General features: G+C 41.2%; 8 protein-coding genes across 21 annotated transcripts in view; 7 read left to right on the top strand and 1 right to left on the bottom strand.

Annotated features, from left to right (window-relative positions):
- Positions 1–1,757, top strand: part of ttyh1 (tweety family member 1) — a 28,012-nt gene extending 26,255 nt beyond the window's left edge. For all 3 annotated transcript variants that reach the window (XM_024267284.2, XM_036216052.1, XM_024267285.2), the window contains one exon: positions 725–1,757. In XM_024267284.2, coding sequence (XP_024123052.1) covers positions 725–802 — 78 coding nt within the window. In that variant the 3' untranslated portion in view covers positions 803–1,757. The remainder of the gene's footprint in view (positions 1–724) is intronic.
- A 2,551-nt stretch (positions 1,758–4,308) lies between these two features.
- On the bottom strand, positions 4,309–8,295 carry josd2 (Josephin domain containing 2). The gene is made up of 5 exons (XM_024268249.2): positions 7,999–8,295; positions 7,762–7,890; positions 5,861–5,986; positions 5,159–5,353; positions 4,309–4,695 (listed from the first exon to the last, which is right to left on the bottom strand). The coding sequence occupies exons 2-5, from the start codon at positions 7,881–7,883 to the stop codon at positions 4,584–4,586; spliced, it is 555 nt and encodes a 184-aa protein (XP_024124017.1). The 5' UTR covers positions 7,884–7,890; positions 7,999–8,295; the 3' UTR covers positions 4,309–4,583.
- A 2,057-nt stretch (positions 8,296–10,352) lies between these two features.
- ube2s (ubiquitin-conjugating enzyme E2S) lies at positions 10,353–14,020 on the top strand. The gene is made up of 4 exons (XM_024267548.2): positions 10,353–10,421; positions 11,327–11,474; positions 12,398–12,588; positions 12,670–14,020. Exons 1-4 carry the CDS (start codon positions 10,419–10,421, stop codon positions 13,024–13,026), a joined length of 699 nt encoding a protein of 232 aa, XP_024123316.1. The 5' UTR covers positions 10,353–10,418; the 3' UTR covers positions 13,027–14,020.
- A 479-nt stretch (positions 14,021–14,499) lies between these two features.
- On the top strand, positions 14,500–25,633 carry LOC112143508 (protein shisa-7). The gene is made up of 6 exons (XM_024267547.2): positions 14,500–15,423; positions 17,139–19,265; positions 20,336–20,490; positions 20,793–20,858; positions 21,148–21,333; positions 21,503–25,633. Exons 2-6 carry the CDS (start codon positions 18,505–18,507, stop codon positions 22,435–22,437), a joined length of 2,103 nt encoding a protein of 700 aa, XP_024123315.1. The 5' UTR covers positions 14,500–15,423; positions 17,139–18,504; the 3' UTR covers positions 22,438–25,633.
- Positions 25,634–27,596: 1,963 nt separating this feature from the next.
- On the top strand, positions 27,597–37,269 carry si:dkeyp-69b9.6 (zinc finger protein 865). 9 transcript variants are annotated; one of them, XM_024267540.2, is made up of 4 exons: positions 27,597–28,619; positions 29,029–29,157; positions 30,965–31,196; positions 31,297–37,269. In XM_024267540.2, exon 4 carries the CDS (start codon positions 31,368–31,370, stop codon positions 36,045–36,047), a length of 4,680 nt encoding a protein of 1,559 aa, XP_024123308.1. In that variant the 5' UTR covers positions 27,597–28,619; positions 29,029–29,157; positions 30,965–31,196; positions 31,297–31,367; the 3' UTR covers positions 36,048–37,269. The 9 variants fall into 9 exon arrangements, with proteins under 9 accessions (XP_024123308.1, XP_024123307.1, XP_024123306.1 ...); XM_024267544.2 differs by having other exon boundaries at positions 27,603–28,619; positions 30,965–31,581; positions 33,682–37,269; XM_024267543.2 differs by having other exon boundaries at positions 27,605–28,619; positions 30,965–33,393; positions 33,682–37,269.
- Positions 37,270–38,434: 1,165 nt separating this feature from the next.
- dbpb (D site albumin promoter binding protein b) lies at positions 38,435–45,649 on the top strand. 2 transcript variants are annotated; one of them, XM_024267546.2, is made up of 5 exons: positions 38,435–39,562; positions 39,673–39,954; positions 40,449–40,910; positions 42,985–43,244; positions 43,556–45,649. In XM_024267546.2, the coding sequence occupies exons 2-5, from the start codon at positions 39,765–39,767 to the stop codon at positions 43,769–43,771; spliced, it is 1,128 nt and encodes a 375-aa protein (XP_024123314.1). In that variant the 5' UTR covers positions 38,435–39,562; positions 39,673–39,764; the 3' UTR covers positions 43,772–45,649. The 2 variants fall into 2 exon arrangements, with proteins under 2 accessions (XP_024123314.1, XP_024123313.1); XM_024267545.2 differs by having other exon boundaries at positions 38,437–39,562; positions 39,676–39,954.
- Positions 45,650–46,207: 558 nt separating this feature from the next.
- On the top strand, positions 46,208–54,386 carry ntd5 (ntl-dependent gene 5). Its single transcript, XM_024268339.2, has 8 exons — positions 46,208–46,365; positions 47,648–47,782; positions 47,944–48,135; positions 51,348–51,471; positions 51,862–51,938; positions 53,468–53,650; positions 53,735–53,932; positions 54,011–54,386. The coding sequence occupies exons 1-8, from the start codon at positions 46,254–46,256 to the stop codon at positions 54,091–54,093; spliced, it is 1,104 nt and encodes a 367-aa protein (XP_024124107.1). The 5' UTR covers positions 46,208–46,253; the 3' UTR covers positions 54,094–54,386.
- A 143-nt stretch (positions 54,387–54,529) lies between these two features.
- Positions 54,530–62,518, top strand: LOC112144019 (zinc finger E-box-binding homeobox 1). Of its 3 annotated transcripts, none has more exons than XM_024268319.2 (3): positions 54,530–54,606; positions 55,439–57,772; positions 61,500–62,518. In XM_024268319.2, the coding sequence occupies exons 2-3, from the start codon at positions 55,463–55,465 to the stop codon at positions 61,854–61,856; spliced, it is 2,667 nt and encodes an 888-aa protein (XP_024124087.1). In that variant the 5' UTR covers positions 54,530–54,606; positions 55,439–55,462; the 3' UTR covers positions 61,857–62,518. The 3 variants fall into 3 exon arrangements, with proteins under 3 accessions (XP_024124087.1, XP_024124088.1, XP_024124086.1); XM_024268320.2 differs by lacking the exon at positions 54,530–54,606 and adding an exon at positions 54,617–55,046; XM_024268318.2 differs by lacking the exon at positions 54,530–54,606 and adding an exon at positions 54,617–55,076.
- The last annotated feature ends 5,155 nt before the right edge of the window (positions 62,519–67,673 follow it).

The following is a 67,673-nucleotide window of genomic DNA, read 5'->3' as shown; positions in this document are numbered from 1 at the left end:
TATAGTAAAAAATAAATGCATTTGAGATGTATGTGTTTTTTATTTCCAAAAAAAAGAAATGTAGCTCACAATTATTGAAATGTGTGACTCTTTTTATCTGAATCTGGCACTTTTGGACACCTGGATGTGTAATACTGACTGGATTAGGGGTGGGCAAACTATGACCCGGGAGCCAAACAGAGCCTGTTAAACTATTCAATCTGGGTGCTAAAGTGGAATAAATTATATTGATAATTTTAATTAATGTTTTTTTTTGTTTAGATGCAGAAAGTTACTCTGCCTTCATGAGATTTGAAGATTTGTTTCTTTAGTGATGTTCATGTGTGTTTTCTGAGTCCAACAGTCATTTTTCTGATTATTCCAGCATCACATGAATGCAGCGTTTCTATTTATGTGTTTTTTTTCCCTGAGGGACTTGAACCCATTGATGCACGTGGCTCTGAAAAGAGTTCAAAATCCAAAGTTTTGAAATAAAAACCTCAAAATACTTTATTTTTTTATGACACTCTGCATCTGCTGACACCTTGTCTGGCCCTTCAGGCTGATTTCAGAACCCCTTGTGGCCCATGAGTCAAAAGGTTTGCCCACCCCTAGACTAAAGAACAAATGGCATCAAACATTTATCTTTACATCTGTGAATAACAAATGTCCTTTCTTGTCCTCTCTCCATCTGACCTCCGACCTTCCGGCCTGTCCTCTGACGAATCCCTTTGGGGAAGCGCAGTACTCTCCCAGCATGCTGACTGGTTACGGGGGAAGTCAATCGCATCCCTCCCATTCGAGGAACCTGTATTCACGTTGATTTTATTTTGTTAGAAATGTATAGAAAACAAATGTTTAGTTTTCATATGAATGGACACTTTAATAAAAAAAGAAACTAATCTAAATAAAAGCAAATGCTAGATGTGATTTCTAAGTGCATCCGATCAGCACTTCTATTAAAAAGCACTTCAAAGCGAGCTGTTCTGGAAGAGCCGCCGCAATACTTCAAAAACCAATCGGAACCAAATTCATAATCATTTCCCCTCGTTTGTCCAAACTTCTGTGTAAACTGTGAACAGTGGTGAGGCAAGTCAGAACGGCATTGATGCTAATATATTGTAGTTTTATATTCTTTGATGTATCTGTACCACAAATTTATTTTCACGTTTTTATATGAATATTGTGTACAAAAAAAAAAGAATAAATGGCACGTAGCAGCACAACTTTTTTTGTGAATGGTAATGCAGTTATTTCACTTGGTAAATATTTTTTTTAATTATTATTATTACTTTTTATAGGTGGCAATGCTGTATTTTCCTTGTATTACCTGATGATACTCTGTATATCTCACTGTCTATATCTCAGCATCCATAAACCTTCAAAAAAAAAATGTAAAAAAGACAATATTGCGGAGGGCTGCCAAGACTTTGTGATAAAAAAAAAAGAGCAACAACTGCCAGTCTTGAGATCTACAAATCCCATGCAACAACAGCAGGTACATAGCAATATGATCCTTGCTACTGGTGCTGCAGTAGCTCTACCGTAACAAGCAATAAGAACTATGTACAGCATTGGGTTTCTGACATCTTTCCATAATGTTTTGTGTATATATGGTGCAGTTTGAGATTTCATTAAGCCCCGCCCCCATCCCTCCTTGCCAACTGATCTTGTTAACCCCTGAATTGAGTTTGTACGGTTATCAATGCTCCTTTTCAATGGCATCCTTTTACACTCAAGAGTCTAATATAAATAAAAATAACTTCAATAATCCAAAACATGTCTCCATTATTTTTTGAAGCACAAATCAGTAAAACACAGCGAGTAAATCAAACAAGAGGTCCAGGTTTATTATATAAATAAGCATGTTGAGCCTCTCAGCTTGAGGTTCATGGGTAAGTTAGTCACTAGTGTGTATAGGAGGTGGTGTTCTAAAGAGTTTCTTAAATATGCATAGTTCAACAGGCAAGACAAATACATACAAAAAGGCGGGAAACAGTCACAGAACCGCGGCTTTTGCGGCGTGGACAGAGGACAGTACATTCCTGCACGGTTTTGTTTTTGCTTGAAACTAATTTTGGTTTCCATGCAGCTAGTAATTGCCATTAATTACATAAAATGTCTGAACAATTCTTGTTTACACCAATTAGAGAACTAGAAAAGTTGCATTATCTGTGATAATACCAATGAGAATGCTTTTTGCTTTAAAGTATTCCCTGAATTGTGACTGGAAATTTCATTAATGAACTATGCAAGAGTGCTGAGGTTGACCTAAATTTCTGAAAAGTTACAGTAAAATTTATTAAAAATTGAAGAAGTATTTAGCGTGTTGCTTAAATATGAGCTAAACTCCAAATTAGCTAAAAAACTTTAGTAGATGCCAAATTAGCCAAAAAAAAGAAGCTAGCTTGTTGCTTAAATGCTAGCTAAAGGACCAAAATAGCCTCAAATTCCTCAGTAAACTAAATTAGTCAAAAATGTTAGCCTTTTGTTAAAATACAATAAACTCTAAATTATCCTAAAAAAAGCCTTAGTTCATAACAAATTAGCAAAAACATTAGCATGCTGCAAAATATTGGCTAAACTCAAAGTTAGCAGAAAAAACCTCAGTAGATGCCAAATGAGCTAGCATAATGCTGATATAACAGCTCAATGCCAATTTTTTTAATTACTATAAAAGATAAAAACATATCCCATAAATATAATTAAAGGCTTGTTGCTAATCTACTTAAAAATACTACATTTGAGGGTTTCTCATTCATTTCCTATGAGGCATGTTTTACTCAATATTTCAAAAACTATAAAGTTTATGAAAACCAAAAATACAAGAACTAATGTCCTGAATGTTTTTGATTACTGAAATCACTCAAAGTGTGATTGAGAAAGGATCAGGAGAATCACTATTGTAAGCACTAATGCTTACAAAGCATTCACACAATTACAAACTGTGCTGATTAATTTAACATTTTATGTTTTACAACTGTTTTTATTCACTTAAATGAATAATTGTGATCCTTCATTCCTTCACGGTTCGGTATTTTGAATGTTTCCATTTTGAAATGAACCCATTAAACCGAACCGACCCGTACCTCTTGAGAGCCCCCATCTGTTGTAGGTCCATAGAAAAATGGAACAGGATAGTTGGGCTGGAACCGCTGTAGAAATTACATTTCATGCAATTTATTTGATTTTTAAGCCCCCATTGAAATGAATGAGACGTTTTTCAAATTCTTTCAGAAACTTTGTACAATTCTGGACTTATGCAATCGTTGTATCAAGACGTTTAGTACATTCAGGACATTCATGCTTGTACTTTTGATATTAATAAATTTTATGGTTTGTAATAATTCAAGAAATTATTCGAATTTGTTGTGGACTTTCTCCATATTATGCAAGTTAGACATCAAAACGTTCAGCACATTCATGTTTGTACATTCAGCACCAGCATTATTGCAGGAAATGCAACTTTTCTAGTTGTTGCATTTCTAGTTGTTGATCTACAATGACATGACACACTAGCAGTCTACACCACGCATGCGCCATGAAAAGGCTTAACTGAGTGGAAACGCTCGCCAGTATTACTGCTCAGTGGAAACGAGGCTTTAAGGTCTAAACAACATTACAGGTTGAATATTTAGGGTTATATGAGGGAATATTTGGCTTTACTAACACTAACTGTTCTCAATTCACAGCACATCATGATCCAGACCGTTACTTGGAAGAGAAGGAAATACTGAGCATGTGCAGCCACGTTAAAGGTACAAGTGAGAGGGAAAATTTAGATTATGAATCCTTAAAATAAAACAGTATTTAACATTTCAAAGTAAAAATGCATTGGGACAGAACAGCATTAAATCTCCAGAGGCCTTTAATTTGATCCAATTGGATTTGTTTAAAACAAAAACGTCTCCGTTAATGACACCATCTTTTAAAATTCTAGCTCGGATCTCACTGTGAAGCTGCAACGATGCAGGTCGGGCCTCTGGGAGAAGTAACCATGACAACGAATTGCTTTTGGGATGCTGCAGGCTCAGGCTAAAATAAAATGCTTCAACCAAGGATCCGCACACAGCAAAGGTTATGTGTGAGCAACATCACAAATGAATCTCATCCGTAGTGCATAGATGGTTTAAAAGGAACCAGGCAAGAAATGGCAAAATCTAGTTCATCCTCCTCCCCTCACTGCAGGTCTGAGAGAACGACTTCTTTAGAAGCAAAATCTCTTCAGCTTATTTCATGAATGTCTCTACGAATGAAAGATACTATAAAATAAGAGGGAGGGTTTTTTTTTGTTCATACAAAGTCTGTAAAGAACTGTAAACGATTTAGTCATTTATCACAACCTGAGTGTTATTAAATTCAATTCTGTCAGCTACCAGGAGAGAGATGGACGACACACCGATGTGTGTCACACCAGAAAAGCTGTTCCAATCCAAAAGTTCATCATTTCAGAAGTCAACTTCTGCTTCTCTTTGGAATTTAAAAAAAAAAAGTGTCTGTAGATGTTTCGTGGTTTTTAGTGCATTCCCTGAAGACGCCTTCAAAAAGGTGTTCAAATAAAATAAAAAAGGTCCTTTTAATTGGATCTTGGGAGGCAAAACGCATCACTCCTTGGGGGAGTTGGAGTTTAGCCAAGAACCGTCGTCCTCCACCTCCCGCCGGACAACCAGGAGCATCTCTGCCACCTCCTGAGAAAGCTGCTCGCTGAGAAATGCACTGCAAAGACAGAGGAGGGAGGAAGAGAGAAGGTTACAATATCATGAATGTTAGTGAAGCAAGCGACAGGTAAGAACCGGGGTTTGAGCTACAGTGTTTTCAGGGTTAATGTGCTGCATCCTGATTGGCTATTGGCCTTGTCAATCAATCTCCTCCGTGCTGCATCTCTGTACAGATGTGTGCAGCTTGCTAGAGTTACACAAGTCTCCAATTTTGTTTTCATTCTCTTATTTTTAACTTATTTTTTTAATGATGTTTAGAACTTTGAGAGATTAAAAAGAGAGAAAAGTGCGTAAATGTTCATATCGGTCTGAGAAAAGTAGATAAAGTATGTAGTGACATCTATAATCCTACTTTGTGGATTCCACCTATGGAGCGTATCTCCCTCAGAGGACACGCTGTACTTCAGCGCGACATTCCCGAAGCCAAATCCTGAATCATCTCAGAGCTTTAGGGTTCTCACCGTAGCTCTGCTTCTCCTCCGATGCAGAACGGACTTTTCAGCTTGGAGTCCAGGTTGTAGTACTGTCCATTAACCTGCCGAACCGCAAGCCAGTGCCGCCTTCGGAGAGGGAGGGATACGATTCCCAAAGATACTCGAGATGGGACGTTGAGAATGAAGCCCTGCACCTTCGACGGGCAGAGGCTCTGAACTGCCCTGTGGGTGAAACAATGAAGAAAATGGCGTTAAAGAAAGCAACACATTTTTAAAATCTAAATATTTCAAATGATTAAAAAACTACTCTAATAAAGTTACGTTTTTGGTGTTTTTAATATGTTTTGTGTCATTTTATTATTAAGAAAATTCAACTTTATATAGCATTTTACAGTATTTATTTAAATCATTGTGAATCAAGAGCAGATGAAAAAATGCCGTCTGAAAATTAAATTATTTGTGACGTAGAAAACACGCTGGGAAGGGAAAAGGGGCGGGGTTTCTCCATGCTAATGGCCCCACCCACAACTCAGAGGCAAATTTCTAATGAAGTACTGACACTCTGCAGAAATTTTGCTCTAGAAAACATTTTTTGGGGCTAAAAACAGAATAATCCTAACTAAAAGACAACTGGGAATGCTTTTCCAACACACCAAAATATGACAGAAGCGCGTATTTAACCAAAAACTACATGTTTGTGCATCCACGGGGACCTGAGCGTGAACTCACCTGCGTTTGTCCCACCACACTGCAGCCAGCTCCCTGCTCTGTAGCGCCGCCATAATGACATTAACATCATAGTTTCCTGTTCCTAACACTGATCGATGGGGGTTTACCACACACTGTGGAGCCAGCCTGCAAAGAAAACATTTTTAGAAAGGGATGCCCCCTTTTTTTATCCTCCTCTGGTAACTACTGCCCCTCACCCAGGGTTAATTTGATTGTCAAAAGCCACCAAGACCGTGACTCAATTTAGCTCAAGCTCAATTATGTTAATGGTCCTGATGTAAACCATTAGCCTCTCCAGATCTGCACTCTGTGGCTTCATCTCTGCAAAACAGATGTGGTTATCCTTTTGTGTGAAATACAATCAATATTATGCTGCAGAAAAATATTAATATCTCTGAATATTAGCTCCATCTTTCCACCAACACCTTTTACTTTACATCTGTTCTTGTTTCTCTTTGATCAAATGAAACATATAAAACTCTTAATCGACAAAGAAGATATTTTTTTTAAGGCAGCACAGTTATAAATGCTACAAAACAATGATCAAGCATGAGTTTTATGGTCAAATGTTCCCTTTTTGGCAAAGAAAGGACTCATCTATATTAAAAAAAGCTTTTGATTTTTTCTGTTATCTTCTAACTCGAGGCTAAAATGTCAAGATGTCATCTTTTGTTTCTGTCATGCATGGCAGGAGTTGAAACAAACAATATGCATTTAAATGTCAACGGAAATGTTTGCAGATAAAGAGACAAACATATGGACACTCACTGGTCACTTTATTAGACACACCTGTCCAACTGCTCGTTAACGTAAATTTCTAATCAGCCAATCACATGTCAGCAGCTCACTGCATTAGACTGTTAGATGTGGTCAAGGCGATCTGCAGCAGTTTAAACAGAGCATAAGAATGAGAAAGAAAGGGGATTTAAGTGACTTTGAACGTGGCATGGTTGTTGGTGTGGTTCAGAAACGGCTGATCTACTGGGATTTTCACCCATAACCATCTCTAAGGTTTACAGAGAATGGTCCAAAAAAGAGAAGATCTCCAGTGAGCTGCAGTTCTATAGACAGAAATGCCTTGTTGATGTCAGAGGAGAATGGCCAGACTGGTTCCAGCTGATGAAGGCAACAGTATCTAAGAATGCACAATATGTCCAACATTGAGGCAGATGGTCTACAGCAGCAGATGTCTACACTGGGTGTCACTCTTGAACCGAAAACTAAAGCTACAAATCACACAGGTTCACCAAAATTGGACAATAGAAGATTAGAAAAATGTCTGGGCGGAGTATTCAGATGGTAGGGTCGGGATTTGGTAAGCATGGATCCATCCTGCCAGTTCAGGTTGGTGGTGGCAGTATAATGGTGTGGGGGATATTTTCCTGTACCAAATGAGCATGTTTACAACACCACAGCCTACCTGAGTATTGTTGCTGACCATGTTCATCCCTTTATGGTCACAGTGTAGCACATTCTGATGGCTACTTCCAGCAGGATGTGGTGGAACGGGAGATCGGCATCATGGATGTTCAGCCAATAAATCTGCATATATCATGTCAATATGGACCAAACTCTGAGGAATGTTCCAGAATCTTGTTGAATCTGTCACCAAGGACTAGGAAAGTGTGTCTAATAAAGTGACCAGCGAGTGTCGATATTCACCGGCGATGATCTGGAGAAATTGATGCCATAAGAATGTTTTTGTCTGTTTTGTAATGATAGCGATTAAAGCCATTAAAAACATAAACAAGAAAACTTTAAGTACCAAACATTAGAGGTGTTTAATGAACTTTTACTTTGCTATAGTACAGTGGATGTATTTTAAGTACTTTTTGACACAGTGAGATCGTTTTTTTTTTTCCAATCCAGAGAATAGGTAGAGGATGTCAGCGCGTTGTTACCGTTTACAGATGTCGTCAGCCGTCTCCTTGGTAAACACTCGCTCCTGGAGCACGTTGTTGAGCGCGTGGATGGCGCACAGCTCCAGCCGCTGCTTCTCGTGAAACACCTCGGCCTCGCTCATACTACCGCTTTCAAACACACACATGAACGTCAACAAGACCAGCCTGCACTTTACTCACTCATGCTAGCTAGCTAGCATCACAGATAAACAACATGAGACGTTAGCATCAGCTTACCTTTCAAAAGAAGCTAACTGTGACACTATGGTGGATGTTCACCAACTGGCAGCTGAAAGCGGTTTAGAAAGTAGCTACAACGCGAACTATTGTCACGCCATAACAATGAAACGGAGCGAGATAACCTGCTGATAAAGCGAATTTGTGTTTTAATGATGCTGGAGTCCCTCAGCTACATCCAGAAACCGGAAGCAGAGTCTTTGTCGTGTTGTTGTTCTACAAATGCCACGCCCCCCGAGCTTAAAGAGTCCAAAGGGACAACGCCGAAACACACAATTTATCTTATTTGCCAAATAAACATAGTCTTAAATAAACTCCATGAATGTTTTGGGGCTAAAAAGCCCACGCGATGATCTATAATATTTTTAAGATGATCCAAAAAAACGATAATGTTAGCGTGTATCGCCATCTAGCGGCAGTTTTGTTAGATGCAATGGTATAAAACGAGGTGAAGACACACGTTTTGCTAAAATACTCCAGATAAACAAAATAATATATGAGTTAATAAAACGTTAAAATTTGAATAAAACATATTTTATTATATTACAGTCAAAATGCAAACTATTCTGGCTTCCAAAAGTGCTCATTTTGTGACAAATTGCCCACTATGTTTGTTTAAAATGCGAAAAATTACATAAAGTGGAGTCAATAACAAACTTCTGAGATTTTTTTATGTTATATAAGCTGTAATAACTTAATGCCAGTAACAAGGAGTTTATACAGTATAAATTTCAAACCCTAAAATATTTCAAGCAGATTATGGTGACAAAGTTTAATTTCTAAACAGAGAAGACACTGATGATGCATTGATATCAATGGTTATATTAGATCTTCCTGGGATGTGCCATGTCTCCTATATCTGTATGTAACATTGTATTCAGTGTTAGCATATCTGCTCTGGGCAGGGAAATGTCATCAAGGGGACTGAAATAAGTTAAAAGCCATAAAAAAGCAGATGAATATCATCTGAAAATGCGCTGATGTACTTGTATGCTATGGACAAGCATCAAGCCAAACCTGGACCTTTAGAAGTGTAGAAGCTCATGAAGCACTAATCAATAATAAAATAAATTATTTGAAGTTGCCAGGAACGTCCAACATTTATTATTCAACCATGTGTTGTGTCTGATGTTGATAATCTGAAGCTTTTACAAATCTTTCAAGGTATAATTTTATATGTTGAATTTAGAACTCAAATTCTTCCTTGTCATAACAGTTGAATGTTAGTGTATCATGCTGTTCATTTTTTTAAGTTTATGTCCCTCATCTGTCATCTGCCTGATAATAATAGTTTTGTATTTTTGTTCCTTATTTAATACACAGGAAACTTTGAGATATAAAAATGCCTGAATGAAATCTTTTCAATAAATCTCAAAGTTGATCAAACTATATTAAAAAAGAATGATAATAAAATAGAAAAGAAAAAAAGCTAAAATGTTTTTTACTCTCTGATAGTCAGGTCATGTTTTTTATGTTCTTGGGTATTTAGAAGATGCTTTTACTCAAAATGACTGACAAAAATGGTCAATACAAAGAACCCAAAGTTAATCACAACCTTAAAACTTTCTTTAAAACTGAAATGTATATAAATTTCACAACTTATTTAGAATTTAAATATGCTACTACAATTACTAATGGTATTGAAGCATCCAGTATCTATTCTTTGGGTCAATACAACTGCCTATATATCTGAATTCTGTAGAAGACACAGCCAAGTCCTTAATACTTGTTAGATAGACAATTATTTAATATAGTTAGAGGGATAGAAAGGTGCTAGACTGGAGAAATATAACTTACTTACCTAAGCAACTAAACACATAAAAAAATCAAAGGTGACACCTTTTTAGTTTAGAGAATGCATTTATCAAATTATTATTTTAATTGTATTTAATTCAATAATTTTTTGTAATTTTCCCAGCTAATTGTTGAGTTAATTTTGCAAATATTTTTTTTATTTCAGAGCAAATATTGTTCTCAAACAATTCTGCCAGCACCTATTTAATCAACTCTGTGTGTTTGATTGTCTATTATTTTCTCTAGTGTGTTTTTATTTCCTGTCAGAATCGATCGCTAGCTTGAGTTTTTCAAACGGGCCTATGCCTGACCAGCATCCATTCTCTTTGGACTCTGATTGGCTTGTGTACCTTAAGAATGCGACGCAATGGAAAATCTGGATCGTGATTGGATAAAAACTTCCTACGCGTCAAATTGCTTAGACGCCTATTGGCTAACAGCAGCAGGTTAAATCGAGGATCGTATTTTTGTTCCTGTGTCAACGTTAAGGCGAAAAGAACAGTAATCAGTGTTTTTGGGGGACAAGTTTCTACATAAAATACTTTTTTTCCAAATAGAAACAGAAACGCGTCGTTGTATCTCATTCCAGTAAAGCACCATTCACCAAAAAGATCTCCTTTTCGAAGATGGTAAGACAGATGACCGAGCTTATTGCTAACAGCTAAGGGGAGTTTTTGCTAGCTTGCTCCGGTGATAAATCGTCAAATATAATCTGTTGTCTGTTTTCTTTTCCTTTTTAAAATGTATTTTTGGTATTTACAGTACCAGAGCATGTATTTAAAAATCGTGTGAAGTACTTTGAGTGCAATTATCGCGTTTTATAGCCTCTGAACTGCGCTGAGTTCGAGGCTAAGCCTCTTATGCTAACCGTTAACGTAAAGTTATCTCTATTTTTGTATCATATTTAAATATAGTTATTCTTTTTATATTTATTAAAAATGATATAATCTTTTCATGGAGTAAAGTGCCTTTAAATTACCAACAATGTTCATTTTGTTACTTAGCTTTGTGACAAAACTTGGAGCTAATCACAATGGGGTTTTTTTTTCATGAATTTCCTCCAGATGTGTGTCAAACTGTAACCATAGCATGAAAGTAGCACATAATCACCCAATCGTAGAAAATCAGTACAAATAAACGATAGCTTTTATTTATTGTAATATTTTCGGTTAATTAAACGTACTAAGTACGGCTTTATATCTGTTTTAGATAAAAGCTTCATCTTGCCTTTAAGTTTACTCGTTTTTGACTAGCAATTAATAATTTTCAACAAAGACTTGAATGTATATCTTGTCGAAACCCTCTTCTTGTAAAATATAGATTATAATGATGAATCAGATTCCATTAAATTGATGAGCATTCTTTCATTGTTTGATTTTAGGTTTTGCCACACATCAGATTGTCTATTTTTTATAGAAATATTTACATTATATTGTCACAAGTAAAGCTGCTTGATCTCATTTTATAATCTACTTGATGTCTTTTGCACATTTTAATGACTAATTCTGTGCCATATTGTTCTGCTTTCCCTTAGAACTCAAATGTTGAGAATTTGCCCCCTCATGTTCTGCGCTTGGTCTACAAAGAGGTTTCAGCTTTAGCGGCAGATCCACCTGAAGGTATAAAGATTTATCCCAGCGAGGAAGACATAACGGAACTTCACACGTCCATAGAAGGACCAGGTACGTATTCCAGTGAGACACCACATAGAACGTAAACTAGATTCACCATTTTTAGGCAGTATTTCCTCAAATAAAAAAGTGAAACTATATTTTATGTTAGTAAATTGTTTGTGTTTTATACCTGACACTTTAAATTCTACATTTTCACTCATTTTCAATCACTGTCTTGGACTTAGAATAGATATTGCTTGTTTTTGAGGGAACAAATGGTTTAATTTGATATTAATGCATCTATTTTTAGGAGAGCCTTTTCAGTATTGAATTTGAAATTCTTAAAAACTGCCAATAAAGCAAAATGTCAAAGTTTAGATTTTAAAAATGAAACATAGCAAATATATATTGCAGTCTTTAAAGCAGAGAGCTAAAACTCTTCGCTTTCTGAAGAACTTCTGATGTTTTTAATCTGTTGTTAAATGATTCATACTTATCCTTTATTAAAAAAAATAAAAAAATATGCAAAGCCATATAGAACAAAATTATAATTCAAAATCAGTTGTTTTTTTTGTTTGTTTTTTTAAATGGCAAATAACTTAGTGAATGATTGCCACCTTGAGGCCGAGGTTACACATTACTACTGACCACAAATAAAGGCCATAAAATCCAAAAGTTTTTTGAACCAATTGGGATTTTTTTTTTTACTGAAAACTGCATTTCAGCTCTGATCATTTACAAGAGCTGACCGCCATTTTTAAGAGTTTAGCTATTTAAAGTGTTTACTGAAGACATAGAGGAAAATGACATTTTCTTTGTGATTTGGTTGTATTTTATGAGAGAGGAAGTGTTTTTTAATATGCTGACGTGTTTTAAACATAATCCAGCCTCAGAATTTAGATATCTAACAGTTAGAGATCTAATTCAGCCTGAAAAAAATGTCCTCCGTCATGACATACTGTTCATGCTATGAATTCTTTATACTCTGACAGAGGGAACTCCATTTGCTGGTGGCATTTTCCGAATGCGTCTGGTCCTCGGGAAGGACTTCCCTGCTGTTCCACCCAAGGGGTATTTCTTGACCAAGATTTTTCATCCCAACGTGGGCCACAAAGGAGAGATCTGTGTGAATGTGCTGAAGAGGGACTGGAAGGCAGAGCTCGGCCTCCGACACATTTTACTCGTAAGAAACCATCATCCGCTATGTTTTGAGAGTGACGTATGAAGGTTTGTCTTTCAACGTTTTTTGTCTTTGTGACGGCAGACCATCAAGTGTCTTCTCATCCATCCGAACCCGGAATCGGCTCTGAACGAGGAGGCCGGGCGCTTGTTGTTAGAGGACTATGCAGAGTACGAGTCCCGGGCCCGCCTCCTCACAGAAATCCACGCTATGGGCGGCACCTCCGGGGCTCCTCAGGACCCGAACGACGGCCCTCAGCCGAAAAAGCACGCCGGCGAACCTACAAAGAGAGCGGGCCCCAATGTACCAGCAGGTCTGGGTAACGGCGTTAACGGAGCCAGCACCACCACCAGCAGCAGCAGCAATAGCAACAGTAGCAGCAGCATCAATAATGTAGTGAAAAAGAAAGCAGATAAGAAGCGTGCATTGAGACGACTTTAATACCTCAGTGAAACTTTGTGTGTCTGAGTGAGTGAATGGATTAAAGGAAGTGTAAATATAAATATTGAAGTGTGCTGACAAAACCATTTTGTTCACTTTTTAAATTTTTTTTCCGATTTGAATCAAGAATATCCCTCCTACCTTTTGTTTTGTCATCTGTTTAATCATCCTGTCATTACAGATTTAGTTCTTTTGAAGTTGTTCCTCTTGAAAAATAACTTTTTTTTTTGTTTTTCGAAAAACCTATTTCATTAATTGTATTTTAAATTTGGCCAACTTTGATTGAATGACTTTCAGTCTATAAAAAAACAAACAAAAAAAAGCCTTCAACAAGACAAAAGTACTGTTGTTTTGGTTGATAGGAGCTCTTTTTAAGACGTTTCTCTGCATGTGTGGCTGTGACGGTACTGTGTACTGGACGGCCTAAGATCTTCTTGGGTCCAAACTACTGTGCTCATTCAATTCATATCAGGTTTTCAAGTCAAGATCCAAGGAAATCATGGAAATTTATACTTAAAAGTGATTATTAAAAATAATGGTTCACCATTTGGGGAGAATTATTGCCACTATTTTGCAAACGTAAACCTTTTTGTAAATGTATTTTTTATGTTGTGACCTAAATTTAGTAAAGCTGAAGTTAGAAGTGGAGTCCCTTTTTTGTTATGTCACGGTCCAGCATTTTCAGAACATGTAAACTCGTCTGTATTCAGCTGTTCTGCCTCTGTGTGAATGGAGCAGTGGCTGTATGAACAGAGATACAGCAACGTCTCCAAAAGCCCCACCAATTCCCTCAAATTAGGGCTCCAAATAGCCATGTGGGAACCAAGGAGACTTTATTATCCCACACATGGGCTCTACTTTTTTTTTCCAATAAATGAGCTTAAAACGTTGTCTTAATTTAAAATGGAAAGTTGCCTCTGGAATTTTTGTCAAACTTTTGGCTGACTTGTTTCCATTTTTAAATATTTAAGTTAATAAAAACGTTGAGAAACCACATGGGAAACTTCAGATGCTCATATCATTTTCTCTCTCGTTATGATGATTGTGATGTAAAAGAGCACTTGATGTTGCTTTATGGCAAAAAAAGGTGTATTTCGAGGAGGCAAATGCATCAAAGTGGCGAGCGAAAATGAGCCCAGCAGAGCGCGGTTGGGCCACCTAATGAAGGGCTCCGCTGGCCTCTGCCGCAGACATGATGCAGCCCACCCACCCGCACAGAAATAGCATGCAGGTAATTATCAAGCCCTGCTTGGACACCTGGGGCTCCATGTAAACCTGCACACCTTCCATGTTGCTTATACCTCCTTTGCCACCTAATTCATAAATCCATCTAAAATCTTCACTTTTTAACCTTTTCCTCTTCTATAATTCATGTTGATCTCAGTTATTAGTGTTCAAATACTCTTAAAAAACCTTAAAACTATAAAGGAACGTTATCTTTGTGATCTCCTTTTTCTTACATTTTTATGTTTCTGTGCCTGGAAGCTTTTTGCGCCAGTCCTCTCCCTTTCCCCGTTTTCATCGGTTTCATAATTGCCACCAACATAATGACAGTTGCTGTGGCAACCATGTCTCTCTTTTTTTCTTTTTTTCCCCTCTGGTGCGCGCACTAAAAGAAAATTTAACGCACATGCACTCTTTGGATCCTGTCGGTCTTCCATTGATTTTATTCTGTTGTTTATGGGCATCTTTGTTTGTTTATTTACTGATTAGTAAATCCATAACTGAGTGTTCTCTCGGAATCCTGTAAATGTTCTGGAACGCGTTTTTACGCACAGCTTTTACGCACAGTGTTTGGGGGGTACTGGAGGGAAGTTGAATGCCACCAGTTGAATGGGCCATGACCATCCGCGCGGAGCAGCCTGGAATCGAGCCTCATCAGCACCAGTGTGACGGACCAATCACAGCGCTCCGTCAGCAGCGGACCTCCGAGAGGCCAGCTGAAGTTCAGCGGTGAAATCTCTCGCTCACAGGAATGATTGAGAACCAGCTTCTTTCAAAGTTCACCTGTCGGGAGAATATAAGAAGACTTTGCGGGATTGCCCCTCATCGTCACTCAAAGCGGTTATTTCCCATGCAGAGCGCAGACCAGAGGATCTGAGAACATCTCGGTGTTCACTCCCTCCTCTCTCTTCTCCTGCATGCGTTTTTTTCCCCCTCTCGAAGTGCCGCGATGATGGATTATCGATGTCCTGATGGAGACACAGCGTGAGTGGCTGAGACCCGCAGCGCTTCAGAAAAACAACCGAACCCCACCAAAACAGGTGATCGAGAGCGCAAACAGACGCTCCATCCCTCCACATCATCTCCTGCTACAACAGCTGCCATCTGAGAAGCGCTGACATACACACTACAGTGCGCAGGCTCTCCAGCATCAAACCCCACAGCAACGCGCAGGTAAGACACGACATGATGCACCTTTTTATCAAATTCCTCCTAACTCGAGATTAATGATTGACTTTCAATTTGATTGATACTTTATGTGCTTGTAGATGTGTGTGAGTGAGTTTATTTGCTGAGGCACCACAGCTGGTTTCATCAGAAAACATTTGGATGAAAGCTGCGCCACAGAAGCGTCTGCGCACAGGCGCTGTTATGAAAAAATCTGCATTTTTTATTTAAAAACGACAACAATTCTGCTCTTGACGCTAAAAATATGAGAGATTTAAACATTTATAGACATTTTTATAGGATGTACACTGAGAACACACACGCGCGCGCACATCCACACACACACACACCGGTACGGATACACCCACGCACTTTCAGCCTACTGATATGCAAACCTTGTCCATAACCCGCATGCTTGTCCAATGCAACTTGCAACTTATTAACCTAATGAAGGACGAGGGTGTCTGTGAGGAGAAGATGCGCAAATCATCAGGACGCAAAGCCACTGCGCATTCATTCATTCATCATCCATCCATCCATTCACTCCCTCCGCGCCTTTTTCCCACTAATTCCACCCGTTTCACATCCATGCGTTCTGCACCCATTCAAACGTGGAGGAAAGAGATGAAGGGGGGAAAGTGGCCATTTTGTCTCGTTTCCAACAAACACCTGTTGAAACCGCAGCTCACCCGGGCGTGCGCGGGGCTTGACAGCAGTGGGAAAGACAGCTGCGTGCTCGCCCGCATGCTCTGCTTTGGTTCTGTCACTCGCGGACGCAGCAATCGGCTCAAATCGAGTTCTCCTCCACTGCATTCTGGCTGAACGTGCTGCTCTCCTTCACGCTTTCTTTCCCTCTGCATTGCCTGAACCCTGAACAAACCTCATCACAGCAAAAAAGATCTAGAAAACACTATTATGTTATGCATTTTTTAGCCTGGATTTATTCAGCTCCACCTCAACTTTGCAGGTTTGCAGCATTCACAGATGACTCTACAAAGCATCTTCTCCATGAGCATTAAGATGTGCAGATATGAGTGAAATCTGCCAATGGGTGTAGATGAGATTTTTCTTCTTCTTCCCTTCTCTTTCACTCACACACAGACAGAGCTGCAGTGCTATTCTGAGAGAGTTAGCTGCCTCAACCCACGCATGGAATCTGAGAGAGAAAGGCAGAACGATGGAGAAAAGGGAGAATAAGAGAGAAGGGGCAACAAAAAAGGTGTATAAAGCTGGTGATTGTAATTCCCCTTAAGCTTCACTTATTAGTTTTTTTTTTTACAGATTCAAATGTTGTTCTGTCGGCGGCTGATGTGCAGTCTGAATCAACACCCCTGTCTTCTCGGGTGCTGCATGGACTGCAGATCTGTTTGGTGTTGCCGTTTGTGTGATGTGGCTCGTTGTAGTGATAAGTGCTGGGAGAAATGTACTTGATTCTGTGCCACCCACACGCTGCCCTCCCACTCACGGTCGTCTCTGCATCTATACCTCTGGCTCTTCCCGCTTGCCACAATCTCTTTGCACATTTAAAATCCCCATCCTGCGCCGATCCCTCTGCATCTCCATCGCCAGCTTTTTCAGAAGAGTGTTTCTCCTGCAGCCAAACAAGCTCAGAAAAAGGGGAAAAAAATGTATCTGCACATTTTGCAATTAAAACTTTCCTGCTTTGACATACGCAAGAAAATCTACACTTTCATCTAATCTATTTGTCATTTTTGTTGCAGCATACACACAAAAAAATCAAATTTGCTTGTCGACAAGTTCTGGAAATCAAGCCCAAATTCCCAAAGACAACACAGGAAGAAAGAAAGCCTCAGACGGAGCACTTTGTGGACCAAATGCTTTGTGTTTCCCCTTCTTCTTCTGCTGAACTCTCCTCAGAAGGTTAGAGGAGCATGTAACTGAAACAAGCAGAGCCCTCTGTGATTCCAGCATTCTGTTCCCCCCATCTGTGCCTACATTCTCTGCTACAGATAGGGACGTTTTGATAATTACATATAATTATAATTTCTGTGGGAGACAGATCTGCCTCTGTCTATTATTGCCAACACCTCCAGCACAATAACTCCACACATTTACATATTTCTTTACAAAAGTGATATTCTTTTGAACCCCAGAGACAATTTAGGAATAATCATACTTCAAGAGACATGTCACACGTTGAAGCAAAGTGCCACTCAACTCAGATCTAATTAGGGATACAGCAGAGCGACATGGGCCTCGCTTGTGTCTAAAAGCCGACGGAGAACCGTGGCTTTCGGCGGCGTGTCTTTTTAGGCTCTTTTTCAGATGCACGCTCACTCCCGATTTTCTGCAGTCACACTTATTCAGCACATAAGCGGATCTTCATCGTCACCCGCCGAGCAGTCACAGTAACGGCCTGTGCCGGGGAAGTACTGATACCAGCCCGTCGTGGAACAGATTCAGATGATGCATCAGTGGATTTGTGCCCGGAGATGTCGTCCCGCAAATTTAGGTTACATTAATGGATAGAAGCGATCAGTGGTGCCATCATCTGAGTGATTGTTTATCAAAATTATCCATAGGGGATAGAATGATTGTTCTTGATTTAGATAAGTGCCCATCGTGACTGTTTTCAGAGGCTGACTGAAACAGTCGCATTAAGAAAGACAAGAAAGGTGGCCATTGACCACTTTTTTATAAGTGCCACAATTACAGGAATGTACAGGAATGCCATATTTTACTAAACAGACTTAATTATTTTTGCCTCCAAGAAGCTTTTAAAAGCTTTTGTTCTGTAGGATTAACTAAATGCATCACATAAGTTGTTTATTAATATTTGTAGGAGTTGACTCATAAAAAGAGAAAGATTTGTTCTTGTTCTTTTTTAGTCCCTCTGACCAATTACTATAGTTTTGTGAGCACAGACAAAGACAGACGACAGACTCCAGACATTTCCAGACCGTGTTACTGAATGAAACCACTGATACATCATCATTAACCAGTGGGCCGTGCGTTTTTTTGCATGCACACTTCATGGCATTTTAGTGGGTTAAACTGCAAAAGCGGATACAGCATTGTAACTGCCTTGACTCAACCACAGAAAATAGATGTCTTAGTCATGTGAAAATGACGCCCACCACCAATCTCCGAGTCCTTGCTGTTTCGCTGCTCTCCCTCCTCGCTGCCCTACTTAGCGCTGCTGTGGAGACCTCCCTGTCCCCGCTTCCTCAGCAGACGGACCGCTCCAGAAGACCGGTCACCGAGGAGCCCAAGAATGACTCCAGCCCGTCCCTTCTGCTCCTCGCCATTCAGGCCAACCTCCTGCCAGCTGCTCTCCAAAGCAGGCCCAAACGCCCTGTAGAGCTCCCAGAAACCTCAGGGGGAGTCCTGGAAACGCCCCCCAGGCCTTTGCCCCAGGTAATGTTCCCCAAGAATGTAACGTCATCAGAGGCCCTCGCACCACCTTTAGGCGCAGCCCAGGTGGCGCCTTTTCAAATGATGGACGGCTGGACGGATGTATGTCGAGGCTACTACGACGTGATGGGACACTTCGATTCGGCCTTCAACTGCTCCAAGGACTCCTTCATCTACTGCTGTGGAACGTGCCACTACCGCTTCTGCTGCCCAGAGTCCAGCAGGAAACTGGAGCAGGATAACTGCAAGAATTACGACTCCCCAGACTGGGCCAAGCCGCAGACGGAGGTCATGACGCTCCCAGACGACGGGGGCTCCGACCCAGACTTCGACCCGCTGAAGCAGCAGAGCCACAACACGGGTTTCGTCATCGGGGGCGTGGTTGTGTTCATGGTGGCGGTTGCCGTGGGGATCAAGGTGGTGTTCAACAAAGTGCAACACGAGGCCAATCAGAGGGATCTGAACATGACGAGGTCAGACACATGAATCATCTCGTACTGAAGGGTTATCTGGTTGTTAGCAATATTTTCAGGAATTAAGAATTTAGTTGATGTTTGGTGGTATTTTGCTTTTTTTTCTTATATATGGAACAATTTTTTAAACTAAAATACAGACTTTTAACTTTATTATTTGTCTAAAAAAAATGGCAGATGATAGTTCCTCTTATAGATATTAGGGCTGTGGGTATCACCAATGATTTCCAGAATCGATCTGATTCACCGGAGTCTGGATCAAGTTGATTCCAATGTTATTTATTTATTTATTTATTTATTATTCTTTTGATCCACTCAATTCCATTCATTTTAATTTGGATATTCCATGGTTTACACATTTTGACACATTCGCTTAAAAATACATTAATAATCTATATATGTTTTGAAGATATTCATATTAATCTGATACAGTTCACATAGTGTAAAATATATTAGTGAAATTATAATGATATTTTACTATACAGTGTTATACATGGATTGTCAAACATCAACAATTGTTCTGCCTCTCCTGGAGGGCGTTTCAGTTTGGTCACTAGGTGGCGATCACGCTATCACATTACACCTCATTCCAGAAGAAGAAGAAAGTATGAGAAAAAAAAAACTGTTTTAAGACCACAAATGGTCACTTTAAAAATATATTTTCTAAAAGAATTTGTAAAATTCCTGCCTGTGAGTTTATAAAGATGTTCATTTAGTCAGTGGAGCGAGGGTTAGCATTAGCCGTCCTAAGGGAAAACCCATTAAACGTTAGCATCAGGCTAGCAGCGGACTTTAGCTTTATGAGTTAAATCCATCTCTACTTTTATGAATCAATATTTATCTATTAAGATTAGATTGTTAAATCGATTTTATCAACCCAGCCCTGATAGATATACATTTTCATGTGAAAGAAAAATGTTTAAAAAAAAATCAGTAAATCTGGAAAGATTCCACTAATATAGATATTCTTTGTCGTATTAGACATATAGTTGTCAATCAAAAATATTATATTCAGATTTTATAACTGGCTTCATTCCATCTTTCTTTATTCGCATGATTATGTGATTTAGAGCCTTTGTTGATATGCTGCGGCACCAGCCGAGTCCGGTCCAGCAGGATGAGAGAAACAACAGCGTGGCTCTGACAGTTGGGGACGGCCAGGGGACGATGGGAAGAGCGCCGAAAAACCTCTACGCTCCAGGAGTGCCCAGCAAAGACAACAGACGTGAGCAGCTTAAGCAGTGTCAGTCAAAAAGAATAATTAGAGACTCAATCAGAGCTTTTTTTTTTTTTTTTTTTTGTCACATTGTGTGCCAGCACGCTGCGCTCGTCAAATCTACATATACATCCATTTTTGAACTGCTTCTCTCCCCTAAGAAAATGAACCGTTTACATTTTAGTAATAACTTTTCCAAATGGGAAATAAAATTCAAATGAACTTGGGGAAAATATTCTGTCTTTTTTAACTTTGAACTGCTTGACTCCGGTCTTTTGAGCTGATTAACTTATTTTCTTTTTTACTTGCAGTGGGAAATCTGCAGCACAATTTCATCCACTCATCAGGCAACAGCCCCAAACACACGGCAACCATCGGTAAGGCAGCTGGTGAAATCAGGGCTTCCATGTAAATTACACGTAATCACTGCGATTCTTCATTTGCTCCATTCACTTACATTTTGAGCCCATGAGAAGACTTATTCATGCGAACAATGAAAATGATTATCATAGCTCCGGTTGCTTGTGTTGGTGTTGAAAGCCAGTTTGAAATATATATCTCTATGAATGATAGCGGATTCACACTCCCCACTGCATGAGATGCCGAACATCCAGAGGAGCAAATCTCATTTAACACACGGTTGTTTTCTCACTGTGGTCTCTGCAGAACGCACGCCTCGAATGAACAATGCTCAGCTGGCAGCTGGAGGCACCCTGCTTTCCAGTAAGCACAACAACACCAAATCCCAACCTGCTTTCCACCACTCCCTGCACAACCTGGCCCAGCTGCCACCTTCCTACGAGAGCGCCACCAAGCCTGAGCTCAACAGATACTCCTCGCTCAAACGCCTCGGTGAGTGCGGCTGCTACCGAAATGAGACACCTTCTCGGTCCCCTTTCTGTCGTTTTATGAGCATGGGAACACTCTTGACGCTAGGCCACAAAATTCATAAAATAATACTCCTGTGAATGGTTTTTACTGTGACGATAAACAATTCAAAGAATTGTTGTTTGGCTTCCAGAGAAAGGTCTCGATGAGTACTCATCTGGCTACTGCACCACCAAGCGCCGGCCTCACACCGCCCAGCCGGCCCTCCAGTCCTCTCAGCACCATCTCCACTGGGGTGGAGACTACACCCTCAGTGGCAGAGGAACCCTCCCCAGGCATGCCGCCCGACCCTGGATCCCACCACCACCTTCTGGCATGCCAGCCTCCCCTACTCCTAATCCGTATCCTCTGGATCCCCCGGAGCCCCAATACAATCCCAACTACGAAACTCTCTCCAAGCCTCCCAGGAAAGTCAAGTCCACTGACCAGCTGCTCAACATGGGCGACGTCTCAGGCAACACTGGGACTCTGTCCCGGCTGTCCAAGAACCAGCAGCATCAGTACTACAAAGCCATGGCTGCCTCCAACAAGAACTCCAACACGCAAACCCTCACCAGGAAGCCCCAGGACAGACAGGAGAGGCAGGAGAGGCAGGAGAGGCTCCTCATGTCGCCAGACCATTTGGAAGAGAGGATGGGAGTTGGCGGGATGGGAGTTGTAGACCCATACGCCGCTCACACAGGAGGGATAGTCCCCACGTTGCCTCGCCAGCAGAAGGCCCAGTCCCAGCAGAACGTCTGCGCCACGCCATCCCTCGACCGGCACCACATGATCAAGATGAACTCTCACCCCACATCGGGGCGAGAGCAAGAGCGGAGCACGCCCATGACGGGCCACATGAGCGGAGGCGTCGCCTGGTCGGGGGAAATGCCCGGGGCAGGGGTAGTCATGGGAACAGGAACACTGGGAGGCCACAGCGCCAGGAGGATGGCTTTTGCAGCAAAGCGGCAGAACACCATCGAGCAGCTACATTTCATCCCGGGAGGGGGCGGTGCGGGGTCTGCAGGAAGCGCAGGAGGAGGCAGTCAGGGAATCAGGACGGGGAGTAAAAATGAGGTGACCGTGTGAGGTTCGTGCCTAGTCGTAGACTCTACCGCTTAGCAGATACGTGGGAATAGCTAGATAGTCCTTTTGCATTTAACTAATAGATAACAGCTATCAAAGCATAAAACTAGACTTAAGAAGTATCGTAACAGCTTAACGTGTTCAGGCTAATCAAATTAGTGTACTCTTGTAATTAAATTAGCTTGAAAATGACCGTTTAACGAAATCTTAGTATGGAACATCTGTGTCATGTTTGTGATAGCCTACGTCAGCCATATTTTGTAACAAAATTTGCCATATTGCCATATGCAGCAGTGCCATTACTTCTAGAGAGACTAACAGGACAACTGAAACAAAACCAACAGAGGATTTGCTCACGATTTAGTTTTTATATGTTTTTGTTTCCAAAAAAAGTACTCAGGAGCCATATTAGATAGAAAAGGGGAATATATTAGAAAGACTGGATGAAGCAGAGGAGCGTGTGAGAATTTCCATCCCAGAGTTTGACAGAGCAATCAGGACTCCTTGAACAGTCATTCTGCTAAGTCCTGGCTGACAAGGTATCTTTTTTAAAGACTGGATCTACTGGCTGGGAACAGATCAGATGAGTCTCAAAGACCCATGTGCCTGGTGGACGATTTTCTTTCTTTTTTTTTGTTTTTGCTGGATTTTCTTCTGAAATTAACCTCATCTGGACACAAGAAGACTTAACTGTTCCTGTTGCTTCCGATGTACTGGAGCAGACAAGGTGGTGGGTGGGACACTGCTGGAAAGCCTAATTTCAAGTGCGGACGTACCCACATGAACTATCTGCTGCCTGGGCTGCCTAGTTTTCCATGTGACCTTAGATTATAATCCCCAGAGGATCTCAGATGGTTGACCACTGTTACACTAACAGAGTGTACGATGACGTTGGACCGCGTGATGGGTGAGATTACTGTTTACAAAACAGGACCTACCAGTTATAAAAAAGTGGGCTACCAAATATTGTAGAGCCATTAAGACGTTTAAGAGAGATTTAAGAGATTATAAACAGTACTTTTCAGTTCTATAAAGCAGCAACTTGCTGTAATTTCAGTTGTAGATATAGAGCATAGATTTTTTTTTACAGAGCACAAATGAGTAGAGCATGATGCGGAGATTGCACTTACACAACTGCCCTTCAAAGCCATAGCCATCTATGGGGGAAACAAAGAAAAAAAACCACAGAGGAAGCTGGTCTGACAATCACCTCTTAACTATTATCAGCGGGTGACAACTAACCCGAGTTAGTGATGTTTTGTACAGTCAAAGGATTGGCCGTTCAAACCGTTCGGAGGAAGAGCCCAAAGCCTTCTCCGGCACGGCTTTGTGCGCCGCAAGAGACTCAGATGGAAGGAAAGCCCTTCCCCTCTTCAAGACAAAGACTTTGCTGTATCATAACGCACTTCAGTCGGTATGAGAAAAAAAAGAAAAAAAAAAGAACAAACAAAGAAAAAACAGGTAAAAAAAAACACCAATAACAACGCTTATCAATACTAAGGGCTATCCTATCCTATATACTTCAGTATATGTGATATATGTGATCCATATAAAATAGTATCTCTTTCTATTGATTTTGTGTTGATATTGTCATGGCGTATTAAGTATTAACGTGTTAAAAAAAACAGAAACACAAGCAATTTAAGCACAGTTCAAAAAAAAAAAAAAACTTTGCACAAACTAGTCCCCTGATATTTGCAACCTGCTCTCGGCGTCGAATCTTCAAGGTTTATCTTCTGCACAGTAAAGAGTGACTGATCAACGGAGGGAACTGCATCGAGAGATGATTTTATTTTTAAATCAGCCAAAATCGTTTTCTTTTTCCCATTTGACGAAGGCACTGTTTGATTTTGTTCAGTCACGTGAAAGAGAGACGGGAACAAAAAAGGCCGACATGCAGAATTACATTTGGACAATCTTCCTATACACAGTTCTACATGTAGTTATGAATATGATGGAGTGTTATTATTAGTAATTATTATAACTGTTATGGTTATTATTAACAATTTATCTTATGGTGTGATGTTCTTTTACTTGGTGGAATTTTAAGTGTTTATTGTTTTTAGATGACTAGCGTTCTCATGACTAGTTAGTGGTTCATGCATCTGGTCACCAAATTTTGAACGACATTCCAAATCTTGATGCATGCCAGCTCCATTCCATTGAGAGGCATTGACAGCATGCCCGGGTCTTCAGGTCAGTGGTATCTACACGGCCAGTGTTTTCAGCTGTATGTACTGTGCCTAGACATCAGCCTTATGACTCCTTCAACTGAGGTTTCCACTTTGGTACAGAATACACACGTTTAAAAAAAAATAAAATGAATAAAAAAAACATTAGCAGCCTTCTAAATGTTCAAGGAATAGGTGAGCTTTTGGTGGGGATTCATTGATATGTTTTCTGCAGCAGCCTTACCCACAAACTTCTCACAGGTTGCATGCGCTGTAATCACTAGTATGTATGTTCGAATGAATGTTTTTTTTTTTTCTTTCATACGGGAGAAGTGTAATAGAATCTCATTAGCTCTAATTGCAGTTTCATTTTTTAGGGAAATGGCACAAACAACATACAGTTTCATTTTTTTGCTTTTTATTTATGATTTATTTTTTAACAGAGCCACAAAAAGTTTGTAGCAAAGTCTGTAAAATCTCACAAGCCATATATCCATTGAAGCTCATCTTCATAGTTTTATAAAAAATGGTTAATCTAATTTTGTGCAAGTACCGTGTTTTGTATAGGTAGTAAAATCAGAATATTTTACGTGATCTCTTTAAAATTAATTTGAATATTTAATAAAAAAACAGAAGTTCTGTGTTAGTATTTAAGGAATTGTACAGTGCCAAATTCATAAACATTTTGTTGTCTTTTTATTGTCATTGCCTCTTAGACAGTAATAGGGGGTGCTTTTATTTTCTTAACACCGAACTAGAACAGCTGCACGCACACTGAAAAAGCTTGTTTTCAGAGAGAAATGAATGAATATGGTGTGTGTTTTAGCCATTATGAATTCATTTAGAAGGATGATGTTTTTAAGGCCACCTTCAATGGACAAACTCAAATGAAAATGGTTCATTTTTCTTTTTTTGCTCCCATGCCTGCAAATTTGAATATGTTTTTGTCATAGTTTAATGCATCGATCCCCTTGGATACGACAGTGATTTACAAAAAATTTGTATAATAAAGTTGGTGGAAAACATGTTTTGCTGGTCATTATCGAATGTGATTTTTTTTTTTTTTTGTTAAAACCAATACAGTCAGTTTAGTAAAAACGTTTCCATTACACACACAACTAAAGTCAAGTACTTAACCAAAAAGTAAATTAAATGTAATCCTATTCAGAGCAGTCAGATAGTGACAAATCTGTTCACAAAATCCTCTTTAGTCGTTTCTAATCCAGTTCATCCCTACTAATTTGCTAAATTTCTGTCTTTTTTTTATTATCGCTTTTATCTTTGATTCATTATACTTCATTTGTTCGTTTAATTTGTCTTAACTGAGAATTTCCTCACCTTTTAGCTATAGTCAGACCACCTGGCTGTGGCTGGCATCTTAGTTAAAATTCTGTAATATGTGACTGTACAGTATTTATAAATAGAGACTGGTGTCAGATCTATTGAAATGTAGGCTATATTTGAACTCACGCACATCAGAGGACATGCTACAGACACTGATTTTTTTTACTTTTGAACACTATTCACAAATATTTAATATTTTAATCTATTGTTGTAAAGAAAGTGTTTAATGTAAGTTAGCTGACGTTTTTTGTTAATCCATTTAATAGCAATTTATGACACCAATCTTAGGGAACAAATCTAAAATTGATTTAAAAAAAAGTGAGAGAAAACAGTAATCTGCTTAAGCCTAGTGATTAGTTTATAATTTAGGAAGCCTCTGACTGAGACAGATCTATATCTCAAAGTAAACTAGAACACTTGTGCAAAGAGAGACAGCTCACATAAGAGCCCCGCTCCTCAACAATATGTAAGAACAAGTGATCATGAGGCAAAGTATTGCTTAACAAGAGCTCAGAGCTAAAGATGTTGCAGCATTAACAGAAAGTCCTGTAATGCAAGTGGATTTGTAGTCACACCGTGTGCCTGTGCCAATGATAAGTGTATCTTTAGATTTTGTAGGCTTCACTCATGGAAACACAGCGCTACCCAGAGCGGGCCAAACTGTACTTTTAAATGACATCCACTCTACATCATCTGAGTTCTTATATAGTGAACATTCTGGATCCTTCCAGGGAGTTTGGGGGTTATGCAGCTCATATTCCAGACCTCCGGTGAATCCCTTTATTGCGCTGAGAGGTGTGAACGCTTAAATGAAAAAGCAGGTAATGCCCACTGTGGTGATACGAGAATAGTTTCTACAGGAGGAACACGCGCATTAAAGAAAAGCTGGAAAAGCTCCAGGATTGATGGAACGAGATGGCTTTGATGCACTGGAGTCATTGCAGATGCAGTTTGGACAGTTCACCACCAGGGGGATGAGTGGCTTCAAGTTCAGTGTTTGCACACAATAGTACAGATTCAGGTCCTTTGTCTTTATATAATTTATTTCATGGTTCATTTAAAGTTTCATAATTGCTGAGCAATCATTTTTATTTGTTTTACTTCCCAAATTCTTTAAAATCAAAGCTTTTTTTCTAAATAAACTAAATTAAGCAGACCTATAAAAGTAACACATGTATTTTTACCTTGCATCAATAGGATTTAAGTTGTAATAAGGTATTTTTGTAATAATCATTACGTAACTTGTGTACCTAAACAGTGTGAAGAGAGGAAGCCTCAGGTATGTAGGAGGATAAAGTCTTTCTAAATGTGTGTTTGTAACTTTTTCACATATTATTAAAAAGACACCAGTAATTCTGTTTTTTGTTTTGGGCATTTTTAAAATGTATTTATTACAGAGCCCCTAAAGGGGCACAGAAATATAAAAAAAAATGGTATAAGAAACCAGTATGTCACTTCAGGGGCTCCAAAATACTGCTTCCATAATTTGTGCAATTGTGACAAATAAATCTGCAATGTGTTTGTTATTTGCAAGTTTTAGATTGTATTTGAGTCATATTGATTATACATTTCGTCACATCTTATTAAAGTGGTTAAAAAAAACACACACACTTAAAAAATGCATAGTTAAAAATAACCTAAGATGGTTTGTTTATGTGGGGTTAAAGAGGGACTTAACTACTTGCTTGTTTATTTTTAAAAAATGACTTGGGTTTTAATGAAATCATATCAATAAATATATAAGCCAAAAATATATATTCCATCATGAATAACCCAAGAATTGGGTTAAAGAAACATCAAGTGTTTTAAGACTGAAGAGTCTTTGAAATGAGGTGAAAACAAAAAGGATTTCAAAATAAAACCATTTTAAAAAAGAGTTTTTTAATGAGAAAAGATGAAGTTAAAGCTCCAATCTAGTGTTTGAATGGCTTTCAAACAATTTCTGGCCAATTTTTCCTCTAGAGAAACCCATCAGCTGCCAACTTGCCAGAAATAAAAAAATAAAAGTGCTGTGAACACAGCTTGGGTAACACTTAAAAGTATCAGGTACACATGAATCTTCAAAGTGTGCTCTACAATTGTGTCAACTTTTTTTTCTTCTTTTTTTAGATGTTATTGTTTGTTCTTTCAAACTCACAGGGAAATTGAATCCGTTATCTTTAGACACAAAGTGAATGATAGAACTCGTGGGATCTATTTTTTTGTTTTGTCCACACTAAAGATGTGCTTGTGCGCCAGTAATAAACCGGGTTCCTGCAGCACAAAGTGAACCCTAAACCACAGTCCGCGAGCCCCGCTGCTACCCGGAAATATTACAAGGGCCGGAAAGGACCAATGTTAGGGGAGCATACGTCACTCACTTTTACCCAAAAAATATTTCCACCGAAGGTCCAAATTTCTGCCGGCCGTCGAAATATTAAGTACATTTCCCTCTCAGCGGAGCTGGCCGCAGTCAAATGGCGAGGAGGCGGCTGTCGTATCCGTCCGCGTTGATTTTAGGGGGGCTCGGGGTAAGCGCTCACCCAGCTCAGCATCAGTGAAAATGGCTCTGGCTAACGACTGGAAAACGGCACGCAGAAATGGAAGCGGACCGTAGCTAGCTAGGCAGTTCGTAGAAGGCGTGACAGGCCCTCATCCATCCGCAACCGTGCGCTGCAACCGGAGGCGTAGGTAAACATTTACCGACTATAGGTTACGCAGGACGTATATGCTAGCGCTAGCAGGGATAATGTTAACGTTAGTCCGCATGCTTTAACATTCTGCTTTGGATTGATTGCTAGCGTTAGCAACAATGTGGCTTCCCCCTCCTCTTCTCATTAAATTGCATGTAGCATGAAATAGCCAAACTCCCCGTAGCAGTTAAATGCTAAAGGGGGCCGTTAAGTTTTTTTTTCCTTCTGTGTATGCACGCCAATTGTGTCCCGGCGTTTTCTTCCAATTGTTAGCCAACACTGTTACAGGATGCCATATGAAGTACATCCGTTATTCCGTGCGTCTGGAACGTACTTCTTCTAATGTTTACATTGTGCAACGTGTGTGAGACTGGTGTTCATTGTAGCATCTCTGTTCTTCTTTGCAGGATTTCCGATTTACATAAAAATGAGCGGCAGTCAAATGTGCGAAAGCTTACTCACCTTTATTGCAAAGGGATCTCACCCCCCTAAGGGTTAATTGCTACAGTTAGAGGAGTCGTTAGGATTTTTAAGAGGTGAGCACAACTTCAATCCCTGTGTTCAGCTTTGCAGCTCATCTCTAATGCTTATTATTGCAGATTTTTGTTGGTGATTTTATGAAATAAATATGAGCACTATTGCATTTTCCCTTTAAAATACTTTTGAATTGTTTCAGTCAATTGCATGGAGTTACTGCTCTTGTTTTCTTAGTTATGTTATTAAGTTTTGCATTATAGTTTATAGAAAAATGAAACATCTAAACTGAAATAAAAGCTTGCGTAAAAACATTTATGTACAGAATGGGGCTTTTATTTTTGTAAAAAAAAAAAATCCCAAATTGTATATTTTTGATTACTTACTTTGACATGAATTAAATTTGTGTGTGGCTCAACCTAGTGTTTTGTTGCGACAGACTTTAAGACAAGTTACAAAATAACAACAATTTTATACAGGAAGTATTAATATATGGAATTTGGCATTTTTAAATAAAATTTGATGCTTTATAATAAATATAGTACAACTGTTATTTCAAGTTTAAGTTTGTTGCTAAAGACCCAGTTCAATAAAAATATATTTTTTGTCTTTTTAACATATTTTTGTAGCATTTTTCTTATAATGGAGAAAATCAGTGCTGGGCGTTATGGACGATAGAAAAGTGTATATTTCCATTTCTCTTCGATCGTTTTTATTTGTTTATTTTTATTGAAGAACTTTTGTGGAAAAAAAATGTTTTCCTAAGAAACTTGAAACTGTTATGTACTTTGAAAAAAAAATGTTGTCATTTGTGACAATTCAGTTACATGTTAATTGAAAAATAAGTAATGACACTTTTGTCTTTTTTTCCCAGAGAATAACTGAAAATGTTGTGATATATATTGTCCTTTTTTTCCATATCACCTAGCACTAGAAGACATATTAGATAATTTGAGATTAAAACTGCATTTCCGAGTATTCAAACTGTTTTGGTTCACAAAGAGATGAATCTTTGGTTTAAAAAAGCTCTGTCTAAATTTTTCAGAAAAATAGATCCATTAATGACTTTATTTTTCTAGTCAGAGCTGCCTTCTGGCTCAAAACTGTACGTCTGCATAGCTCTGATATTTCTCTGATATTAGCCTGGGCTTGTTAGGTGCCATAAGCTGACGGGATTGCAAACAAAGTACTGACGGGAGCTAACTCCTGCACCAACTCGAGGTAAATTTCTAATGAGCTCCTGCTGCGCTGCAGAAAATAAGTCTTAAAAAATTATTTAGATTTTGGCTTAAAATTTCATTATAATTAAATACCACTGGGAATGCTTTCAAAATAGAAAAATAATGAAGTTGGACTTTAAATTCTCTATATCTACTGGTGCAGTAAAAAAAACATATAATAACGTAGATATACTCTTCCCCCCATTCTTTTCTAATACAGTGATCCGGTTGTTCCATCAGTATTTTTTTCTTCTACAATAGTGCAAGCATATTCCGGGGCCAACAATGCAAGGATTCATTCGGATGAAATTGTTAAGAAGTTCAGGAAACCCGAGCTGCCATAATTAAACCTTGGTAGACCATTGCTCAGTTGAGACGTTAACCCTGTTGAGAATCTGTGGAATGTGCTGGAGGAGACCGCAGAGTGGTCCAACCTGTTTTATCATCTCACATAAATTTGGTAGAAAAGGAAAACTTTAGTAACAGATTATGTGACGTTGCATCGACCTGTCAATAATCATCCCATTTTTTTGACAAACAGCATCACGGCCAGTAAATCAAAGAATCAAGCCTTTATTTTGAAATCATAAGAAGATTGTTTGAAGATGCCCTCTATGACTTCCTTCTTTTTCAAATTCTGTGTCTTCAGCTGTAGGAACTCCGTGGCTGAACAAGGATGAGGAACCATGATTAGGTCAAGGAAAAGCTCAACGAAGCAAGAAGTCACTTTTTGAACAATTTTTTTGGTAGAAACTTTTAAAAACTATTTTGAAATTTTGGTAAAACTCCTCTTCCTGCCAGAAAGACAGCACAACCCGCTTTTTGGTCATCAGTTTATCACCTGAGCAGTAGATGTTCTACAGGGAATGGCAGCCTGAGAGGTAAACATTCTCAAGAGATGACCTTAAAGTTCTTGTTTAAGTAGGAAAGTAGCAACACAGCTTCACCCCAAGGGTAAAGTCTGACTTTCACCGGTGACAGGTGGGATCGCTATAGCCGCCCCTAGTGCTGGAGGTTTGGCCCCTGCACCCCCATGTGCCAGTGAGTGGGAAATGTTCCAATTTGGAAAATACAATCTGGACATTATAGAGATGTTAAGTGGGCACCAGGCCCACCAGTTCAAAGGCCTCGGTTTAGATCGACAGCTACAGCATCAGCAGCAAGTGCAACTTCACCAGCATCAACTCCAGCAGCAGCAGCAGCAGGCTGAGTCATCTGGAGCTCTTCTGTCTGGACTTGGCTTGGGCCCCCTGCAGGGGTCTAGAGGTAACGCCTTTTCTGATTCTGCCTCCATTTTTGCCAAGATGAGTGCCCCTCCTCCCCCACCTTTACAACAACAGCCCTCCTCATCTCAGAGCTCTCGATCAAAGTCAAGCAAGATGAGCAGCAGCAGTTCAAGCCACTCTTCAGGGTACCCTCAGTTCCTGCGCTCTTTCCACCCGTCTGAGGCAGCACTAGCACAGGAGCAGTTACATCCAGGTGTAGGGCGCTTTGAGCACTTTACTGGGGGGAGTAGCAGTAGTGGGAGTGCGGGGGGATTAGGAGGATTAGTAACATCAGCACCTCCACCCCCTCCTCCTCTGCATCCCGGCCTCTCTGTTCCCCAGGCATCACCTGGCCCCTCCTCGTCTTCTCCTTCCCCCTCAACTTCAGTGGCGACTTCTAATATCCCCTCTAGTAGCAGTGCAGTCAGCTCATTGGGACACCAGTTGGTTGGGGCCCAGTCTGATGCACGGAGCCTTCACCAACAGTTTAGTTGCATGCTAGCTGCTAATCAGTATTTTCTTTCTGGGGTGCCCGCTAATGCTAGCTTAGAACAATTTCTTGTTCAGCAGGGAACCCATAACCACTTAGGGATCGGTTTAAGTCAAACAAGCGGTGAGCCGAGCACTAGCCTTGCTCCGCCTCCTGCTTTGCATTCTTCTCACCCACACGGGCACTCCACACCCCAACCCCAGCAGGCCTCACAGCAGCCCCCCCAGCAGCAACAGCTTCCACCTCACACTCTTTCTCATCCTCACTCTCATTCTCATCCTCACCATCCTCTCCATCCAGGCTCCCAGTCCTCATCACTTGGTAGCTTTGACTTCCAGGGTATTCCAGTTCTTTCGTCAAATCAGATAGCTTCTCTGATGCAGCAGGAAACGGGGTTGCCCCTCCCCTTGCCACTTCATTTGTCCTTATCTAAGGAGGACGGCAAAGGCGAAAACAGCGGAGGTGGTAGTAGTAGCAGTAGCAATAGCAGTCGGAGGAAGAAAGCTATGGCCGGCTATTTGCCACAAAGAAAGTCTGATAGCAGCAGCAATAGTGGTAGCACCCACGGACACAATAGCCACAATGGCAATCCTAACACTAATAGTAATGGGGGGCTAAGTCACGGTCAGCCTCCTGCTTTAATTGGGAGTGGGGTCGGTTTGACAAGTATGGCAGGAGACCCATCTTCCCTTCTAGCCTCATCATCTTCATCCTCATCTGTAGTTTCTTCTTCTTCCTCCTCTGCACCCTCTTCCACTGCTGCCTCAGTACTGGTTACTAACGATTCCCAGCTTTCTAAATCTGATAACCAGAACTCAATGCAACCTAGTGGCACAGAGTCTGGTACAGAGTCTGTTTATAGTTGTGGAGATTGTGGCAAAAGCTTCCCTCAACTTTCAAGCCTTCGCAGGCATTTGCGCATGCATGAGCCAACTACAGCAGGCACTAGTAATACCGCCACTACAGGCCCCAACCCTATTCATATTAAAACACAGACTGATCCAAGTCTTCCACATTCGACCCAAGAAACCCCCCAACCCTCATCTAATTCTTGTCCTAGTCCAGACAAAATATTTCACTGCCCTGATTGTGGCAAAGGCTTTAAGAAAAAGGGGCACCTCCTGCAACATGGTGTCATACACTCATCCGCCCGCCCGTATGGCTGCTCCACCTGCTCTCGGGCTTTTAATCGTAGAGAGTCACTGACACGCCATGAGAAGATACATGAGGAAAAGCCATTCCGATGTCCTGCCTGTGGCCGTGCCTTCCGTGAGAGCACCTCGCTTCTGAACCATGCTGCCTCAGGCACCTGCGGCAAGCCAGGTAGGGGACCCAAACATCGGGGCAGCAAGACAGGCACAGATGGTGAGGACACAATCGGGGGAGGGGGTGGAGGAGGCAATGGAGGAGGGGGTACTTATCAGAGCAATAGAGGGGTTGTTTATGGGAAAGCTGAGGAAGAGGATGGTGTAATCATTGTTGGGGAAGGGGAACCAAAGTCAGGGCTAGGATGTGATGGTCTGTTTCAATCTGGAAGGGGAGGGAATTCAAATGACAGAGACAGAATAGATGGTAAATACCCCACTGACTACTCTCGGAATCGTTACACAGGCTACCATGATGAACACCGTTCTCAAGGTAACCCATCTCCATGCTACTCTGGTGCCTCCCCCTGTGGGAGTGGGATGGCGGGCCCAGCTCTGAGAAAGGCACCCTTGGCCCCGACACTGCATCCACACTCACAGAGCCACAACCAGCACCACCATCCGCAACAACAGCCCCACCTGCCTCTTTCTTCTCTACTGGATGACTCAGAGGATGATGTCACTAGCTCTGTCAACAATGCAATCTCTGCTATAACAGCTGCTAGTAACAGTGGAAATAGAGGAGATGATAGGGGAGACATCATAGGAGGCCTTCTAGGTGGTCTTGGTTTAGGACATCTGGGCTCACCTTCATCCACATCTGGCATGGATAAGGGTTTCAGAGGCACTGGGAGCCAGGAGGCAATGAGCAGCAACCCTCAGAACCACATTGCCAAACCAAAGCGTCCTCGCAAACCAAGAGCTAAGAAAGAGCCCACAGCTGGTGGACAGCCCCCGAAACGAAGGCAATACACCCCCAGAATGGGGTCTAGTGGGCTTCCGCGTACTCACCTTTGCAGCGTCTGCGGCAAGGGATTCGCACGCCGAGAGACCCTGCGGAGGCACGACCGCATCCACACTGGAGAAAAGCCCCATCACTGCACCATTTGTGGCAAGTATTTCAGAGAGGCTTTCCACCTCAGCAAGCACCAGACTGTTCACTCCGGTGCAAAGAATTACAAATGCACCATCTGTGGGAAAGAGTTTGGTTACTCCCAGAGTCTCAGGAGGCACAGCAAACTTCACCAGAAAGGGGAGCTTGAAGAAGTGCCAGCGACACCAGTTTCCGAGAACCTCAACAGCTTTAACTCAAATCCCCAATGTGGTGTGGCACAAGACAGGAGCCAAAACCAAGCGACTAGCACGTCCTCCTATTACCCCTACTCTCAAGATGTTAAGCCTCAAGACACCAACCCTCAGCCACAGCCTCCACCTCCACTCCATTCACAAGCCCCACCACCCCCTCGACTTTACACCTGTGCTATATGTTGGAAGTCTTTCCGCCACCACTTCCATTTGACAGCCCATCATCAGACAGTTCATGAAGGAGGTGGTGAAAAGCTCTTTTGCTGTGAGGTGTGTGGGAAATCGTTCGCCTACTCCAACAGCCTCACTCGACACAGGCAGTCTCAGCACGGGATGACCCGCACTGAGCCATCTAACCCTCAAGAGGGCAGCAGCGGGTCCGGAGACAACAGAGGTTCTAGTGACGTTAATCAGTCAGCATCTGAGAACGAGGCTGCCACCAATGCCTTGCTTCAGATGACGCCTTCCACTGAAGCCCACGGAGGGCAAGGGCTTAGTGTCGTCACTCATAGCCATCAACAGGCACCCCCCCAGCCACCAGGTGGCTACTCTCCCCTCTTTTATGATGCTGCCCAGTCTTCTGCCTCCAATGCTCCATCTTACTCTCAGCCTCTGCCTCCCAACTCTACAATCATGCCTCCCCAGCATCCTCACTCTCCTGCCGGGGTCAAGGGAGAGCACATTTATCCAGCCGGATCCCGTAGCCGCACGCTCCACACCACTGCCCCGTTCCAGCCCCTCACGGAACTGCCCTCCACCGAGCATCACCATCTACATCACCATCATCATCACCCCCACAACCATCCTCATCATCAATCAGACACGCAGTCCCACCAGCACTTTGACTGCAACATCCAGTTGTCACAAGATGAAATGAAACGGCACAAGAAGAAAAAAAAAAAGTCAGAGAGGAGAGATTGGAGAGAAAATAAATGGGAATCATCTGATTTAGTTAGATTTCACGGAGTGAAACGAAAGAAGAAAAAATGTACTCTTAGAGGGCAGTTGAATAAAAAACAAGCCTCTCTCCGCTTCACAATTAAGAGAGGAGAAGGATCGGGTGGTGGGTATAAGCTTGTCAACACAGGTGGAATAAAAGTACAAATCCTGTCCTCTCTCAAAGTCCCTGTGAAGCGATTTGGATGCCCCCTTTGCCCTAATTCAGTATTTTCTCGAAAAGCGGGACTACTCATCCACATGGTAGTCAAACACCCCCAGAAGGCCTTGAGCACTCAGGAGCGACTAAGGTGCAGTGTGTGTGGGAAGCAGTCCCACAGGCCTTTGGCAGCCTACATCCATCGGGCCTCCCATCGATCCAGAGGAACCTTTTCCTGCCGACACTGCTCCGCTCGCTTTTGGAATGCTACTCTTCTTCATAGGCACAAAGTGTCCTGTCACCGCAGGGCTAATAAAGGACTGCAGAGGGAAGATTCTAAGCGGCTGACACTTTCTAAGAGACCAGAAGAGACACAGACCTATGAAGGTCACGAGGCTATGCCATTCCTACAGGAACCATACAGATACTGAGCATTCGGGCGTATGAAAGAACAGGACTGTTTATTTTCAAGGTCTACAATGGCAAATTTAAGCAAAAGAACAGACTTGAAAAGGCATCCGCTGCCTTGTGGAGGATTTAAATGCCTCATGTCTCTGTTGCATCTACTCTACTGACTATTAGAATGAGTGTGTTCCCAGCTACTGTAGAGCACCCTATGAAATATCATCAGAAATTCTTCCAGATTGTATTGGAAGGTATTTTCAAATATGTGACTGTTTCTATAGGGTCATTATTAACCCCCTTAAGTGCATTGACACTATGCTTGGCTGACACTGTGCAGTTAAATAGACACAACTAGGTAAAATTACCTGCTAATGTATACCATAACTAAACTCTGCTACAACTCTTGCTGTATGATAAATGTCTCTTGTGTATTTTGTCTTGTTGTTCACTTAGAGGCTCTGAGGATTTTTTTTTAACTGTAAAGTGCATTTATTAGGAGTAGGGACAAGGGGACAGAGACCTTTTTGTTGTCAGTGCATGTTTGTTCTTTGGTCAAGTTTTTGCTGAGGTTGTGAGATCACTCCTGCAGTACGTGATGGTTTATTCAGTATATCCCCAGACGTTTGTAGTGTAAACTTGATTTGAGAAGTTGCCCTGTACTCCCTCGTGATCCAATCACAAATAGATCAATTGTCAAAGTTACTGGCAATTAGCATAACAAGGATCCCCTGGCCTGCCAAAATGAAGACTCCTACCAGAAGCCTTGCGTATGATGTTCACTTTAATGATTTGAAATATTCCTAGCTTTTATACCAAGAGACTGAAAACAAGTGAAACAAATTGACTGTAACATGTTTATTCCATGTTATTTGTATGCTCTTTTTAGCAGTGATTATTTCTAAAGTACCTTTTAGTGTGTTCAAAACAAGGACCTATCATTATAGAAAATAATGTAATATTCTGTGTATTTTTGTGTGTAACCCAATCATGCCAATCTTACACTTAACCCCACGTGTTTTCATTTTTGCAGGGTTGCAATGACCCTGCTGTCATACCTTGTTTGTATTTTTCCTTGAAAAAATAGTCATTTTAAGTATATAATGTCACTTTATTCATATATGAAATGTTCATACCCCTGTCAATTTTTTCTTCTAAAGAAAATTATAGTTTTAGTAGATTTCTATTACATTATTTACTGAAACGTTAGTAGTTGATTATATTTCAGCAATGAATAAATCTTAAATGTAATTTTTGCTTTGGTTTCTGATTCAGCTACGTAACAGCGATTTTTCAAAAACTATGTTGGAAAATGCTTTACTAAAAGAATATTAGTCAACTGTTACCAGTCTTGGTCCTAAAAGTATACACTCTGTTTAGCTTTTTGAGTGTTATGAGTTTAACTTTACTGCTAAATACAAGAATGGAGTTGATTCAATAAATTCTAGGGGTGCAGCGATTCACTTTTAAAAATTAAATTCATACAATATGCGATTTCTATTATGATTCATAGTCAATATTGATTCCTTTTGAACAATCTGATTCTAAAATCAATCTAGGTCATCTTTAGCCCAAAATTCCACCAGTTTAAATCAGAGATAAATACCTAGTACTAAACAGTGCTGGGGAAGTTTTCCTGAGTCCAAATGGTATTTTTCATAATCGATTAATCTAATTTTGAAAAAATTTTACAATGATATAGGTTGATTCAATTAACTTGCCTTAGACAGATTGATCTAGTTGGATTGTAGTAATATAAATCGATTATTCAAATAATTTTTGCACCTATAGTAAATTCCCTTAAGGTTGTTAAATATAATACATTATTTCAGGATGATGGCAGGTTATCTCAAAGGCCATTTCAACCTCGTGCTGTCACTTTGCCTGAAGTAAGGAGTGTGTCAAAACAACTGCACTTCCTTTTAGTTCCACAAGATGGCAGTAATCCACTCAGCAGTATTGGCCTGCTGGGTATGTGTGGCAGTCACATGGATGACATTGTGACAGGGGTTGGACTAGGGAGGCTGGGTGACTGAATTATCTGCCCGTGTGTTGTTTACTACAACATTAAAGCCGCAAGATGGGAAAACAATTCCTGACCACCAGTCAGTAATCATAAAAGTAGGCCTCTATAAAAGTTAGATATGAAAATGTCAATTCTTGGATGATTTCTTATTGTATTGTTATAACAATTAAAGTGTTAGTACACAATATATAGTTTGGAAAATGGTAAAGTGTGGGTAAAAAATGAAGTGGTAAAGCTTTGAGATTTAATTTTTCTTTTTAAACAGAGAAAAAGCGGTTCATTAATAGTTATTAGTTCTAATTTGGTTTTCATTGTCAGGTAATGTTTCAATCTATTTATAAAAAAAAGAAACAGTGCGGGTTTAACTTTAAAAACACAGGTGAATTCTTGCGACATGCTTTGTTTTGCATGTGCTTTTCCACTGTACAGTAGACCAGACAGCCCTCGCGCTATTTTGCATCTCGAGTTTGTCTCACGCGGCAGTGGCATGCACGGTGGGAATCCGAGCGGGCGGGTTTGCCCGACCTATTTCTGTCCAATCGCTACTCGTCGTGGGCGGAGTGATTAATTTTTCCAGCCAATCAGAGGCAGAGCCGAGAGCCGGACAGACCTGGTCCCCGCGTGCCCAACACACGTGAGGAGGAGCAGCTATTGTGCACCGGGAGGCAACGTGCTGGAGTTTCTCTCTGAAAAAAACAGCAGACTCACGTTTTCCGAGGATTACAAGGAACTGGAAAAGTCATGCAGCAGAGCCAGATAATTATTGACAGCCCAAAATATGTTCGATTAGAGAATAGCAACATGTATCTTTGGGAAAATATATATTTAAAAAACGTATTTTTGTGTTTAAATATATTTTTAAGGTATCCAAAAGTATTTGGTCTTCTGCTCAGAAAATATAATAATAATAATTTAAAAATATATAAATTCACATGAACTGTCAAGAGTACATAAACGAGAGTGGGCGTGTCTCATGAATAGTAAACGCTCATTATTCATGAGGCACGCCGCGTCCCGCGAGGTGTGACGTCACGTGAACTGCCCGTGTCCGTTCCAGCTGAGCGCGAGAGACAGAGGACGCTCGGACCAACGCAAATCCAAGCCCGTGCGCCCGTGACTGCAATCACCGGATGCGAGAGGGAGAGGAGAGAAAAAAAAGTACAGACAGAAAGAGGAAACGACCCCCTCCTCCTTCACCGACTGGCAGCAGAGCGCGACAGGAGAGAGGAGCAGCAACACAAGTTGTCATCTGACGAACAGCTCTCGTATTTTGATTTTGTTGGGATCTCGTTTTTGATTCACTCCGGATTTAGTTGTGCTGTTTTTACATTTTTGTGTGCGTGCGTAGTGTGAAGCTGTCACTGCGTTCTTCCTTATGGACATTATTCCTGCTCTTTTGGCTTGACTGTCCCTCCCACTCGGGAGAAAGAAAACAACTTGCTTCACCGAACCCAACAGCAATGGAGCACTTTGAGGAAATTCATTTTTCCAGGAAATAAACTCAACAAAAACTAAAAGGTAAAAGTTGCATCTTTTTTTCATATTTTGTGAAGATTTTTTCTTTTTTTTTTTATTAATTCTGCATCTCAAATATTTTTTTGCTTCTCACCCCCACCCCTCCTGCACAGCAGACTTTTCCTATTGGTTGGTACTGTGGTCAATTTGAGTCACCCCTTCCAGCGCACCGGGTGTCTCTTTACTGACCCCATCGAAGCCCAGGATGTCCAGGCAGCTCACTCAGCTTGTGACCCCTGACCTCCCCGCTGGGGCAAGCCCACAGTTTGGAAGTTGCACTCAGCCTGCAGGCTCGCTCACAGGTGGACACGTCAACTCCATGGCTGGGTTGAAATCCCTCCTGCAGCACCCCATGAAGGGGGACCACCGTTTGAAGAACCCATGTGACACCAAAGGTAACTAACTCTTTAATGATGAACCTCATCTGCTGATCCACCTGCTTGCTTTTATTTGAACAATGATTTGTTTGAGGACCCTTTAGTTTTATTTTAAGGCACCCCCAAGGTCTCATGTGGCGCTGCACATGTTTGCAATGACTCCTCTATGACCCTCACGAGTATCCACTAGGATTATAATCCCTGCTGCTAAACAATCCAGATCCCAGTAAGTGTTAACACAAAGTGGTTGAGCTGCACTGCCTGCCAGACATAGCTCCAACCACTGCGAGATTTGTTCAGGAGCTTGCATTTGTGTTATGACAACAAATTGGTTTTGGCGCTTGCCTAACGCCGCAGTTCAGCGACCATCTGGTCCATCTGTGAGTGTGTATTTGTGCTTCTATGGAAGATACAGTTTTTAATTCTTAAGCGGAGGTGAAAAACTGGTGATGAAAGTATGTAAACAAAAGTTGCTCTTCTTCGCCTTCAGCTCACTTGATTCTCTTCAACAGACAAAGACAGACTGGACCTTGATGAGGACTCCTTGGGAGTATGCTCCATGAGGAACGGCAATGGAGCGGTCAGCAATGGCTGTGGAGGGGGAGGTGGAGGAGGAGGGGGCGGTGGAGGTGGTGGAAATGGAGGAAACTACAACCAGTTCCTGGGGCCTCTCATGTGGGACCGCACCTTACCTGCAGACGGGGGGCTCTTCCAGCTTCAGTACATGGACTTGGAGGAGTTTCTTACTGAAAACGGAATGGGCAGCATGCACAGCAACAACAGCTCCAGTTCCGCCCAAATCCCATCGCAGAGCTCCCAGTCGGCCGTGCCCAACCAGAGCTCCCAGTGCCTACCGCCCTCATCTCCATCCGGGTCGTCGTCCTCGTCCCCCTCTTCCTCGTCTTCCCCATCCCTCATCGGTCTGGAGGTGGCCCAGCCGCAGGGCCTCGGAGGAGGGACCGACTGTCTTCACGGTGAGTTTCGTCCCTTCCTACGGCGATTAAAAACAAACCGCCGCTGGTTGTTGTGAACGTTCATCCTTATCGCCGCTTCATGACGGCAATAATGCAAGTTCTGCAAGCTTGGCAGAAGCCAAAAGAGACAGCGTGTCCTCTGCCTCTGATATGAGTCGGCTCAATACTGGACGAGAGGCAATCAAGGTCGGAAATTATTCCTATGAGCTTTATTTGGTTAAAAAACACGTTTCTGTGATCAGGGGTCAAACTGAAGTCACAACAGTTTGGCCCTGACAAACTTATAGGTGGATCATTGGTGGAATAATCTTAGAAAGTATCTGCAATTTAGAATGGAGTTTTCATTGGATGCAATTGGAGGAGGAGTTTGGGTAGATAAGAAATGAGAGTGGTAAACAGGATTAGAAAGGCTGTGATCAAAATAAAATAATAAAAAACTGTTTTTGATGAGTCAACTTCATAGCAAATGACAAGGTGGTCTGGTGTAGCCTGGCATGTGATCTGGTATACAACGCAATCAGCTTTTAAGCCAAAGAGTTAATGTGCAGCGGGGTCAAAACAAGATAGAGGAGAGACACAGGCAGAGCGGTGTGTGGAGTGTTTGCGTGTCTTTAAATCTCTCCCCACTTCACACGCCACAGCCATGTGCACGCGTCGGAACACGTGCGGAGGCTGGGAGTGCTCGACTCAGGGAACGAGAGGCAGGGCCTCCACGCTTGTGGGAGGAGCCCACAGGGGGAGGCACACACAGCAACAGGAAGAGTCTCCCTCCTGGTGCTGCTGGACTTCAGACTGAACGTTTGATCAGTAGTAAATGATGACCATTTAACTGATATCAAAAGAAAATGATATGCTTTTTTTATACAAACCTCGACTCTGGACTTTTATTTTAATTTTAAACCAAACTCTCATGAGTTTTTTTTTGTCCTTTTTTTCATAAGTGACATCTTTAATCTGTTCTTTTTAATCCTAAATCCACTAAAACATGATATTTTAAAGCAGTTTTCATTTAATGAAAAATCCCAATCTTCTAGTTGATTTATAAGCTTTTATTGATATTTGTGGACCCAAACATGACAACAACAACAATAAAAATACACCAATCCCTATTTGAATGCTTCTCAAAAGGTCATGACACTGCATCAATCTATTTATTTACCTGTAGGAAAAAATAAATAATATAAATATAATAATTTAGCACCTAATATTTGCTTAATTATATGTTTTGCAACCATATTTGTATATATAAAAAGCATATTTTTCAATGCATTTTTTTGCTAAGTCATAGTAAAGATGGCTGAGGTATTTGAGCATGTCAAAGGGTCAATTTGTGCCGACAGAACAGCCAGATGTCAGTTAGGTAAGACGCTTTTAGCCTTATAGGGTGTAGGTAGAGGAACGTCACATAGTGGCCCCATGTAAAGACAGGCCTTTGGAGTGGAGGAGGGAAAAGTTACATAACATATCCACCTTTCTAACTTTTATGGACGAGATAGCTCTTGATCTTTGCTTTGGCTACTGTAAATTTGTTGTTGGTGGAAGTTGCTTTTAGGGCCCTCTGATGTGACCGATGGGCGCGTTGTTGTTGTTTTGATTAGAGTTTGGACATTGAAGCACTTTTCTAGTCATATCAGACTTTGGGATCAGTTTCATTTTTGTTGAGAGGCACAGAAAAGTGGAGATACTGCAAATGTGTGATGCTGCTATAAAACAGATAAAAACTTAAATATATACATTTATTTATTTATTAATTATTTGTTTTTATTCGGTAAACAATCAAACTGTAAATCCCTGGTGTGGTTTGACAGTGTTTTTTTCTATGTATATATGTATAAATGTTTCATTTATATTAAATATTTCATAGTTATTCACTAAACTTGTCCATAAATGTGACTGGAGCACCAACAAAATGTAGAAGAAATTAGATTCTGTAAAAGTAGCGCTCTGCTTCCACCTGGTGTTCATCCGGTGGTATTGCACCTGTTGGTGATTTCTTTTGATGGAATCTTTTATTTATTTATTTTTACGTTCTTAAGTGAACACGATGTCTCATGTCTCTCCCGTTTGATTCCAGGAAGTCAGACGAGTATGAATGACACCTGTGAGTCACCGTCGTCCTCCTCTTCATCCTCGTGTCCACCTTTGCTGACGCCCACCAGCAGCGGGCCCGATGGGATCGAAATGTTTGACATGGACGGTTCAGACATGTCCATGTCTGACGGGCAGGGTCAGCAGAACTTTGACCCCAGAAGGCACTCTTTCAGCGAAGAGGAGCTGAAGCCGCAGCCGATGATCAAGAAGGCCCGGAAGATTCTGGTGCCCGACAACATGAAGGTGAGAAGCTTTGCAAGAAATGAACAGGGCTTAAAATATTCCGTCTTTTACTGACAAATAAAAAAACTGCAGGTTTAGAGCTTAGAGAAGTGTGTTGTTAATGCTTTGGCCTGTGGGATTTTAAATATGCAGCTTGTCTACAAACTGTTATTACTCTCAGACTGAACTTCCCAGCCAAATTCTGCAGAAGAGGCGTGCAAAAAATAGTTTTAAAGTGTTTCGCACTTATTCAGATTACCAGGTATCTGTGAGATGCTTTAAGAAGAAATATTAAAAACTAAAGTCTGTCTATTTTCTTTGTTGTCTTCCAGGATGAGAAGTACTGGTCCAGGAGGCATAAAAATAACGAAGCAGCAAAGCGCTCCCGGGACGCACGCCGTCTAAAGGAGAACCAAATCTCCGTGCGTGCCGCCTACCTGGAGAGGGAGAACGCCGCCCTCCGACAGGAGGTGGCAGAGATGCGGAAAGAACTGGGTCGGTGTCGCAACATCCTTAGTAAATACGAGAACCATCTCGGCGACCAGTGATGGCGGCGAGGGCGCCGCGGCAAGAAAAAGAGGAGGAGCGTAAAGCTGGATGAAATCTGAAGACTCTGATTCCCTGGGATGGCGTGATGGACTGAATGGGGGGTTGAGATGTTGATGATGATGATGATGATGATGATAGTGGCGAGGAAGGTGATAATCATGATGATGAATGTATAAAACACAGAGAAGGTCGGTGCGTCGAAGCTCAGGTGTCTCGTTTTGTTTCAAGGTGTCAGCTCTTAAAGTGATTGACGGAGCGAATAATTTAACAGATGAGAGATGTTACTTTTAAGAGTTTTGCTATGGAGAATTGTATATTTTTATAATACTTCAGAAAAATTTAGAGGGGGTTGAAAATCCAGAGAACAATTTTGTACATTTTCTACGTGTTTGGGACAGAAAGACGGGGGGAAGCTATGGTAAATATTTTATTTTAGATGCGTCAGGATGCTGTGAGGCATCTGTATGGCTTGATTGTTGTATTCCCGATGCAGCAGCAGGGCTCAGGAAGCATGTAACAAGTGTAATATAGAGAGCAAAATTAACTTAAAATCGTATAGTTCAATATTTTTTTTTGGATTTACTCGAGCACTTAATTTTTTCCCCCGTGTCTGTCACTGGGCATGCATTGTAGGGGCGCCATTTAAACGCTTCAGTCCCGCTCTCAGTACGAGGTTCTTTTTCATCGACCTCTTTCTTTTACTACAGTATTTACTCTTCTCGTCTGGGTTTTACCCGGGACTTCTTTTCTGGGTCTATTTCGTTCGGTTCCCGTGGAGTGGCTTCCATGCACTCCGGCGTTTTTTTTTTGTGCTGGTGAAACGCGTTTCTTCCAGGCCTCCGTCTGGCTCGGGCGTCCCGTCGCCGCTCTGAGCCAACCCTTCCCCGTCACGCGTACCTCCACGGTGCAAAAAGGTGATCTTAATCTCAGTGTTGTAACGTACTCTAACATGGTAAGAAATCCTCCCGTTAGGATGCACATCACTACTTTACTGTAATAAATGAAACTCACTTTAATTCATAAATGGGAGGGAGAATGTTGTGTATATTGAATAGGCCTACTATACTGTTTTATGTATTTGATGTATTTCAGGAGATGGGTTCCAAAAGCCCCATTGAGTGGAATGGTGTTAATTTCTCAGATTTCTGGGAGAAATAAAAGCCAAATTTTCCTTATTTTTTTTCCACAATGCTTGTTGCTATTTGGTGCATTTTTTCCTCCATTCTTCTCCCTTTTTGTGGTTTCTATTAACTTCTCTGTGTACCCAAAACACCTGCACAGGGTCATGAGTACTCTGTTATGTTTCTAGAGAAGGGATGATTAGGATAGAGTTTGATTTAAATCTCTTTAATGACCATGATAAATAGTTACCATTACAGCTGTTTTTATTGTTATGATGATTATCCCTCTTATTGTTGTTCTATATTATTGAATGTTTTTTTTTTCTTTCTTTGGATAAACATGATCTGTTACACCTTTAACAAACATCTCTGATCTACATTGTTCCTGAGAAAGACTGTTCGAATAAAAATAATGAGAAATATGATTAAAAAAAACATAAACATGGACGGAATCATTGGTTTTTCCTTCGGACTTCGCGCCACAGCTTCTGACCACGGATCCTGTGAATGTGGCTCAGCGACAGGACTTCCCAGGATGAGGCCCGATCTGCTCCCGTCACTTCACTCAGTGATTGTTTGCTCTCCCGACAGGATGTAGTCTCTGAAAAACCCTTTCGCAGACGTTGGTCGATCCATCCTGTAGTGACACTAACTAATCAGCCACCCCTGCTGTTGCAGAGCCCGCCAGTCAGTGCTAGTTTCTTTGGATGTAGTTGAAAATCTTCTCCTCAAACACCAATAAACGATTGTTCTCAATGTCGGCTGTTGTGTTTGTGTGTCTTTGGTGCTGAAGTGAGAGAGGGGGGTCAAACTTCAGCCTGATAACCAAACCGTGACATGTCTCAGAACTGCTTGTTGCCATTTTGACCCTCTGTCTGCATAGTGAGCATTCCAATACGGTCCAAATATTCATTATTGCAAAACAAACTTGAGGCTCCTCGGAGGTCGAAGGAAACATTCTCAACTGTCACTTTATTCACTTATAATATAATCGATTCCACAATGTGGATTTTAAAGTTGAGGTTGATTTGTGCTGCCTTTAACTGTGAAAACATGCAGGTAAACAACATTCATTGGCATCAAAGCAGGTAGAGTCCATCAACGCTGGTTTTTCCAGTGCATTTATTGTCAGCTGGCACCGCGTTTGTGTACAAGTCATCCTCATTATCTGCTGTCTCAACAGAAATGGGTGAAAGTTCGCTCCGAGTGGAATTTTCCTCAAATCTCTCCTCCTCAACAAAAAACAGATGTGCGCTCCCAGGCTGTACCCGATCTGAATCTCCCTCCTTCCTGGATCTCACCTCCCTCCTCTTACTCCCCTCTGTCCCCCCTCTTCCACCCTTGTCTTTAAAAAAGCAGCATGTGTTTGTCCCTCACACATACAAAGTCCGGCCCGACTGCAAGCATGTTCTCTGGGCTGCTCCTGCTGTCCCTGTGGGCTCTCGCTGGAACCGAGTCCCTGTGGGATTCAGGTAAGTCCTCCATCACTCCCACCTGGGAGGGCGCACACAAACACAGCTGGGCTGCCACTATTAATAGTAACAAACAAATGGAGAATAAATAATTCTAGGGGAGGCTGGGACACGTGCTGGACGTTTCTGTCATGCTTTATTGTATTTAGAGAAGTTTGGAGAAGGTGCAGCTTCAGTTAGTCGAGTTTGGGGTGACCGAGGTCACAAAAACAGCACTTATGTACTCATACTCATCAGCTGTTTCTGTTTTTGGTGCAATAGTTACAAAGTGATGCAGATTCCAGATACTTTACAAATGCATTATGGGATGTAGAATCACTTTCCACCTTTAAGCAATTAAAAGATTCGGTTGGTGATGAAGAGGGAGGAGTGTCTGTAAGTGCTGGATCGATCCAAAGTTAGTATCGGAATCAGATCGATACTGACTTGCAGATTTTGATATTTCCATTCTTGTTTGAAACTTTTCTGTATCAGCAAAAAAATGAGTTGAGTCGCTGCCTCACTACTCTCACCAGATCTCAGCAGCAGAGAAAGAATGCATTGTTCACCCTATTTCCACTCTTTTAAAAAGCTGTTTTTACTGTTCTATTTAAAGGCTAAGAAGTTACAAATTATTTATATTTCTACCAGTTGTTTTTTTGTTTAAATCGTTAAACATTTTGATTTATTTTTGTATCATAATTACTTGTTTCTTTTGGTTTGTTGACTGTTTTACATTCACTTTTTCACTTTATTTTTAATTTCAAGAAGTTTCCATTTAGAAAATACTCTAAAAATTCATTTTTTTGGTTTTAAACAAGTAATTTAAAAAATGTTAAAAAAAAACTATTCACGTTTATTAAAAACAATAGAGATTTTGAGGTCCAATCCATGGCTTTTATGTTAAATAATAATATCGTTGTCAATATTGGAGATATTGATCCATAATCCAATTGCTCAGTATCGCCCAGCCTTAGTCTCTGTTCCAAAAGTGATGTTGACTTTTTTCATTTTTTTTTACAGCTGTGATTCTATGAACAAATAGTTACTTTTTAATAAAAACACAAGATTGATAGTTGAATAGCATCGAGTAACAAAGCCTGCCATCCAAATAACGTACTCATCAGGAGAACCGGCTGGCAAACGTTTGCCCTGCCACCCACTCTGAATCTGCTTTCCTTCAAACAGAAAACAAAAACGAACTTGGAAAGAAAATCTCTCCGAGTTTGTAGTTTTTTCCCCCTCATGAGTGGGGTACGAATAATCTGAAGGGACAGGTATTCATGTGTGGGTGTCTTTGCAGAGTCGTGTCCAGAAAGACTTGTGGGAACAGAGGGGAGGAGGACGTGTCCTCGGTCCTGCAGATCTGACAAGGACTGCGGCGGGAAACGTCAGTGTCTGTGCGACAGTGAGTGCGGCCTCAGCTGCGTGGTTCCAGGTAACTGTTTCCCCTCCTTCCTGGAAAATGAATTTCAAAAGAAAACCCATAATTGAAAATAAAACTTTTTCTTTTCCACAAGAATGTTTTTCTTTTTTCCGGTCTTGTACTGAGAAGAGTGGAGCAGCTTCTGAGAACGTTTTCACTCCTTTTCTCTGCAGGTCGTACTTGTCCCTGGCCTCTGTCCCTCAGTGAAAACTCAAAGGCGCGCCTCCTCTCTCCCACTCCCTCCTTCTCGGCCCTGCTAGAAGTGCGCTGCAAGCCAGGCTTCACTTTGGCCAATGGCTTGGATGCCACTATCCGCCGTTGTCAGGGAGACCGGCAGTGGAGTGGGGATGAGCCCATCTGCACAGGTGGGTCTGAGTGTTTTCTGCTATTTATGATGAGGAGTTCAGGAATTTATTTTTGTGTTTAAATCTAAACCACACTTACAGTTCTTGTGCTTAAAACAGAAAGAGCTGTACACAAACAAAAGCCCTCTGCGTGTCGATTTATTGGATGTTGTGCAACTTTGACCTGCTCTCCCCGTCTCCATGGCAACCAGAGTGGCTGTCTGAAGATTTTTGCCGCTGAAGCTTTCATAAGTTTAAAGAGGCGATAAAAGCTGCTCGCGGTTTCCATTGTTGTTCCGTTTCTTTCCTCGTTAGCGTGGAAAAGCGTAACATGTGGGAAACATCTGCTGCAGGGAATTATGACTCATTTAGAAAGAGAAGTCGACCTCATTGACCGCTTGTTAATGTCCTAACTTCAGGGCTATGACACTTTGGAAACATGTACATTCATATTTGTGCTAAATCAGGCCCATTGAAGAAAAAGTGAACTCTCAGGGCTATAGAGGAGCATAGAAACAGTCTGAATAGAAGACTGCATCATCTCCACTGCTACTACTTCTACTACTTTGCTTTCCACACTTCCTGGTATCTTGACTCATCTCAACCCAGCTGGTCTCACCCTCCGGATTTATTCAAAGATGCAAAACGAGGGTAAAAATTTCAGCTCTCTCGTAGAGTATTTTCCGTCTGGGAGACAGGCAGAAGGTAGGTGGGATCTGAACGTGTGAGAACGATCCATTGTGTGTCCCCTTGCGTTTCAGCCTGTCGAGAGGCAGTGGGCTGCGGATCCCTGTCAAAGTGGCACTGAGCGGCATGTTTACTGTATGCGTGTGCTGTTTTTTTGGATTGGCTGGATGTGTATGTGCTTTGTGGGGGTGTATTGCACATGTGTCACACTGTGTGCTTGTGTGTGTGTGTGTGGGCGACAGATCACAGTCAGGAGAGTCAGAGAGCTCTCTTGCTCATGCTGCTCCAGGCCTTTCTGTTCCCTGTTCTCTCCTCTGCACTCCTTTCTCATCCTCTTTTCCTCTCATCTCTTTCTCGTCTTCTCCATCTGAGGCCTCGGATAAAGCCTCACTCTGCAGTAGGAGCAGGAGATGCGTCTTTAGACGCGGAAACGTCTCCGCGGATGCTTTGAGAGCAAACAGTGAATTCCTGGAGAGGGTCTTCTTCCAGTCAGATTCGTGTGTTTTCAGGGCTCATTCAGGACCACAATTTTATACTTTAAAACATGGATTTGACTCTACCTGCTTCAGCTTGTTTGCGAGAGACTGCGTGGGCGGCAGCAGTACGAGGCAGAAGAGGGGCGGTATGTGAAAACAGAGCTCAGCATCAGGCTCTCATCTGTGGCCAGATTCAGAACTCTCCCTCTCCCATAGGTGCCTTTACATTCTTATGCGGACACCTCTCGGTTTCAGATACCTAAGAAAGTCCTCAGGCAAGAGCCGTGTCTGCTTTTCAAAAGCAGCGCTCGGCTTCAAACTCCGGGTCATTCCAGCCTCCTGCTGCGAGCACCACTCGGGATATTTATACTTCTACAATCATGAGGCACTCAAATGTCCAGAAGCGAACAGCGCCAGTTATTATACAAGTGCTGCTATAGCTGTGAGCTCAGAGAGGTGTTCGTCTGTCTTTCACCTGCTCGTTGAACTCTGACTTATTACCTAAGACGGGTTGTTTCTACTGGAATAGAAAAAGACAATAGGTGAACCGCCTCTGTGGGTCACACAAACAGCGATTTACAAAAGTCAAACGAGGTGAAATGACAGACTTCTTTTCTTTTTCGTTCTCACAGCTCTTTCCTCATTCTTCCCTCCCAGTTTGAGTGTTTTTAAAAGTCTTTTACATCATTGTAACTCCTTTCTATTCTTTAATTAATTTTCAGATGTCTCTTAAACTGACCTACTAATGGTTCTTTTACTGCTAAAGGTTGCAGACCCCTGCTCAAGACCTAAAACCCACAACATAAAGTATTAAATGTTTAAACAAGACAGTCCACTTCTGTTGGGAATTTTTAGTTTTTAAGTTCTATTTGTGCATCATTTCTTTTCAATTTTGTGCCCTTAATTTAGATTTGTTATATATTTTTTTACCCAAGATATTTTGTGGCTCACCAGACAAATAAATTACTCTTAATATTTAGTCGCTAATTTCCTATTTAAGTGTAATTGATTAGGTCAAATCCAATTCTTATTGATTACAAGATGCAATAGGTTGTATTTTGAAATATAAATTTCCAAAGTGGTATCTTCTTAAAGGTTAAAACGATTGTATGTCCCTGTGATGTCATTATTCTCAGGATGTGTGTTGCTCTTGATGATATTTTAGGCCAGGGGTGTCAAACTCAATCGCACAAGGGGCCAAAATACACCTTAGGTTGCGGGCTGCAGATACATGTTTTAAAAAAAATATATCTAAAACTTTAAAAATGTAGCACAACATAATTATAAACTAGATATATAGTATTAGCTGTGATAATGCTAGTGTGGATGCTGATTAGCCCAAAAAACAAACAAACAAAAAAAGCTTAAATTAGTCAAAACAGTTAGCATGTAGCTAAAATATTAGCTAAACTCCAAAGTAGCCTAAAAAAGCCTAAATTAGCCAAAGCAGCTAGCATGTAGCTGAAATATTAGCTAAACTGCAAAATAGCACAAAAAACTTTAAAAAAGCCTAAATTACCCCGAACAGCTAGCAGCTGAGATATTAGTTAAACTAAAATAACTAAACTACCTAAATAACTAAAAAAACTAAAATAAAACAGCCTAAAAAATCTTAGTAAATGCCAAAATTGTCCAAAAAGCTAGCAGAGTGACACATTTTAAAACTTCAAAACTGTAACTTTTTAACATAATTATGAATAATAACAAGGCAGGAATATTATTCCAGATTAAATCAACTTAAACCTTAAATAACTTTCACATTTTAATTTGTCCAAATCATACAAGTATGAAATCGGCTCATTTATAACAATAAAATGATCTGGAGGGCCAGATTTAATTACCCTGAGGGCCGGATCCGGCCCCTGGGCCTTGACCTTGACACGTGTTGTAGGTCATTCTGTATTTGAAGATTTATTATTATTTATTTGCTTGTAACATGTGAGTTTGCAGTTCTGCACAATCTTCATCTTACATTGTGTTTTTGTGTCACTGCAGGTACTTTTTTTGTTTTGGAAGAATAAGGATTTTTCATTTTTGCCCACTTTTCCTTTGTTCTTTTTTGCCCCCCAGAGGTAAAGTCACCTGAGCTTCCTGACGTGCGGACTTGCCCTCTGCCTCAGCAGGTGATCAACACCTTCAGCATCCATGGAGACGCCTCAGCGGGGACTTCAATCCGCTACAGCTGCCTGTCAGGGTGAGCCAAGCTCTGAGAAGCTGCAGAGAAAAAGATGGAGGAAGTGAGAGATGGAGTGTGAAGAAAAGGGGGATTGAAGGGAGGGCTTGAGTGGTGAGCAATGAATGACAGGGAATTCATTTTGATCTCTCAGCTGACAATCTCTCCATTGAGCTAACTAGGTCATTGCAGTCTAATCTTGCATTGACTAGCCTTTGCACACTGACTCATCTCACAGGAAAAGATGAGGCTGAGTGGATGTGTCAGCCAGGACTGCACACACAAACAGTAAAAAGGATGGATAGAAGAGGAATCACTTACACCTTCTTTTTCTTTGCTTTTGTGGGTGCAAAAACGGCACATGCCAGCCAGTCTTCCGTCTGTCATGTTTCCTTTTATATTCTCCTGCAGGGCAGACATAGTTGGGAGACAGGAAAACTTCTGCCAGTTTAATCAGACCTGGCAGTATCCTCACCCCACCTGTAAAGGTAAGCAGGCCTCGGGAACAGGTGCTGACCAGGAAGTGAATGAACAAGCTCAAGATCTTTTTTTTTATGAAGAAACTCCTGATCACGTGCTAGTGGCTGAGACGACTGATTTCCGATAAGTTGTGTTTATTTTCCTGTTTGAATGCATTCCTGTGCGTGCGCGGATGAGACAGACAGAAATGCACAAACCCCCTTTGAAGAGCTTTGAAGAGCCGCTGAAGCTTTTCACGGAGCTTCTCTGCTCTCTTGTGGCTAAAGCAGGGATTTCATGGCCTGTTTAACACACGATCAGGCACTTCTTTAAGGGAGCCTCTTGACTCTTTCTCAGCAGAAATGTGGTGACTGAACTGGATTATGGTAAAATATATCATAAAAAAGCATCAAGTAGAAAATACCCACAACAATAAAACATGTGTTTTTGCCATTTTTAACATATTCTTATAGCATTTTTATCATGATGGACGACATATATAAAAAAACTAAAGTTAAGTAGTGAGCATGGTGTCTAAATTGCTTTTAAAATCCAGTGCACTATACAGTCCTGCACTATATCGTTTTTTGGTAGTTAGGGATAAGCACATAGCCAGTGTTTTCAAATTTAGATGTTACTCCCTCTCGATGACATCATCAATGGTCGCCAATCATCTACGTTAGCCCGGAGCTCCTAGTGCTCGGAAATACAAAAACAATATTGGTTTTAAATCTTTAAAAAGGTCGTGCTAAAACAAAAAGTCACGTGAAGAAAAGCGCAACGTGGTTCATCCTCACGGTTTGGGGCTCTGTTTCTCTCCACTGTGAGGGTCAGCCCTTAAAAAAAAGATTTTGGACACCCCTAACCCTTCAAATGCCCCAGCAATGGGAGGGATACGAAGAAGCTGTAAGGGAAGAATTTGAATTCGCCCTATGTCCCAAAAAACATCACTGTTTTTTTTTTTAATTTAAGCTAAAAACGGCATAATCATGGCTAAAAATGGGAACACTTAAAGGGTAACCAAACACTAAATCCACTTTTTTTGGGGTGTTGACATCTTAAATGGGGCTTTAAAATGTTTTTTTCAAATTAAAATAAACTTGTTTAATTCTTGAAAATATTGTGAAAAACCATCTGTGTGCTGACCCCTACAGACTGAAATTAGGTATTACATTTGAATTTTGTGATTGGTTAATTCATTAAAGTCCCACATCATTTCAGAAGTCCCATGCCATGATCTGCAGCTCCAGTAACAGTCCTGTTCCCCATCCCCATCCCTCCGACTGGATTTTCAAATTTTGGCTGTGGGTGGAGTCAGCCTCCAAGTTCCCTGTTTGGTTACCCTTTAAAATTGAGCAGAAGATTATGGGAGTGGGTCGTTAAAAACACCATCTGGACTGGACCAAGTCTCCTCCAAGTATTAAAATAGTCAATAAATGAGTAATAGCTAATAAATGAAATGCCGTCTTCCTTTTCTGCAGCATTACATTTTTGTTTTGACTAACTAATATTGGTGAATTTAAGCTAAAATGAGTGATAATCTGCTGTGACTCTTTAGAAATGTTATGTCAGCCTCCTAAAGAGGTGGAGCAGGGTTATGTGGTGGCGGTTCAGAAGACTGAGTACGAGGTTGGCTTCGACATCCACTATCTATGCAAGAAGAACTTCCTGCTGGACGGACCCCAGAAGATCACCTGTCTGTCGAATGGTAGCTGGAGTGCAGCACCGCCTCATTGTAGAGGTGAGGTTACTTTAGCTTTGAGCATTTTTTACCCTTTTTATCTGTGCGTGTGAACAAACGTGGAGTGTTTGTCCATTCCTGCAGCTCGCTGCGTCATCCCCGCCGAGCGAAGTCGTGTGGTGATCGGAGGAGTGAAGCGCTGGCCATTTGATGTTACGGACGCTTTGGTCCCCCATGGGGAAAATGTGACATTCTTCTGCAAACATCCTCGGAAGCAGTGCAGCTTCACCGCATCCCAGATCTGCTTTGATGGAAAGTTGGAAACACCACCCTGCTACCTTGGTAAAACCAGGACACCCGCTGCCACCATTCAACCCTCATGTTTATCTATCTAACGTCCCTGCTATGTGTCTCTTCCAGAGCCCACGTGGTTACAGTATAAACTCTTCCCTCATCGGCTGGTCTCAGAAATCGAAGTGTGTGAGCCAGGCGATGTGGAGTGAAGTTGTCTCCACTTTTTTTTTGTTTTGTTTTTGGAACACATAAACTCCCCATCACATCACAGGACTTCTCTGCAGCTTCACCGTGATGATGGAGGCCTTGTGTCGATCACTGTTCAAGTCCTATAAAAGCATCACTTTAACCCTCCTCCAGCTTTGGCATATGCACAACCTTTTGTCTTGTTACTCACAACTCTGATCCTTTGTAATATTTCACTGTTATCTTTTAAACAGCAAGTCTCCAGGCGTGTAAATTTATTATCTCCAATAAAAAAAATGATGTGGAAAAGAAAGAACGACAGCTCCTTTCTGGTTCTTCCTGTGTGGCTCCACAGCCTTTCCTTTTGCAGGCTGCAGGTTCAACAGTACTCATAGGCTGAACATGGCTACTGGTCGGACCCGGTAGGCTGCGACACCATAGCAACTCCCTTTGACCCCTCCCTCCTTCAGCATTCGCAGCATCACCCCTCGCGCTGCACAGTCATATTTGGTCCTCCGGAAATATCCACAGCTCGGGTAAGCCAGTCCCAATGCAGCGAGGGTATGGGTGGAGTATGGCTTCAAATACAGATTAAATGTATAGGGAGCGTGTCCGGTGCGTCCTGCGCCGGCTTTGGCTGCAGGAGCCGGAATAAAAGGCTGCGCGCCGGGAAAGTTTGTCCTGGAGCTGCGCGCTCTCGGCGTCTCGGACCTTCAGCTCTAAAATGGCTGGCTGGAGGTCCGAGGAAGGTCCGGCGCGATAGGAAAGGACACGCTCGCCAAAGCGGCTGCGCGTAAATAGACGCAATTCTCGGCTCCGCGTGACGCGTCGTCCCAGGTCCGAGAGCTGTCAAAGCGCGCACGCAGCTGCAGAATATATCCGCGCTTCGGACCTAGGACTGTGCGTAATGGCGTCGTCCGCGGACAGTCTCTGATGATCTCCACACACATTTCTAAAGCATCATTCAAAACAGACGGTGGGTGAGGAGCACGCGGATGCGTTTGGGGTATGTGCGCCGTGATGCGGATGCTATAGGAGCCGGAGGTAGAGACTGTTATTTGCATAAATCGGACCCTTCTGTGATCTTACGGAGGATGATCCCGGATCCTAATGCTACTAATTTATTTTACTCTTATTTAGGACATAATGCAGGGTGATCTGACGTTTCATACCGAGAAAATATAGGTTACATTTATACCTATTGACTATTATAGATCATTTTTTGTCAAAATGTGTGATTGATTTTTTTCACCTCAATAATAATCAGATTTTACACTTTTCTAACCAATTTTCTTTCATTTAAACACATTTTAACATTAATGTTATCTTCCTCTCTTATATTTCTAATTTATTATCTTTATTTAACAGAAATATAAATAGGTATGCCCCAAAATGGACTCTCAGTTGGCCTCAGTCCTGACCAGTGGCAGCCTGGAAGTCCAAAATGGCAGCCAGTGTGGAAAGGATGCAAAGGAAGGGACTGATGTCTTTTTGGACCCAAAGGATATCATCTTGCCCAGCACCAAACCAGGTAACCTCAAGTCCTGCTCTGTCAAGGCAGCTCTGACCATCAGGCAAGATGCTCAATCAATCAATGGGAAAAAGCCAGAAGTGGGCGGGACTACTGAGCCAGCTACTCAGGAAGACGGTAAGATTGGTGGGTTCAGGCAGCCAATTAGAGTAAAGACAAGAGTGCCGGCTCTGCGCAAGCAGCCAATAAGAATCAAAATTGTCGTCCCTCAACATTGCAAGAAGCAAATCACAAACTCTGCCATCAGCCTGACCAAAGACTTTGCTGGCTCACAGTTTAAACGGCCCGTCTTGGTTTCTGCTGCAGCAAGGATCACAGACAAAAACAGGAATAAAATGCACATTTCTGCTGATGTAGATGGAAAAACTGAAGCAGGATCTTCAGGGGAGAGAGGGACTATTGTAAGGAAAGATGGAGATGTTTTGGATGTTAAGATAGTCCACATGGACAGAGCGGAGGGCAGCTTTATCTCCAGCATTAATGCGGTCGAGATCCTGAGGCACCAGGTGATTAAAGAGGGAGAAATTGAGCAAAGTATTCCTTTAATTCTGCATGAAATAGACTTGAAGTCTTGCACAGCATTTAATGAGGTGAGCATGGAGGAGCAGACAGAGCCGCTGGACCTGAGTTTGCCTAAAAAAAGAGAAATCCAGGAGAGGAGGGGCGGAGGGTTCCTGGATGAGCAATGCTGTGAGAGCTCGCTGATCATGGAGGTGGATGAATATGAGGGAGACGGAGACAGAGACATGGTGGAGGAGGACGAGGAGGAAAACTCAGAGCTGCGTCTGAGTGGGTCTCCCTCTGCCCTTTCTGCCGATGTCCTCTCCCCTCTCCCTACGGAGGACTGTGACACGAAAAACCTCCTTCTCATCGATGACCAGGGAATTCCGTACACTCTCAGTCAGGATGGAATCAAAGTGCCACAAGTGGACGCTTCCGTGCAGCTGGAAGTCCCTCAGACGGATTTACCAGAGGCAGAAGATAAGACAATGTCGCCTGCATTGGCGAGTCCAAGCCAAGATTCAGACACTGCACTAAATGCACCTTTGAGTGACTTCTACCCCCCAACCCCCCCTGTCTGTGATCTGTCCTCACAAACGGGCGATCAGTTCGAAGCCTCAGAAGTCCTCGCAGGTTTGATGACAAACTCTGATCTATCAGAGTCAAAGATTAAAGCTGCTCAGGAGGACAGTGTGGTTTTGTCCACTTCTTCTTCTGGGATCTCACTCCCCACTCCCCCCATACAGATCCTTGCAAACCCCTCAGCCAATCCCCCCCTTCTCTTCCTGTCATCCTCGTCATCCTCCTCCGCTACTCCAGCCGGCCTCCCGGTATCCATCCCCGTTCCTCCAGGTGCTGCATCCACCCCCGTGTTCCTGCTTCTCTCCTCTGTCCCATCATCGTCTGGAGACGCCACCTCTACCCCCGTCGCTGTCCTGGACCCTTCCACCGGTCAGTTCTCCCAGATTACAGCTGCTGCCGCTCCAGTCTCCCTCCCTTTGTCTTCAGGACAGGCCAACGCTCTGGGATCCCCCCTGCCCGTGCTGTCTCACCCTCTCATCCTGTCAAACATGAACAACGTGACCTCCGGTTCTGTTCTCACCTCGCTCGCCGTCCCTTCAGCCGCTCTTGCTCTGCAGGACGAGCAGCAGACGGCAGCTCCTCTCCTTCAGGCTCAGATGAGCTGCTCTGAATCAAACCCCGGAAGTGAAGCCATATCTGCCGAGGACGTTTCAAGGGAAACCGATAAGCCATTGACTTTTGCAGCATCTCCACTACAGTCTCAGTTAGCAACATTTGACTCCCTGTCTCAGCCCACTTTGGAGGCCCAATCGCCCGCCTCCGACTCCAAATTCGACTCATCAGACTTTCCCTCTGAACACCTGCCTCTGGATGACCACCTCTACTTCTCCAACATGGCTCCCCCTTCCCCTCCCATCGGACCACTCCTGTCTTCAGGCAAACTGGATTCCCTCGACCCCCTGGACCCTCTCTCGCCTGGAGAGGCTTCCAACAGCCTGGGCTCCCGCAGGGTGCTGTGCTGCCAGCTGTGCCCTCGGATCTTCTTTTACCTCTCTGATCTGGAGCGCCACGCCATAACTCATTCACAGAAGAAGCCTCATGTTTGCCAGCAGTGCGGCAAAGCCTTCAAACGCTCCAGCCATCTGCAGGTGAGTGAGCATCAGAGCGTCATTGCAGTGACCAAAAACTTTTCTTTTTACACTTTTTAGTCCCTAAAACTTGTATTTTTAAGTCAATCTGATAACAGGGTCTAGAAATACTCATTTTTTTTATTTATTTCTAAAATTCTGTTACATAAAAAAGCAAAGGTTTACTCAGCAGGAAGGATCAGACTGCAGCGACAGACTCCAGTTAGCCCAGCAGTGTGTCTGCTTTTCTTCAGGCTCCATTTTAATCCTCAATGGAGGCAGTCATCTAACCTTTTTCTGCTGTCAAACTTAGTGGATTTTATGCTTTCCAAGTTTTTTTTCAGAGTTTCTTTAAATGGAAGTTTTTTTTTTCTTAATATTTTTTTGAATCTAGGTCAAACTTTAAATTAGTTCCTATTGCTAAACTGTGTTAAAGTTGAACTAAGAATATTGACTGAAGTCATACAGTTTCTTAAAAGCAAAAAAATTTCCTCTCGATCAATAAAAAATGTAATTTTTAAAATGATTGTGCTCTTATTTCCGATAGCTTTAACATGCAAACATCGTCAAACTTTAACTAACAGAATCTTTTAGTTAGAATCACTAACACTGAAGCTGATATTTAATAAGTACATACTGACAACTTTTTAGAGCTATGGTTTGATATCCATTTTACAATGGAAATACTCAAAAAACCAGACCAGACCATATTGTACCGGTCAGTGGAAATGGGGATTATATTTCATAAACACTTATCTGCGTACCTTCTTCGTCTCCTCCTCAGTAACCGCCTTGCAGCATGCCTCTGCCGTACCAAAGTAGCAGTAAACAGTGTTGTACCTGACATTTATACGAATTTTAAAAACCAATCAGTGAAATATAAAGTTTTAATAAGTTGTCCGAATGGGAATTGCAAAGCTTACATTATTCTTTCTTTCGCTGCTTTGCCCCGCCCTTGTAATTTCTGGCTAATGACTGAGGAGATCTGTAGTCACATGATTTTGTTTACAGGCTTTAGTTTGAAGCAGAAATCTCCGTTAGACCTCAGTCTTATACAGACCAAATTCAGGACTTGGTCTAGACCAACGGACTCCTCAAGGCTGAATACACCCTTAAACTTGTAGCCACAAGTTTAAATGTTGAAACAGAAAATGTTGAGCAGGCAAAAACAAAAAAACAAAAAAAGTTAAGTTAAGCCTGTTAGGGACAAAATTTTGTCAAATTCTTATTTTAAAAGCAGAAAAAAAAATCACACTATTAAAGAACCCAACGTTAATGTTCATATAATCAAAAGTTTAAATCAAAAGTTTACTTTAAAATAACAAAAATAGCTTGAATTTTGGGTATAGTAGATAGTAAAATAAAGATAATAAGGATTGTTTTTTTAAGAATAAGTGAAATCTTCTTCAATAATTAACAAGCAAATTATTGAAATGTTTGTACTGATCCTCAGGAGAAAAGTTTTTGCACATAGACCAACAAAATAACTCATTGATTTTACATTTTAAATCCAATTTTAGCTGTAATAACTTGGGACAGACATGAGCATCAATCTCCCACATTATTTCTTTAGCCATCAAGCTCTTTAATGATCAAGGTTGTCTAAGCTTGATGGCCACACACTTTCTACTTGATCTACTGCAAGTTTCTGAAAAAGTTTGTCAAGGATTTTATTGAGACTGTAGAAAGTCAGGCCATGTGGCTGCAACAGAAGCCCAAATCATCACACTTCCACTTTTGTGCCTGACAGTAGGAATATTGTTTAGGCATGAATGCCAGATGATTCCACATTGTTCCTTTTTTGTCTGAGGGATAGTGGTCTTGAAGCTTTGTGAACCTCCCAAGTTCTAGTTAGACAGACGTGTACTTCAAGTAACTTTAACAACAGACTTAATTGTTTACCATGTCTGTCTTTTTTTTGTGAAATTATCATTATGATTATCATTATTATTATGGCATTTTTCTCATGATGGAGGACATATATAAAGAAAATTAATCTTAAAATTACATTTATGAGTATTTCTTTATTCTAACCAATTTGAATCAGAAACAGAAGAAAAAAATCCTGCAGCACTCCATTCTGATGCATTCACTTGCAGAAAAATATATCCAAGTACGTCTTTGTTTTCCTCATCTGCTGGGGCGGACTTACCATTAGGCATAGGTAGGCAATCGCCTGGGGCCCGCAACACTCCAGAGGCCCAAAGCTGAACACTTAATATAAGTATCTAAAATAATTTTTCCGCCCATCATTACTTAATTCTGCTATTAAAAAAACACTTTTAAGGGGGCCATACCATGATTTTCTTAAGTCTTTCAGAGACTAAATCCACATAAATGATCATATATTACCTTCAGAACACTAAAAATACAATTATTTATGAAGTATGAGTAATTTTTGCTGACTCTTTTCATAGCCGGAAGTAAAACGACTTTATCTCTGAGGCATCGCCTTTCACTCTTTGGGGGTGCCACCCATTTCATGACGTAATCCTAGATCCAGCCTCATCAACAAGTCACCCACGAAAAAAAAGGAAAAAAAACAAAAAACATTTTTTTTTTTAAATTGATGTAGGTCTAAATACAGTTCTGCTCAGGTGTTTATCCCCAAAATGTATCCCAGACAGAGTGGTGATGGCTAATGGGTTCATTTTGCAGTGACATTTGGTCATAAAATGCAGACCATGAGAAGCTAGCTGATCTCCACTAGGCTCAGCCTGCTAGCTTTGCAGAGAAAGTGTTTGTGTTAGCCTAGGGGCGGAGCAGACTCTTCCTGGAGGGGGCTGTCTCACATTGTGACTTCAGCATCTAAGGACTCGCTCGTTTTTGTGGGTATGGGGTGGGGTGCTGTTGAGAGTGCATGTTTTTAAAGGATTACTCAGAAATGCATGGATGGATCAAAATACCGCTTTGGGGTTCTTTATTGTGAGGAATGAACAGTATAATACACTTAAAAGCTCACAAAGTAGATTTTTCATGGTATAGCCCCTTTAATATTTTTCCAAGTAAAAATAATGTATCTAAAATTCCTGTCTTCAATGTTTAGGTGTAATTTTAGTTTTTAAATGATTATCAAAACATTAAGATTCTTGACATTAATTTATAGAAACACTGCAGAGGGCCCCATGGTATTGTTTACCTGGGGCCCCCAAACTGCTAAGTCCTTCACCTCTCGTCTGAGCTGCCATCTGACTAAAACTGTATGCATGGGGAGGGTCAATATTGCTCCGTTAGGTTGGGGGCTGAAGGGCTGTAAGATAGTGGGAGAGAAAATGAATGTATGGGCGATGGGAAGTGAGGGTGGGCTTACTCTATGTCAAAAGCCTCACCTGAAACTTAGAAATGAATTTCAAATGAACTCCTGCTGCTCTGCAGAAACTATGTCCAAGAAAACAACAGAGGCTTTGTGATTTTGGCAAAATTCAACTCAATTATAATTAAAACGCTTTAAAAATAGATTGAAAGATGATAAGAGTGGAAATTTTTGGACCAATGCTGAAATTTTTTCCCTGTTCTGTCCGGATAGACTTGAGTTCTCCAGAACAGAAAGTTCTGTTCACCTGGTGGTGACCATTTTATCAGCAACACCTGATAAATCTATACTTTTAAATGTGATGTAATTAATCATTCAATGTATTTATTTTTTTTACATAAGTTACCTCATATATCATTACAAACTTTAAAATAAAAACAATTAAAAGTCTTATGTCAGAGTAAGACTGTAATTGTGTGTACTTCCTGTCCACAGAGACACAAGCACATCCACACGGGCCAGAGGAACTTCGTCTGCTCCATCTGCACTAAGCGCTTCAGGGAAGCAGGCGAACTCCAGCGCCACCAAAGGGTGCACACCGGGGAGAAGCCCTACCAATGCCAACTTTGCCACACTCGCTTTGCGGAGCGCAACACCCTGCGCCGACACACCAAACGCAAACACCCCTACCACCAGGTGGCTCTGGAAATGCTAAGCAAGAGAAAAGACAAAGGAGGCAGCGCAGGAGAAGCAGGAGGCAAAGCGAGCGTGCAGGAGGAAGAAGAGAGCGCCGAGTGGTACAGCTCAACCGTGTCGACTCTGGAGAACTCCGAGTCGGAGATAGAAAGTTAACTCTCCTGATTGAAGAAGGGAGTTGTTCTCAGTTCAACTGTATTGATGCTCTGAACTTTAACACTTAGGAAAGGGAGTGCTTGCAATATTTATTTCAGTTTTTAAAGGCTGCGTGTTTGTATGAATGTACACGATTCATTTTAAAGGGCCACAAGCAAGTTTTTCCTAGACTGAAAAGATTCTTATTTACATTTTCTGGAATAGAAACTGCATTTAAAAATAACATGTTCATGTTAGCCCCAAAAGTTGAGATTTTTTACATGACTCCCAATGAGATTACACTTCCATGCAATCTGTTTTAACTTTTAAAAAAAGAAAAATCTTTAGTCTAAAATCTTTGCTTGTAAATATAAAGAGAACTAGTTTTAAGAGTTGCACTCCTGCACTATCTCATAAGAAAGATGAAATCTTTCGTACCGTCAAAGACACTGTGAGTCATTTGCACTTGTATTTGTTTTGAGCTCAAAGTTTAGTTTTTTACGTTGTGAACGAAGAGGCTTTCCTAAACTTTTTTTGTTGCACGTTAATTTTATGTATTTATTCTATTTCATGTAAGATTTTGACCAAATGTTTTTGAGTTATTTTAACATAAACTATATATATATATATATATAAACACATTTAAAAGAAAAAGTATAAATTAACCTGTTGGAATAAATTTTTTTGACATCTATAAATTGTTGCATTCATTTTTTTCTCTTGATAAAAATATAATCTCTATTTTTACTTTTTCTTGTTTTTCTGCTAGGCTACAATCTAAAGCTTGAAGTACTAGATTTTTTAAATGAACAAACTTGATCATCATTCCAGACACTTTTTTTTGTGTTTCAGCTTTTTATTGATCGCCGCCAGCAACACTGTTGTGTTTAAAGTTTGCCCAACTATGATTTACAGAGTTACTGGAGGGAGACGTGAAAGAAAAGAGAACTTTCTTGCTGAAGATAAACTTCTTTCTGCAGTAAACAGAGAAAAAAATCTTACCTCTGATGCACTTTTTCACAGTTTTTAAGACAGGTGAGTTCTATAAATCTGATGTATTGACTGAAAGGATGCATGATTTTTACAAACCAATCAGGAATTAAACTATGATTAAATATTGACCAGCATTTTGGGCTTAGATACAATATATAGTGGGGCAAAAATGTATGTAGTTAGCCACCAATTGTACAAGTTCTCCTTAAAAAGATGAGAGAGGCCTGTAGTTTTCGTCATAGATAAACCTCAACTATGAGAGACAAAATTAGAAAAAAAAAAAATCAGAAAATCACATTGTCGTATTTTTAAAGAATTTGCTTGTAAATTATGGTGGAAAATAACTCTTTGGTCAATAACAAAGTTCAATTCAATACTTTGTCCTAAAGCCTTTGTTGTTATGACAGCGGTCAACATTTTCTATAAGTCTTCAAAAGGTTTTCACAAACTGTTGCTGGTATTTTCGTCCCTCCATTTTGTTTCTAGTGTCCTCAGACAGCTCTTTGGTCTTGGCCATAGTGGAGTTTGGAGTGTGACTGTTAGAGGTTGTGGACAGGTGTCTTTTATATAGATAACGAGTTCAAACAGGTGCTATTAATACAGGTAACGAGTGGAGGACAGAGAATCCTCGCACAGAAGAAGTTACAGGTCTGTGAGAGACACAAATCTTACTTTTTGTAGATGACCAAATACTTATATTACACCATAATTTACAAATAAATTCTTAAAAAATCAAACTATGGGATTTTCTGGATGTTTGTTTTCTCATTTTGTCTCTCATGGTTAAGGTATACATTTTTTGCCCCACTGTATTCTGACCAAGCCTTCTTTAAAAGCACATTGTAGATCATCATCTACTGATATAAAGAACTCATTAGTGCAGAAAACTAGGAAAATTCATCAAAAACGTCGATTGTTTCGTAAAAAATCGAAATTACAAAAATGTAACATAATAAGATGAAAGATAAAGAACAACAATGAGAAAAAGACAATTCAACAGACAACAAAACAAACAAAAAAATCAGACCAAATAACTACAAACCATAGACTCATATTAGGAAGTATGCAACAGTAACAAGAAGAAATACGAAAATCAAGAATAAAATTGAATTACGATAGATTTAATTCTAAATGTATAAATGTTAAACTAATTCATTGCATGTGGAGCAATGAATGAATAGATTCTGGGGTTTTATTAAAGATAATAGCCTGAAACGTCTCTGTTGTCTTAATGGGAACGGTCTTTAGTCTGGCTCAGTCCGTCCTAAATGAGCACACATTAGAATTTCTGGGTCAGTTCGATGCATGCTTATTCTTATCGTTTCAACGTCAGGGAGTGAACTCAAGGTTGAGATGTGTTGGTAGACAGTTTTTTTTTTTTAAAGACACTTTTGGTTTTTGTGCAACGATTTTCACTGCAGATCTGTTTCTGTTTACAAGAAGCAGCCTGGGAGCCAAGAAGATCCCAGCTATTCAATCTTTCTGACAGCTTCGTACCTTGAGAATACAAACTTCTCCAGAAGGCTTTAGACTTTTAAAGATATCATGTATCATTGGAAAAGGGGTGATTTATTGAAAACCTGTTGAGACATATCATTTCATTATAAGATTGTTTGCAACGTTCCACATTTAAGTCAAACTATTTTATTTATTCTTGTTATTTTTGCTAAAATCCTCATTACAAGTTAAAAACAGAAAAGATTTTTCCTTTAGAGACTTTTTCCAAACATAAAACTTGACTAAAATTTCTATGTCATAATGCTGCTACTAGTACACAGAATTTATAGGTGGACAAGCATTTCAACATTCATTTCCATCTCTTAGTTTGTCTTTTTTATGGGCATACCGTCATAAATTTAAAAGATGCACTCTGCTTTCTTTCTCTAATGAAAATTGGCCCATAACAGCAGCTCCTAACTTTCTTACTGCATGTGCGGGTGGAAGTCCATACTCTAAAGATCACGCTCAAGTCATTAAATGTTCTGTCTGGATGAAAGAGAAAAAAACAGATTCTTCCCTCTTAATTGACACCACTGGGCTGCAGCATCGCTGAGCCCACGAAGTCCTCCCTGTGTGGTGATGATGATGAATATTCAGATGTGTGCGTTGTGCTGTACATATGTCTGTGTGTGCACAGGTTGCTTTCCAGATTGTGCCGAGCTTCAAAGTGGAGTGATTGACAGACAGATGGATGACGGACAGAAATCTGTGAAGTGTGTGCGTGGATGTATGACAACTGCTTGGGTTTGTGCTGCTGAAAGTGAAAGGGGGCAGCAGACCCTCTGAGTTGCCCGAGGCACATCGCCAAGTGATTGAAGTGACAAAGGTAAGGAGGAGTGGAGGGAGCAGCAGGAAATATAAAACAAAAAAGAAGTGTTTTTGTGTGTGTGTTTCCATTTAGCCCTATAATTAGTTTGCTTTATACTGTCTCTGATCCACTAGCAAGAGTTTCAGTGTTCCCTCTGAGACCCTATGACAGAATGCTACGCTAACAATGAGTGTCTTTGCAGCCAAAACATGTTCTTGTTGTTGCACACTTCAACCATTTGAGGGCACACTTACATTTGTCTTGAGCTGCATGTGCTGGGCTCATTCTCCATGCTGTCTCAGCTGCCTCAAATGGTGGAGGGATACTTACTCCAGGGGTAAGAGGCGAGAGACAGCAAGCCTTTGAAGAACTGAGTCTACACTGAAACTCAGGCAACAAAGGGAAGAAGCACCTTTGGCATAAATATAAAATGACCTAATCGTGCTTTTGTTGCACCACAAACATCCAAAATCCAAACCCCCATTTTTTTTTAGCAAGGTTTCTATCTAAAAAGATGACTCAAATCCACAAATCAAAGAGAGTTTTGAAGAAAACAGGGAGCTATGCGGTCCTTATTCCCCTGTGCAGAATTAGCAGTGCTGTGTGTGACGGCGTGAAGGACAGAAAGGTAACAGGTGTTAATCAGAAAGGGAGTCCCTGCTGCAGAGGAGAGAGTGGGGCTGAGGTCATTGACCAGAAGGAAACACAATGACATCACCAACACTAATCTGCTCTGCTGTCAACACAGCCAATGTGTGTCTGCATCAAGTTTGGCTGAGAAAGCACCAATGCGGGACAAGTTGGAGATTTCATATCAACTCATAATATCATATAAGTGCTTGAAAGAAGACTTTTTGTTAAAGCGTTCTCAGTGGTCTTTTAATTATGATTATGCTGTTTTACCCAAAAACGGACATATACAGGAGTCCATAAGAAAGTTGCCTCTGAGTTGTAGGAGGGACTGTTGCATACACTCTCTCCTCCTAGCTTATAGCCCCTCACAGCCCCAACATAAAGCTACGCTTCCACTGAGCAGTACAGTACAGGAGGAGTAGTGCTAAACAAACCAGTTAATTCTGGTGAGCTGATCCACTAAGTTAAGCCTCGCTTCCATTGAATGGTTCATTTTCATGGCGCTCCTGTGGTGCAGACTGTTAGCGTGTCCTTGTGACATTGTAGTGCGAGGAGTAAAAAAGCAACAACAATGGAGGTCAACCAGCAGCTTGTATTGTTCTTGCTTTACTTTTTATACATCGTGTAAAACAGGAATTTAGTGTTGTTTGATAGAAGATTGCAGGCAACAAAGAACAATATATACTGGCGATTTGTAATGTGGTCATCACTTTCTGCCAATCAACGGGTGGCAACCGTCCCATTCAAGAGGTACGGGTCAGAACTGTTTAATGGGTCCATTTTACAATGGAAACGCTGAAAATACCGTATTAAATCAGATCGTACCGTTCCGGACTGCTCGGTGGAAGCAAGGCTCAACAGTAACTAACAGAACAAAAATGTTGAGTCAGATCAGAACAAAGATGAGCGTGGATCTATTTGTCTACAAGTGGATACATCAGAATGGAGCAGAGCAGGAAGCTTGTGACCTGCTGATGGTAGATTCTACTTCATTTTTTTTCCCTCTGATTCACAATAATTTGAATAAAGAAATACTCAGAAATGGAGTTTTAAGAGAAAAATGCTACAAGAACATGTTAAAAACATCAAAACCTAATTTTCGTTGGAGTTGGTCTTTACACTTATAGCTGGGGTTCTGGTTAGAGTTGCATCTTTTTATTTAACCCAAATGGATCCATGTTTGAAGCACTTCCTCTCACTAGAGTTTAGAAAAATCAGGAAAAAAAGGCACCACCTTGTCCTGCCTTTTAGCCCCTATCAGCTCTCCTCCTGCCCACTTCCCCTCTGATACGCCCTCTCTCCCCTGCCAACTATTCCTTCTTGTGTCCCCCCTCTCCCCCCTTTGACCTGCTGAACCAGCACACACCAGCCCGTCTGTCAAACCGGTGGAACAGGTGCTCCAGCAGGAACCTCACTTCCCCCACTTTTCCCCCCTCTGCAGCCCAGATACATGTGTGGAGAGATTGCAAGGTTGAGCTTCAAAATCTGAGCTGAAACCTGGGGGGTTCAGCTCAGAACTGTTGCCAATTTTAAATGTAAAGTATGCCTAATGACACTGGCTTCCTGACCTGTGACTGTCTGTGGTGTCACACGCGCACACATCCACTAAATCACTCTAAGAAGGTGACCCGAAGGTGTCTTGACAGCAGGATTTGAGCCTGCAGAGCTGTTGCAGTTCATAACTTGACGTGAGTCCAAAGCACTCCCCAGCTTCTCTGGTTGCGCTGTAATGAAGTGTTTCCTTTTTGCTGGCTTTCCTTGTTTGTTTTTTTTCGGATTAGAGTTTTAGAATGAAGGATCTTCTCCTCACCGTATGGCAGGAAATGATTAAGTCCACAAAATCAACACAATGTCAATCCACCAGGTGCTGGAGAGGGTTACTAGGACCAAAGGGAGGGGGGTGG

Source organism: Oryzias melastigma, linkage group LG16 (genome assembly GCF_002922805.2).
Source record: "Oryzias melastigma strain HK-1 linkage group LG16, ASM292280v2, whole genome shotgun sequence".
Classification (NCBI taxonomy): domain Eukaryota; kingdom Metazoa; phylum Chordata; class Actinopteri; order Beloniformes; family Adrianichthyidae; genus Oryzias; species Oryzias melastigma.
Note: the sequence above shows the minus strand (reverse complement) of the source record. Positions and strands in the feature narration are given on the sequence as shown.

Bases quoted from the DNA above. Each gene is read 5' to 3' on its own strand.
- josd2 (XM_024268249.2), bottom strand. From the start codon at position 7,883: ATGAGCGAGGCCGAGGTGTTTCACGAGAAGCAGCGGCTGGAGCTGTGC. The intron at 5,354-5,860 runs GTGAGTTCACGC...TTTCACCCACAG, and splicing joins GTGTGGTGGGACAAACGCAG to GGCAGTTCAGAGCCTCTGCC. The intron at 4,696-5,158 runs GTGAGAACCCTA...CTGTCTTTGCAG, and splicing joins GGAGGAGAAGCAGAGCTACG to TGCATTTCTCAGCGAGCAGC.
- ube2s (XM_024267548.2), top strand. The intron at 11,475-12,397 runs GTACGTATTCCA...ATACTCTGACAG, and splicing joins CACGTCCATAGAAGGACCAG to AGGGAACTCCATTTGCTGGT. The intron at 12,589-12,669 runs GTAAGAAACCAT...TTGTGACGGCAG, and splicing joins GCCTCCGACACATTTTACTC to ACCATCAAGTGTCTTCTCAT.
- LOC112143508 (XM_024267547.2), top strand. From the start codon at position 18,505: ATGACGCCCACCACCAATCTCCGAGTCCTTGCTGTTTCGCTGCTCTCC. The intron at 19,266-20,335 runs GTCAGACACATG...TATGTGATTTAG, and splicing joins AGGGATCTGAACATGACGAG to AGCCTTTGTTGATATGCTGC. The intron at 20,859-21,147 runs GTAAGGCAGCTG...TGGTCTCTGCAG, and splicing joins CAAACACACGGCAACCATCG to AACGCACGCCTCGAATGAAC.
- si:dkeyp-69b9.6 (XM_036215913.1), top strand. From the start codon at position 31,368: ATGTTCCAATTTGGAAAATACAATCTGGACATTATAGAGATGTTAAGT.
- dbpb (XM_024267546.2), top strand. From the start codon at position 39,765: ATGTCCAGGCAGCTCACTCAGCTTGTGACCCCTGACCTCCCCGCTGGG. The intron at 40,911-42,984 runs GTGAGTTTCGTC...GTTTGATTCCAG, and splicing joins AGGGACCGACTGTCTTCACG to GAAGTCAGACGAGTATGAAT. The intron at 43,245-43,555 runs GTGAGAAGCTTT...GTTGTCTTCCAG, and splicing joins TGGTGCCCGACAACATGAAG to GATGAGAAGTACTGGTCCAG.
- ntd5 (XM_024268339.2), top strand. From the start codon at position 46,254: ATGTGTTTGTCCCTCACACATACAAAGTCCGGCCCGACTGCAAGCATG. The intron at 46,366-47,647 runs GTAAGTCCTCCA...GTGTCTTTGCAG, and splicing joins CGAGTCCCTGTGGGATTCAG to AGTCGTGTCCAGAAAGACTT. The intron at 51,472-51,861 runs GTGAGCCAAGCT...ATTCTCCTGCAG, and splicing joins CGCTACAGCTGCCTGTCAGG to GGCAGACATAGTTGGGAGAC.
- LOC112144019 (XM_024268319.2), top strand. From the start codon at position 55,463: ATGGACTCTCAGTTGGCCTCAGTCCTGACCAGTGGCAGCCTGGAAGTC. The intron at 57,773-61,499 runs GTGAGTGAGCAT...TCCTGTCCACAG, and splicing joins AACGCTCCAGCCATCTGCAG to AGACACAAGCACATCCACAC.